General features: G+C 41.0%; 2 protein-coding genes across 4 annotated transcripts in view; both read right to left on the bottom strand.

Moving 5' to 3' along the window:
• LOC146563995 (mannosyl-oligosaccharide 1,2-alpha-mannosidase IA) overlaps positions 1-3,617 on the bottom strand; it is a 195,896-nt gene extending 192,279 nt beyond the window's left edge. Inside the window, exon 1 of one of the 2 annotated variants that reach the window (XM_085291417.1) lies at positions 1,973-3,617. In XM_085291417.1, coding sequence (XP_085147543.1) covers positions 1,973-2,518 — 546 coding nt within the window. In that variant the 5' untranslated portion in view covers positions 2,519-3,617. The remainder of the gene's footprint in view (positions 1-1,972) is intronic. The other variant, XM_085291418.1, reaches the window with a different exon arrangement.
• Positions 3,618-12,074: 8,457 nt separating this feature from the next.
• Positions 12,075-46,681, bottom strand: slc9a1a (solute carrier family 9 member A1a). Of its 2 annotated transcripts, XM_085291414.1 has the most exons (13): positions 45,540-46,681; positions 35,255-35,727; positions 34,612-34,862; positions 30,112-30,329; positions 28,866-29,068; positions 25,809-25,898; positions 23,326-23,396; positions 22,828-23,004; positions 21,890-22,013; positions 21,411-21,512; positions 19,150-19,231; positions 18,805-18,861; positions 12,075-18,305 (listed from the first exon to the last, which is right to left on the bottom strand). In XM_085291414.1, the coding sequence occupies exons 1-13, from the start codon at positions 45,820-45,822 to the stop codon at positions 18,016-18,018; spliced, it is 2,421 nt and encodes an 806-aa protein (XP_085147540.1). In that variant the 5' UTR covers positions 45,823-46,681; the 3' UTR covers positions 12,075-18,015. The 2 variants fall into 2 exon arrangements, with proteins under 2 accessions (XP_085147540.1, XP_085147541.1); XM_085291415.1 differs by lacking the exon at positions 18,805-18,861 and having other exon boundaries at positions 45,540-46,680.
• Positions 46,682-71,589: the final 24,908 nt, after the last annotated feature.

Here is a 71,589-nt window from a genome sequence, read left to right as displayed (position 1 = left end):
GTCTGCTTTCTAGTTGTTGGCATTTAAGAAAAACGATGCCCATTCACAGTTTGGGCATTGAGGCACTCAGTGGGCTGGACCAGAGCCTTTTTGTTAGCTTTGGGAGGGGGATACCCTCTCTCTGCATTCCATTACAGTGAAAAAAGGGAGTGCTTTTGCAGGGATGTAGACCACATTGTGAGTTTAGACGACTGGCAGCAAACAAAAAGCAAACATGTATTCTGAATGACAGATCCAGCTTCACAGAAAGACACATTAGAAATACAAAAAAAAAGAGAGAGAGAAAGCATCAAAACATGTCAGTTTTATTGTTACAGTTGCTTTTTGATTTTGCATCTGTGAACCTGGACAAAACACAGGTTCACAATGTGTCAGCCTGTGTTGGCAGGTGTATGTGAGCCTCCAGGAAACAAAAACCCCAAAAACTAAACAAGAGCACACAAAACAAAAAAAAGAAGCCGTTTGCAGCACTGCCAGCAGGCTTGAGGTGATGGGAACTGCAGCAACAACAACAGCAAATAGCAAAAACATAAATTTGGCCAAGCACGCAGACCTGAAAGCATACAATGCAAGTGAGCACGCCTGACGTCTGCTCTTCAGCACTTTGATAAACGTCTCGGTTTATCGGAAACAAGATGAATATTCCACAACAATAAGTGGGTGTGGAGGGCGTGGTGGAAAATAACTTTTCCTCCAACGATTCCGACCCCGTGGCATGAATTTTGCAGAGCTCAGCTGAACGCACCAGGCAAGCAAAGTCACACTGACATTCACTTGAGAGAGCATCAAAAAGGAGGAGCTATGAGTCAGTGAGAGCTCAGTGCATGAGGGCAAATCACCCTCCGTTCTCTGACGCCTCAGTCATTATGGAGCACATCACCTCTGGGTATGAAAGGCATGTGAGCAGCGTGCGAGGGTGACACCAAGCTGGAAGCGAGAGTGACAACAGGACTTATGAGTGTCACATACCGAGGCTGAAACCTATCTGTAACACTCTGGCCAGCGATTACTCCCAACACATCCCACCTTCCCACTCCTACTACTCTTTCCCCTCATCACCAGCCTCTCTTGCCTTGAGTGGGTACAGATGTGTGAATCCTCAGACGCTCCCACTCTAGAGCCCTTATTGGACCCATAGGGCTCAACAAAGGCTGGCACACAGCTTGGAGAGCTCCTGGCCAAAGAGAAGCTGCACGCACTCCTATCATTTGCTTGATTGTGTGAGGCAGATACAGAGGTGCCACAGCTAATTTAAGGACTGTCACATGGGCAAATGAAATAATTGTTTAATAAGAAATATATATATATTTCAAAAAGATGCTATGTTCCCCTGCTATTCTAGTTTTGTGCACAAACGGGAGACCATTAAGTCCATCATTAGTCCAGAAACCGCTTTCTGTCTTTATTAATAGAACTCCAGCAGGAATTAAACTACGATAGTCAAAGGCGTTGGGTAAATTTAGACAAATAACATGACTGAAAAGGGCTTTATTTTGGCTGTTGGACAGCAGCTCAGTAAACAACAGCCACACTGCTACTGCCTGTATTGTGCGCCAAATTCGGGGAAGTCAGATTAAACATTGTAAATATAATTACTTCTTTCAAGAGTGAATGCCTGTTTTTTCCACGTAAAAGCAGACTGCCATTTATCTGCTGTGTTAGTCTGTTGTGTTTTGACAGCATGAAAAAGCTCCCATTCAAAAGCAACATTAAAAACAGATAAAGCCACATAAACACAAAAGTATTGCTTGCAGCCTGTTCGGTCTATCTGATAGATTAGGCGTTATCTTGGATTATATCATGGCCTCCATTTCCCCCCTAAATGTATTGCTTTGTTTTTTCCCGTTAGGTTTACTTCTCATATCTCAACACAGCCTATGTTGTACTTGTGCCTATCACGTGCCAGTCATCCACCTCTTGCAGGAACATTGAACTTGATGTTCCGGCAGCAAAGTCACAGTGGCTTCCTTACCTCTTTGACTTTCTCCCGGCGCTCGTTGGTCTGCGGGTCGGCCGGTCTGCCGCTGTCTCTTCCCAGCGGGGGTTTGAACAAACACCTTCTGAACTTCTTGTAACTAAAAGTATCCGAGTTGGCACCGTGGTTAGAGGATGTCACTTTCTCTGACGCGGACTCTGTCTTAGACCTGGAGAGGTTCAGATCCTCCTGCGCTTTTCCCCCGGCGAGCCGGACCTCGGTCGCCTCGTAGGAGACTGGGGGTTTGCGGCTCTGACTTTTCAGCTTAATGCCAGCCTCTCCTTTAGCCGAGGTCATGCCCTGGTCTTTGGGTCTTTTTAAGTGCTCCCTGACATCGTTCTCTGAGCCGGAGCCAACGGTGACTGGCTGGATCTCTGTCTTGGACAGAAAAATGCGTTTTAGTCGGACAGAGTCGGGCAAAAAGAAGAGGGCCCCAAAACACAGTGTTACCAAACCCGAGAGAAAGAGCAGAAACATGAATTTCTGGGACAGGCGCAGACCCATGCCCGATGCCGAGACACCGGGCAACTTTCGGAAAACCATTGAAAGTTTTCTTGAGACGTTGCCTTACAGCCGAGACAGTGTTTTGACAGTTTCCACTCCACTGAGCAGCTTCCCTGCTGCCCCGAGGCTTGCGTAAAAACTCAAAATGCGGGACTCCAAACACACCCCCCGTGACACTTGCAGAGTGGCATAAAGAGCTTGCCAGAGCAGTCTTTATCTCGCTATCGATTTGATCTGCATAAAGCGAAGGTTAGGCCTGCCCACATTCACAATTCAGCCTACCAATCATTTGGCAACACGAATCTGAAGATGTTCATCTATATAACGCAACCCGCCGGCATCAACACACTGCAGGATGCAGGGTCTAAAAAAATTAAAAGCATAAACAGCACAGGGCTTCCGGGATGATGAACAAATGGCACAGGCGTTCACTGAAACACTAAGCTATATTCATGGAAACAGCGCACGCCATGGGAACATATAAATGCACTTTTAAAGGAGATGATTGTGTGTCAGACCCCTGAACAAAGTTGCGACTCGATGCATTTTTCCACGCCGTGCAGATCATCAATAACACGCTGCCCTACGGTGCACAGCCTCGAGCGAACGGCACAGCATCGTTCCCTCGTCCCCGCTCACACCGACCCACGTTGCCGCATCACAAGCTCCTTAAAACACGTTTCAGAATCACGAGCCGATGTCGTTAGCGCCTGTGCTGGTGCAGCTGGTGCACGGGAACGCGTGTGTATTCCTGCCGCTCGTCTGTCAGATGCGCTCCTCCGTGCTCCCGTTTTCCCCTCTTCTTCTTTCCCCCTCTCACTGGCGTCAACACGCCGGGCGAAACAAATCGCCGGATGACATGAAAGAAGGCGGGTTTTGTCCCGTGCGAAGTTATCCTAGCCCCCCCACGATCCAAAATCCGGAGAATAAACAAATCCACCGTCCAGTCCTCCGGTTCCCAACAAAGACAGACACCCCCGCCGCGTCGTCTCTCCAATACCCGGCCAACGTCCGCCCGCCGAGCCTGAGCCTAGCTCTCGCTCTCTCTCGCTTGTGGTGCGCACTTGTGTCGCCGTGCCGTGGACGTCCACGCTTGCGTAAAAAAAGCGAGAGGAGAGAGCTGGAAATGTAACATATAGTGCAGGCAGGAGGAGGAAGAGGAGGAGGGGGAAACGGTCCGCTGCTCGACAATCCAGTGGGCTGGTCGGATTTCTTGATGGAAATTCACAACAGCTTATCAAAACACAGTTAAGCCGTTTGGACAAAGGGAGAGGGGTCTGTGTGGCCCTGTACGTTAGGAAAGCATCCACACACACATACACACACACGCCCACGAGGAAATCCTTGAAAAGCTGAAGAGGATGGATATATCTGCAGCAGATATCAACAGCAATTAAGAAGGACACACACACACCCACAAAACAAGAGAGAGTCAGTGATTACTCAGTGGGCTCTGTGCATGTTGGAAGATAAGATTTTTTTTTTTTGTTCAAATTTGTTTTCATTGTCCATGAATGAAACCTGAAACCCTCCACCTGATGAGTTATTTTTACTCAACACGTTCCTCAGAATTGATCCTTTATCCACAGGAGGATTTGTTATTGAGTATTAATTAGGGTCCCAAGTTCATTTGTTTTGAAAGCACTTACCCCGGATTTGAAAAGATTTGTTTCAATTAATCACATATTTTTTTCTATCCAGAGTTTAAAAAAATAACAATAAAATCATGTTAGCTGGTTGCAAAAGATGATTTTAATGAATTTCTGGCGTCCAGCTCTTTGATAGCAGGACATGACGCATCTTCTTGGAGGTTTTGAACCCTTCATTTGAGCCCAGTCCAAATGGATCCATTATCTACTGGATGGATAACAGTCAACTATCCATTCGGATTTATTATTTTCTTCAGGATAAGTTATCTGTTCCCTATAAATAACTTTTTTTTACATCTATAACTAGCTCATATTTTTTGTGAAATCTTGCAAAACACACGAGGTCTATAGATTGCAATACATTTTATCTATTCCTCACGCTGGTTTTGTTTAGTTTTTTTCATTCCCTCTAATGTATCTGTGCTGCTGCAAAACCTGACCCTGATTCAGCTTTCTCTAAAGCACTTCTGTACTCTTGTCAGCTCATCCTGTTACTTAGAGAATACAATTTATTACAAATAGCCTAATAATTTTGGTTAAATATGGAATTTTGTGTATTTGCACATAATAATTAATATCAATGATTTCCAGCTAAGTGAACCAATCTTTTTCATAGCTTTTTTTCTGGAGCTTTCAGTGTGTACATCAACAGATCCATGCAGGAGAAGGCATCAGCCCAGTGTGTTTAAAAGCTCAAATAAAAGGCAGTGAGGAGGGTTTAACTTTGATAGATTCTTAGTTGAAGCGAGTTCAAATTTAACGCTTTGACTCGGGTGTGCTTTTGAACAAAGTTTGAAAAGCGTGCTTAAATTATGTTCACATAAGCAAATTAAAAGCTGAACTGTAAGCGCAGAGTTTTCTCAGCTTTAAATAAGATAGATGGGCGAATGAGTCGACCATTACTGAAGAGCCTGCGCAGCAATATTGGGCTAATGCCCCTGGAAGCAGAAATGAGAAAACAAAGGCCTGATCGGTTTCAATATTGGTCTGAAAATCAATTAAGGACGCCACTCACGACCCACAAAAGGCCTCCAGGGAGGTTGTTTTCATTTTGCTGTCCAAAAGTCGCCTCTGGATATTCTTTAAATCAATGGATTTAATGGTGGCAGTAGGTGTCACTCATATTCTTGGCATTGCGTGTGATATCTGATGACCTCTGGTGAACTTTAACCACAGCTCTTCCTGTGGTTTTCCATCTGCTTCCTCCTCTGTTGTTAGATTAATAAGACTAGATATTTTCAATATTTCCTCCTAAAACGTTTCCCAGTTCATTATTAGAACCTCCCACAGACTCTTTTGTTGTCATTGTCAGATGCATATAGAGCGATGACCTCATTTCAAGGTCATCTGTAGTGCATTTGACCCCATGTTTTCTCTTTTAAGCCATCTTTCACCAGAGCCTAATTGAGTCCGAATGCTGATCCTCTGTAATCTAAAGAACAGAAAAAAGAGAACTGTTGAATTATCCTTTTTAGTTTTTGATCCAGGACCATTTCCTCAGAGAGTAGGTAAATCTATGAAGCGTTTTGTGGCCTTCATCACTGACAAAAGGACAGTTTGTCGTCAAAGGCGGGGGCTTTATGATGGCTCAGCGTTTGTGCATAATGAGGCTTGAATCTTTTTATCACTCTTTGTTAGGCAATGGAATATCTGGAAATCTAACAACAGCTGCGCTGTAAAGTTACGATGCCCAGTTTGTATTATCTATCATTTACTAGTTAAATTATATGTTTTAAGATTAAACGGTTAAAAGGTGGAGATGCCGTAGGTAAAATCCCAAGGGAAGTGACTGTCTAGTAAAGAATGATCTTTGCTTTTTAGCATGAGCAAACTATCACCACGTTCAGGTTGATTCCCAAAAAATAAACCGCCACCTTTTTAAAACAACTTAATAGACACATCAAGTCAGGGTTTCTCAGGAGGCCACGTTATACATGAGTCCAGTCATTGAGCTTGCATGAAGCCGCTCTGGCCAGTGACAGCCTAGTTTATCACTAGGATAGATGGGTGAGGCAATACAGTCCCGCTACTACCAACAGGCGAGGGTGAAACCTGAGCACAGGCATTTTTCAACAACAATAAATGGTTTATACAAGCAAATGGCTCCCACAAAGGCCATTTCTTGTATAGTTTGCATTCCCTCTCACCCCTGAAACCAACTGCTGTTGTCTGGATGGTGTTTTTTTTATTTTATTTCCAGGTTGAAATGTGTTGTTTTTTTTTCCTTTGGTGGCTTTTCACTGTTCCTCATGCAGCCCTTGGTGCCGCACAAACACTCCAACAGCATCCACATCAGCTCAGAGCTGAACACACTGATCCTTTATGTACAAACATAATTTAAAAGCCCGGTGAGGGAAATCTGGGGGTTGCACATGATGTTGTTTGGATGTGGTTAATAGGAATGCCTCCCTTTGCTCGGCTTTGTTATCAGGCTAAATCACGGTTTATCAGTTGGGAAGCCTTTCCCCAAACAGAATGCATTAGGGAGAAGACGCTGTGATTTTGTGCCCTCTTATCAGCTCTAAATCGGCTTGGATAACGATGACAGAGATAGAAAGATGTACAGTAAGGAAGTATCTCACGCTCAAAGAAAAGGCTAGTTTAGTCACAGAGAATTGGGATTTTGGAAATAATCACACTGGTTTTGTCACAACGTATGCAGAAAATATGCAGAACCAGCTGGCTGTCTTTAAAGTGTTCCTGCATTCAACCATTCAGTTCTGTCCTAGCCCACCCCTGATGTTTTATTCATCAAACAAGATGCCAATGAAAAAGTCCATCTCTGTTTTCCGCTCATTCCAATACACGAAACAGCAGGCAGAGATGTGTTAGCGCGTGCCAGTGTGTCTGGATTAATAATGTCACCATGTCTGCCTGCTATTTTTTTCTCTGTGCGCTGCTGGAAAGCATTCACTGACACTGGGAATCGTGGCCTGGCAGGATCCTTGATGTTAAGCCACGAATATCAGAAATCAATTTTGGGGATGGAGTGCCGACCCCTGTGCGTGATGTTAGACTTATACAAGGCCTGACGAAGCAATGCGTAGATATGAACCCTGCTGTAAACTTTTCTAGGCAGAAAAGATGCAACTCTGGCACCTCAGTAGCAAAAACTCTGGATCATCTCATTACAGACAGAGTTTCTGGAACTGCAGCAGTAGAAGAAGTACTCTAATCATCATTCACTTAGGTACTAGCTGGACCAGTGTCAATCACAGTAATATAAGCAAATTATAACATAATGTTATCCATGAATTTTCAATTTTACTGAAAAGTAGTTACAAAAAATCTTTTTAATGAAAATGCCAAATTACATTTGTTTACTACTTAAAATTAGTTTGATGGTTGAATGTTACGCTGGGTTAATTCCAGACTTCTCAGAAAAGTCCAGTGTTTGAGTATAAAAACACGAATTCAGCTTATTGTTAATAAAACAACATCATTTTTGGTTTTAAATAAAAGATTTCTAAAATTTGCATGTTTTCTTGCTTGCATTTAAATTTGGTCAGCAATGTATAAGTAAGATTTGAATTTAGTTTGCTGAAGCGGGTCTAATTTTAATACATAAGAGAGCTTCTTTATCTGAATCTGCAAATAAATGCTGTGGATGAAAATTATTATATATTATATATATGATGGGAAATCCCAGATTAAGCATAGTTTCAATACAGAGCTAAATAAAAAACAAAACCCAAATATAAATATGTTCCATCAGCGCTGCATGCACTTTTGCTCACTGTGTGTACAACAGCTATCATGCCGCATCTCATGCACGTCATAAACTGAGCACAACTCAGTACAACAAATAGAATCAGTGGAACAATAAGCTCAGCATTATTGCCTTGCTGCAGTTATATTTGTCCGTTCCTTTTATAGAGAAAACAAACAGCAAACTGCTGTGTGCATGCGGCCCTCGAGTGACCCTTCTCCGCCACACTCATAATCAAAACATTTCTTGTTGTGTAACAAAATATTTTCAAAGCACAGCAGCCCAAAAACCAGAACATTCGCTTGTGAGGCTCACATCGGTGCGAGGGTTCAGGGTTTTTACTGCCTAAACACAACAATTTAGCCATACATTAGATGTGGTATATGGGCCATGTAAATGAGAGGGAAAGCAATAGCAAACACACCATTAAGCTGATGGAATGGGACCACACAAAGTCTGACTCCCTCCCCAACACGCCAATTAAACATGTCAGCGTGCTTTCAGCATACAAACCATTCCAGCAGGGAAAGTGAAAAAAGTCGAAGCTCGATCAGTGAAGGCGTCGCTTGTGAGGAACTTTAGTAATTTGACGTGCATATTGCGCCATCTGCTGGTAGGTTCGCATAAAGCATGCAGACTGCACGCTCACGTTTAACAGCGAAACTACCTCTCCCTGTCAGTCATAAAAACGCTCAGGTGTGTCCCCTTTGAATGCGCATTCTGATGCGACAGAGGGTCAGGTGAGTCCAATATTAAAAACAAACCAAATCATTCCATGTAAAGAGCATCCACTCCGAGCATTAAAGAGCAATCAGGGGAAAATAAACAGAAGAGCCCTCATGCAAACAAGACCAATTTGACTGGCTCCTCGATGACGGGAACCCAGTTGACAGGCGAATTAGACACAGTGATTTAACTAGAAATAAATAAACACTTGGACAAATCCATCTGAAAAGCTTTCAGGCTTATTTCACACTCCACATGTAAATGTTGCAGCAGCGGGGCGGGCTGTTACATATCTGGTATTTGGCAGTTAAGTGTGTGTTTAATCCACTGCTAAAATGACCTGGGAAGTCAGAGCCACAAACAGCGGGTACTTCATTTTGCATTCAGCTTCACTTAAACTATTTTTATTTATTGTTTTTACTGGAAAGTTGCATTTGATGTGAAAGCTGGCAGGCAGAAGATGAGTTAAGATGAGGAAAATGAAATCATCGTGCTGTCATGCTCAAAAATGAAAAAAACACTCGGACGTAACAAAACCATATGTGTCCTATCTTTATATGTATTGGTTTATTGGTGCAACACCTTATTGAGACATATGTAAATATGCATGGAAATACAGTATGTAAGTCAAAATAAGGGACTGTACTGTTCTCTTGAGCTTGAAAGTAAATATTTGGCATAAAAACCTTCATCACAGCCTGAACTCTCTTGGACAGATTGCAATAAGATGTCAGTCTTTTAGTAGTCTTCGGTTCTCAAGGTTTCCTGAAGGACATTCAAAGCTCTTCTTTGGATGTTGGCTGCTTTTGTTGCATTCTCTGTAAATATGATGACACACTGTTTAAGTAATGTTAAGGTTCAGGCTCTGGGGAGGCCAATCCATGCCTGATTCCAATATTCCATTGTGTTTTTTTATCCCGGGATGCACTGGTAATGTGTTTGGGATCACTGCCATGCTGAAAAATGAAGCTGCTGACGATCAGACACTTTTCAGATGGTGTTAGATGAAGGATGAAAATCTGATGGTATTTTTCTCTGATCACAATTCCCCCAATTTTAACATTTCAGATCCCCAACACCAAATTCATTGCTCCAGTACTTGGATAGATTTTTCCCCTTAAGAACATGGCTTTCAGGTGCTTTTCATCTGCTGTAGATAAGTTATAGACATGCCACTTGTCCTTTTGACCTCCACTTGTCCAGTTTACTCAAATTTTTATCACCAAGCCAAGAAAATCCTAAACTTTCAGCTAATAGCTCTTTTGGAATCAGTGCAACAATGCAATTTTATGCCTGTCAAAATGTGTTAACTTTGTCCTTTTTCATAAATTCACCAAAGGAAATGGGAAAAAAATAAGTATTTTTGTGACAAAAGTGATTCTTTTTAAGTTGTGTGGTTTGTGTATCTGGATCAAGGTTCCTTTTATATGCTTGGATAATTTATAATTCAATGTTAAATGGTGTGATTCAAACAAACAAAAGGCATTCCTTTGAAAATGGTCAGGTACACGCCACTGACTGGACTTAAAATGAAAAAAAAAATAAAAAAAACTTGAAAAGCAAAGAAATGAAGGCTGGCTCAAGACTTCTGCTGTATTTATGTTTTTACTTTTTACTGGTTATGGTGAAATGGTTTTGCTGGAGTAGTTTAGATCAAAAAGGGGTTAGATGAAGTCTGATGCCCTGGCTTTAAATTGTTCACCATTTGGAAACCATACATACTCACCGGTGAAGGTTTAGTTCAGCTGTGCACAAGCAGCTGGAAACATCTAGTCTTGGTTTGCCCAGTAACAAAAGCAACTGGCTCCACTGGCATGGATGTTTAAGCATTTGGCAACCTGGCTCTAAAGCTGGAACTGGAGACACATTTTTTAAAGACTTGTATGAAAGTTTTCTCTTACATACAAGTGATCAGTTTGTTTTTACGTCTTTTACGTACCTCAAGGTCCAGACAATTCACTGTTATTTGCTCCACACACATCATCCTTCGGTTTCTTTTACGTCACTGATTCTTTGGACAGAAGAGCTCAACTCTTGTTTGTTTGTAATATCAGTGATCTGGGAATTCAAGCGTATCTTATTGTTGACTGACCATTAATTCCTCTGGATGAGTTTCAGCTAAATGCCGGCAAATTTAAATACAAAGAGGATTTTTAAGCCAACAAAAGTTACAGTAATTGGAGTCTCAAATCAGACTCTTCAGATGTAAAATTAACTTGGCAACCAAGCGTCTCTGCTGAAAATTGATAGAATGCGACAAATGCCATCAATTTTAATGGGTGGTTATGATAAACAGAGCATATCCATTCTGCAAGTATTACAGAGTAAATGTGTTTGTCAGGCCAAGCTAGTTAAGAAGCACACGAGTCATTGTGATTTTCCATTTAACAGATATAAAGACGGAATAAACAAACTATCGCTACAGCGGCTGCAGCTTTCTCTCTGGATCTCCCAGCAAGCTGCAGCACTGCCAACCCGAGTAATACCCTTACGTTTTAACAAGGCAGACAGTTCATTCCGAGTTTATTAGACTCAGCATCCAATTATAAAATGTCTCCAAGATATATAAATCCAACTCATCCCTTTAATATTTTACTTTTGGGACAGAGTTTGGTCTGACTGCTGTCTGACTTTATTTTAATTATAAGATGAAGCGGACTCCCCTTCTGGCTAAAAAAGGTTATTGCACGTTCAAACTAGTGTAATGATCCATCCAGGGAGTTATGTTGATCCCTTTCACACAATTGCTTCAGTAGCCGTTGTATTTTTGTGGCAGTTTTACTTGATTGGAATAACTTCAGCTTATGACTTATCCACTACATTTTAGAAGGATTTTAATCCACTGCACTCATCTGTCATTGCTGATTGAAATTTGCAGGTTAAGGCTTTACAAACCAGATGAATAAGAAGATGCATTTATGAAATCAAGACTTCAGATTCTATTTGTGCATTGGCTCCTCAATAATTATAGTCCAATATAACAGGCAGAAATTCAGAAATAAACACTGTATTAGTATTTAAATATATTCGTCAAGTTCTTATTTTTTAATGTATCGCAGCAGTGCAGAGCAATGATGTAATAATTCTTTTGCTCAGAAAGCAAACAAACATCAGTAGATGACAGCGAATCCACTTTCATGTCTTCTCGTTCAGAGAGCTAAACTTTAAGTAAAGATCAAACAAGCAGAACTTTTTGAGTCACTTATATTTGGTATTGGTTCATGTCAGAGGTCAGAGGAGAATGGCTGGACTGCTTTGAACTCAAAAAACCACTTGTGGCAACTAAGGTGTGCAGAAAAGCATGTTAGGTGACAACAGGAAACTGAAGCAATGATTCACATGGGTTCATCAGAAAAACGTTGCCTGATCTAACAAGTCTCAGTGTGTTCTGTGACATTGGGACGGTAGGGTCAGAATGTGGCATAAATGAACGATGCAGGGATCCAACCTACCTTGTACCAACAGTTCAGGAAACAAAACAACTCTTTAAATGATGAGTCAGACTCAGGTGTGTCATAAAGTAAACCTTTAATCTCAGATATACTTTCAGATGTGGTTTTATTACCAGTTGTTAGTTTTACAGGTCATTACAATGGAATGCTGAAAGCTATAGATTATTCAACAAGAAAGTGCACACATGACATCCTTAAGATTCAGATTTGTACATCATATAATAAAATCTGCTATTCTATATTTTTCTATATTATCATTCATATGTATATAAAATTAAAAATAACCTTTAATCAACGCAAAAATTCCATTTGAAAACAAACAAATGACTGACACAAAATAAACAAATGAATTAAAAGGGAACTATAATCCACCGTTTCCAGCTTCTCTGCTTTACGACTAAGAACATCAAACCCATGCCTGATAATAAGGCCCTTCAAGAAGTACATTCCTTTATCCTGTGACGTTTCGGCTGACAATCGCACACAGCGTGTACAATCCATCACTATCATTATTGCTCCGTCTGTAACGTTTGTGTTAAAAGATAAAGGTACCGCTTGACTAAAGTGCTCAGCATTAAATAGTGACACACAACAGAGCCTAGTAAACACGAATGAAGACGGAAACAGTCTTTGGATGGCGATGTAATGCCACTGGATGTCATTACAGTGCTGATATAAACATGTGTGTCATTCTCAGATTACTGCCTTTAATAATCATTAGCCTCATACTGCCCAGCTGGTGAAATGTTAGGAGTACTTCGACGGCCAGTGTTTTAGCATGTCTTAGCCCATGTAGTCATAACCAAATTAGTGCTTACACTTATTGTGCTGCCCTTTCTTGTCAAATCTTCATTAATATCCATCAATACTAACATGATACCCAACAGATATGTTGAATGGGAGGAATCTCCACTATATTAGTGCATTTCAAAAATCTATCAGATGCAGATGCTGACTTGAACCTTTGGAGTGACTGAGCTGAAGATTTCACAGAGATTTGAGATATTGTAGTCAATGAACAGAAAACGATAGCTGCCTGGAGATCAAGGAAAACACAAAACTATTCAGGGGGAAAAAAGCATGCAAAAGCTACTTTAGGTTAATTTGGTTGATTGTTGGTTGGAACACCGAGTGAGTAATAAAGCTTTACTTATACTTTGAAGCAAGTCAGTCCATTTCTACTCTGTAAAGCTTGAACTCCACCTTTCAAAGCACAGATGACAAATGCTTCCAAACTCCTGGTAAACGTAAACATAAGATGGAGAAAACGCACAGTACAGCCTTCTGAAAAGCACATGAAATGACGCAGTGCACAACATCAGATACAATACTTACAATAAAAACTTTCACACTGGAATAAGCTCATAAAAACAACGCTTTAAAAGAAATGAAAGAACAAATAAAGCACATGGTGTGTTTCAATGAACACAGAAATATGACAAGAAAACAAAAAGATGAAATCAACACCGGCGAGCCAACGCCGTTGATTCTGTAAATTCAACATCACAACTTAAATCTAGAAGGACACTCGGACAGCACATCTTCTGCAAAGAACAAAGATGGATTACCCAACAACGATCCCGATCCTCACCAAACTTTTACAATCACTTCTATTTTGTACACACTCCAACTCTTTGCATGAAGTGTGATTAAGTTTCGCTTTGTAGTTTCTGCATAAACTTGCTGACAAGAACAAATGGTACCGATCCCAAACATCCGGCTCTGCTCTCGCACCGCTTGATGATCGATTTATCAGCGTAGAAAAACATTCAGTGAGCAAGAAGCAAAAATGTGAAGAATGTATGAAGAAAACAGGCAGTTTAACTTTAAAAGGCTTTTGTTTTTTTGTTCGTGCAACAAGCAAAACAAAGGCAAGAGTGATCATTACATGACGTTTTGTAATATATATGGTTACAATAAAATAGGTTCTTCTATAGGCTGTATGGCTTCTGTTTAAAGTTTTCTGCACCAAACATTACCCTCCATGGAGTGTGATAACGTTTGCCCAAAATATGCATTTGGTATGAAAAATAAAGGTTTCTCTCTTTTTTCTTTTTTCCTTTTTTGGAGAAATTCAACTCTTTGGAATAACATAACAATACAATATAAAAATTAACGATGTGGCGTCTTGTTATAGGAACTGCTTTAATCTAAATGTGCCTCCTTTGGCTTCCCTCTGCTTGAGCACATGCACAGGTATTGTGAGCGTGTTGTAATTGGACAGAATTTGAACACTGGGACCTGCTTTGCATCTAAACAGTTAAACATACTAATAAGTAGGAGTCCTTTTAGAAATGTATTACTTGCTGCAACTTTCCTAAAATCTAATAGTCAGATTCTGCAAAGCATTAAAGGGTTAAGAGCAAAGTGCCTTTAAGTTGCTAAAACTTAGATCACCTGGGACGATGATAAAGAGATGTAGAGAAACTGCTCTCAGGATTTCAGCAATTTCAGTTCAACGCCAATTTAGACAGCCATAAAAGCTGCGTGTAAATATTACAGCCTTTAAGGGAACTTTAAAAAGAGGAGGTTGGAGGGTTGTTCTGCAAGTCAGGTTCTGGTACAATTCTTTGGTCTTTGACCACATCCTTGTTGACATTTTCACCACATATCTCCTGATAGTCTAACAGACATGCTGACATTTCAGAGCAAAGGGAAATTCAATTTAGTCAGGAAACAGGGAAATGAGATGTTTAAAGGTCTGTGAGCTGTAACTGATTTTAGACAACCAAACTCAACTGCAATGGTGTAGCTATGCTGAGATTTACTCCCTTTCACACGCATTCAGATGAGTGCATGTGATCCCCTGCTACAGTAACCACGTCTAGAAATTTGCAGATGATGGGAGGAGGAGCTAAGGACAGTCAGGCGCTTCTATTCTTTCCTCGGGTGTAACGTGAGGTTTGTGGTTTAAGAACTTTGAAAAGGGTTCCGTTGTTAATTACACCAAGAAAACAACCAAATTCATCACTCGATTCAAGTGATATGATTTTAAACCCATGAGTTGTTCTTTCACCCGCGTCTAATAACTCTGTGGCATCGGCCACTGTCCTTTTATTGAATTTAACCAGACAAGCAGGAATCAGCAATTTATCGCATCAGTAACTTAAATAACGAATGTTATATATTCCAAATCACTGAGTAGCTCTGTAAAAAGATGTGGATGTATTTTACAAACACACTGCTCAACCATAAAGAATATCAAAGAAACACTAGACTCAGTTTTCATGCCTGCAGGTAATGTTTCAGTCTTGCTTAGATGTGCAAAAAACTCTAGTTAAGTGTAAAGACTGTCTTAATGCCAGGGGTAGATTTAACTTTGCCTTCAGCAATGATGTGTATAAGCCATAATTTATGAATGGTATTCATTAATATAGCTTTTTTGTTTAGTCTGAATTTGTTACAGAGCTGCATAGAGTTAGATTTTTTTTTTGCCATGACATGCCTGCAGTCTTAGCTTTTTAAAGAAGGTTAGGAGGCATGGACTGATTTCTGCACAAATTAACCCTCAATTCTCAACTCTTGTTATACCCTAGAGCTGGGCGATATGAGATTTTTTCATATCACGATATGTTGTTTTTTTTTTCATTTCAGGCGATAACGATATCTATCACGATATAAGCCAAATAACTATATTTGTAAGATTTAAATGTGCCGTTGCTCACAAGTAAAATGTGAAATAATCAGCAGCTTGTTTTTATTTAAATATTTATTTCCCATAATAAGTTCAACAGGGTAGATGTACTTAAGGAACATGAGACTTTTTCAGATAAATAAAGGCAAATATTGCAAACTACACAAAAGGCAGCCGCTAAAGCGTTTAAGTTTCAAAATAGAACAAACGAAACAGACTAAATTGTCAATTCCACTTAGAAACAAAATATTAATTCTAAAAATAAATCTTAGTTTGTTTTACAGAAGAACAGACAAAACTGACTAACTTTTGTCAATATCAAATAAACTGAGAACTAAAAGGAAATTCTCAATCTCTCCTTGTTGTATAGCTTAGCTTTTCAAACAGTTTTAACAGTTACTTTAGTCTGACAAAAGCCGAATGACGAATTAGCGCTTCCAGTCAGAGACTGAGGCTACGTCCACACGTACACGGGTATTTTTGAAAACTGAGATTTTCCGTTTTCGTTTTAAAAAATAATCCCGTCCACACATAAAGGCAGAAATGAAGGAAAACGCTGCTATGAACATGCCAAAGCAGCAGGTGGCGCTAGATTCCTAACCGTGCAGAAATGTTGGCCAATCAGAAGTCTAGAAGCCTCGGTGGGAAAAAGTAAACAAAGCTGGGGCATAGAAGCAGAACAGAGTCGTATGTGTGGACGGACAGTAACTGTGTGTATATGTAAGCATTTAAACACTGCAGAGAGTAGAATTAACAGTATTGTAGAAATTCATTTCACCGAAACAATAACGTGGCGCACAGTGTGACGCATGCACCAGTTTATTGTATTTCCAGACTTGCTTTCGGCACAATTTACAGTGCACGCTACTCTGTTTTTTGTCAGACTTGAAATAGCCGAAATACCTTCCCACTACGGAACTTCTATGGCTCTTCTGTTTGACAATCTCTCCGGCATTGGAACCATCATCTGTTTTCTCTTCGGTCACGCTCGGTTGATTTTTCTAGTCGGCACACTCATTTCCTCCATTACGCGCTGGCTCCATTACCCGCTGGCTGCTTCCCAAACAAACACACGTGCGGCTTGGCACTTGTGCTGTACGTAACAAGTCACGCGACGTGACGCTGCGGCTGTGATTGGTTTGGCTCTGCGCTACTTAATTTGGATTGGCTGACTTTTTTTTTTTTTTTAAGAGGACAAGAGCGGCGAGGTCTATCGCGATAGCTTAATTTCTCTATCGAGTAAAAGTTATATCGCGATACATATCGTTATCGTTCTATCGCCCAGCTCTATTATACCCTCAACAATAATGCGAGGCAAAAATGTTTCTCAATGAGGCCAGTTACAAAAAAAAAGGTTAAAGGTCTTTAAAATACATATGGGTCTAAAATATGAGTGTGAAAGCTGATGGGCAGTATATTAATAACATCTACTTTGACAACTCTACTGATGCTTGAGTGAGTTTTAAAGGGTCTTATTAACTGAAAATAAAACATACATAAAAGGATATGACAATATGTGATTTAACTTGGGTGGAGAATTTATATGTATACTGGCAGATCAAAACATCTGTACTGCTTTACGGCCTAAGAAATTTGTAAAACTCTTCGGGTTTGTAGGTGTTGTAGACCCCATAAAGTCGCTCAACAGACAGGAAAACAACTGTGGTTTACACAGCGACTAAAAAACATCCAGCTTTCAACCCATAACCCACAAACAGATGTTTGCATCCCTGAAATTAAAGTATGTCATAAAAAACAGATACGATTTTTAAAAATGCACCAAGTGAAAAGGTTTGACATCAAATAAGGCCTAGAAATTTCTAAAAAGCTACAATCTAAACAATTGGATGCCCAGGAACTTTAAGTGACAGAATGACGGCGAGAAACTCGAGTGCAATAAAAGTCAAAGCTACGTTGAAGTCGTTTTTGTGGCTTACCCAGCAAGTGAGAACGTGGTTTTTGAAGACAGAAGCTGTAAAAACATGACCAAACATAAAACTAACAACAACACTATCATCAAGACGAAAAAAAAAACAGTCTGATGCTAAAGTAAAAACAAGATCGTCTGAAACTGGAACAGTCCAAACCTTTGGTAATGCATAGTTCTTTCCTGAATGTCTCAGACTTTCATCAAAACCCTCCACCATCTCCAGCTGTCGCTCTACCACTGTTACCTAATAAAATAAAGAGCAATGAGAATCACAAACTAATGACTCTTCCCCCTGCCGTTCTCAGGAACTCTCCTTTTGCTTTTTGTTTCCCGTTCATACAGCATTTGCAGTTTTGGCTTGTTGGTTTCTGAACCAAAGAGATAATTTAGAGCAGAGCGGTGAAGCAGCCCTCTTCCCTCTAACTAGTCTGTCATCTCAGGGGAGGAAGGCCCCATCCTCATCTTCGTCTGCACTGGGACCAGGGTCGCTCAGACACCTCATTAATCTCTGCTGATCTTTTGCTTCATCCTCTTCACTCGGCTTTTTAGCTTCCCGTGGCCTCGACGGGGGCTTCATCATCAGGCCCTGCTCCTCCTCCTCCTGCTGGTTAGCCTGTCCGAACTCATCCAACAGATTAACTGAGTCTGGAGACTGAGGAGAGGCCAGGTCTACCTGGATCATGGGCACCTTGTTCGATGCAGGCTTAATGCTGTAGGCTTGCGGGTCTATAAGCAGGACACAGGTAGAATATGAGGGATTTCAACTTATTTCACCAGCCTTTAAAAGGGATATAATATCACACAATCATTCCTTCAGCATGCACGAACAAGTACCAGTGGATGTACAAGTAGATGAACAAATATTAAGGGCAACAGAATCACTGCACAAAACTACACAACAACAGGCTTTAGGACCGTTCCCATTATTTCTAGTGTAACAAAAAATAGGGTAAAGTTAGTCATGATCAATTAAAGGTGCACCACATGCCAACTTTCAGTTAAAGTGAAGAACACAAACTGAAACTCCTCACATGTAACATGCTCAACTCCAATATGCTTGGCTACAATAAATCACCTGTACGTGGCTTTTATCAGTTTAGTAATGAGTCACATCATTAGTAATGATTACTGAGTGCTTACAAGCAGGGTAACTGACACATGCGTGTTAGAATTGCTCATGTGATAGCACGGCTTACGATTAATCTTCTCTACGCTCACAACATACCTGAACACATTTTGTTTCCTTTTTGCACCTGATCAGGTTTGAAATCAGTATGTTTGCCTAAAATAAAACCACAGATTGTTTTACATGCTGGCTGGCACATGCAAACACATTTCCATTAGTGGGGAAATATTTGTTGCAGCTGGGAACGGTAATAGTGTTTCTATGGTCTTTATTGCTCTGCAAATGGTATCGTGTGACCCTAACGAAATACAATCTCTGAATCTTCTGTGTCCCATTAAAGACATTTTCTTACATTATTTCAGGAGGTACCTGAAAGTAAGATGGTTGAGACTACTGGCTGTTTTCATTTGGCTGGAGCTAAGAATGATTCAGACATGCATTTACCTGAGGCCAGTCTGGCTCTGCACATGGTCGGGGAATCAGGGGGAGGGGCAGGGACCGTCAGGTAGGTATTCATCTCCTTTAACTAGGAAAAAAAAAAACAGATATTGTTGGTGTGGGATGGTTTAGCCTTCTCCATGTAATCAAGCAAAACATATAATACAGTGTTGTACAAGTGTCAAAAACTGGCCATAGAAAAGGGGTGCAACACTTATTGAAACATGCATGAAAATACAGTTTATAAAGACAAAAATAGAGTTTGTACAATTCTAACAAGCCTGAAAGTGAATATTTGCTATGACCACCTTTCTTCTTTAGCACTGACTGAAGCCTCTTAAGAAAGCTTTCTTGTAATTTCTTTAGTAAGTTTTCAGTTCTCCAGGTTTCTTGCAGGACATTCAAAGCTCTTCTTTGCATGTTGGCTGGATTTTTTGGCTGTTAAAGGTGATCCCACACTGCTTCAATAATATTAATATTTGGGCTGTGGGACAGCCAATCCATCACTGACAGTGTGCCACTGTGTAATTTTCTCTCCAGGAATGCTTTTACTGCAATGGCAGTGAGTTTGGAATCATTGTCATTCTTAAAAATGAAGCTCTTGCTAATCAGAGGCCTTGTATATGATATTGCATGCTGGATCAAAATCTGATGGTACTTTTCATTCATAATTCCATCATTTTTGCCCAACACAACCGCCTGAAACTTAGCCCCAAACCATGACAAAGCCTCCATTGTGCTTTACAGATGGCTGTCGACACTCACTGCTACTCCATACATACAGACAACGATTTGATCCAAAAATTTTCTAATATAAATTCATCACTCCAGAACACCTGTTGCCAATGACGTTCAGCCCAGTCGTGTAATTTGTCCTACCTCAGCCTTTTCTCCCTACTATCTTTCCTTGGGCTCTTGACAACCCCTCTTTCCTCTGCGACCATTTCTGATGAAGCTTTAGCAAATAGTAGATAGATTAACTGAAGGGCCAGATGCATCTCTTAGGTTCTTTCTCAGGTCTTTGTTGAATTCTTTCCTATTTATTAAGGACATGACTTTCAGATATTGCTTATCTGCTATAAGCAGTTTTTCTGTCCTCCACTTGTCCAGTTTCCTTAATTTTTAAGGACACTCTGCACACCAGGCTGAGCTGTGCCAAGTTTCTGGCTAATATCCCTTTGTGAAATCACCCCGTCTGTCAAATTGTATTAAATTTTCCATTTGTCACAGATTCAACAAAATAAAAAAGGAAAAAATTATGCGTTTTTGTGACAGGCTGCTAGTGCCTTTAATGCATAAAAATACAATTTAAAACTGATTATTTGCTAAGTTGTCTGGTATGTGCAGACACAACACTGGTTCATCCCTCGAATTAGGTGTTTTTTTTATGCCTGAATGATTCATCCCTCAGTGTTAAGCAGCTTACAACACACAAATAACAAAACAAAAAAACAACAACACTGCTCTGAAAATAGTGAGGTAAAACAAAATGGGTGGAAAAGCACACAATCTTCAAAGACAAACTTTGTAAGACCTTTAGAAAGGTTGAAGAACTATTGTTCAAGATCACTTTGGGGGAGGGGGAAAAAAAAAAAAAAAAAAAACTACAATAAAGCCTGACTCCTTGTACGCAAAACAAAGAAACGTGGGTGACTTGAGACTTTTGCACAGTTCTATATCTAAACATTCAAAATCAGTAATGTACAAAACTCAGCTGGCAAGAAATCCAGTTTCTGTCTCATGTAATTGGTTGGAAAATACAGCAACCAAACTGAACCAGCTCAGAGATAGAGACATCATTAATCAATGTTATACAGAAACTTTATTAAAATTATGTGTCGCTTCATTAAACTCTGCAGACATCATCTTGAGCCTACAGTAACTTCTAGCACATTCAATTTAGCCTAAACAGAAGTCTATTTTTATTATCTAATTACAGGCTGGCTAAAATGAAAATAATCACAGAGCCACTCAACTGTGAGAATCAATCAGCTCCTATTTGTGACAGGAAAATTAATTTAAGAGAATGAGGGTGGACTCTAATTAAAACACAAATCATAGTTTTAGTTGAATCATTATACTGTTGGCTACCCAGTACAAAAAAAAAAAAAAAAAAAAAAAAAAAAAAAAAAAAAAGGTAGAAAAACTGCTCCTTTGGTTCTATGAAATATACTTTGAGTCACAATAGGTTGTTTTCTTCAATACAGATTTATTTATTCTGGCAAATGTTTGTTTGAAAAAATTCGGCTTCAAAAACTGAAACTTACCTTCTTCTCTATCTGAAACATCTTTTGCTTCTTTAGGAATAAATCGCTGAGTCCATCCTCGTAAGGATCGGCCACCAGTGTGTGTCTGTTATACGAGCGCAGCTGAGAAAGACAGACACATGAACACACGTTAAAGAGATTGCAGTCCTGCAAACATCACTGCACATTTAGGCAGGTTATGATCAGAACTAATACAATTATTTTTATTATTTTAATTAATTTTGTGTCCTTTAACCAAAAAATAAAAAATAAAAATAAAAAAAAAATAAAAATGTGCAGAACTAATTATTTTAACTCCAAGTCTATCTCAAAAATCAATAAATGTGTTATGAACTAATGGGAGGGAGATCCCTTGTGAGCACCAATCAATACTTATTATGGAATGCTTAACTCCCATTGAGACAAGGGCAATTTTTCATCCAGATGAGAAACAAGCATATCAATAAAGAGTCTAACTATTCATTTGTAAGCAAAGTTACCCTCTGTCGTGTCCTCTGAAGGTTGGTCCTGAGGATTTTCCGGATTTCCTCCTCTTTGTTTTTAGACAGCTGTGGAATAGCTCGCTCTGGTGCAGGCTTGGTAGAAGGCCTGGGCTGGATGTTCCTGACAATGACACAGGGGGGGAAAAAAATAAAAAAATAACAGTGTTTGTATAGCACAACAGTTACACAACTTAAACGTGTATAAACACATCGATGATGCTTAAAGATTAGACACATTTGATGAAGCACAGCTACTTATCTTTCTGCACAACATAACACAAAGGATTTTCCTTTGTGTTAATACTACTGTTTCCTACTGTGCACACACCATTTCACAATTGGTGAAGATCGACTCACTTACACTAGAAATTAAGACTAGTCAAGGATCCTTTAGTGATGTAACACTGATTGCTTATCCTTCTTGGATAATACAACTATCCAAGAAGACCTTTACAGTTACCAAACACTCCTTGTTACTTGGTAGAAGAAAAACAAGAGAGAAGGTGTTGTTTATACAAAAGTATTAGCAAAGAATCTGTAATGCATCAGTGGCCATTTAAGCATGAGCCATTTCCTGTCATCAGTCTTCCCAACTTCAAAGCTATGGACAAACCCAAAAGATAATAAAAAAGGGCTAAAAATGTCTTTAAAAAATGTATAATTATGTACGAACACACACACAAAGAATGAGCATATATATGGTCATATGTTCATTTGTGTCTCATGTTTATGATATCAGTGAAATTTAAGCCTGTCAACTTTTTTCTGTGGTTATGTATTACGCCACCATATCAGGCCTTAATGTCACTACTGTTGTACAATTTAGTGAGTAGATGAATTGCGTTCACCTAAATGTTCCCAACACTGTAAAAAACAAACAAACAAAAAACATTACGATAAAAATGACTTTGAGCACGATGCTGTTTAGCACTCACTGCATGGAAACAGTGGAAGGCACAGCAGAAGGCATCTTGATTCCCCCTCCACTCTCCACCAGCTGAATGGCCTGTTTCATCTCCATCTTGTGGTAGAAGGCAATGAGCTGCGGCTCCTTGGAGCGTTCGCCGGCAATCAGGCACTTCTTCACATACTTCTTGTTGAAGCGGTTGAGTCTGAGAGGACAAAGGGAGCGAAAAATTAAGACAGAGACAAATAGGGAAATACATGAATTAATTACTGGCAACAGCATTTCTGCATTTATTGACATAAATAAATATGTTGTAATTAGATGAAGAAGAGGCCAAGTTCAACATTTTCAATTTTGACAATTAACAAGTTTAAAAAAAAAAAAAAAAAAAAAAAGAGCAACTACTAAATATTTCAAACTAGTCGATACATACAAGTAATTTGTAATAAGTATTGTTACAGTTAGCTGTATTTGAGTTATAAAATTAATAATGTTATGTCAGATTGATTCTCTTTAAAATCCATACTTGTCCTTCCAGTGGTGATGTCCATAGTGTCCACAGATATCCTCGATGCCAGTGAGTAAGTGGTCAAGGAACTGGGGATGGGAAAAAGCCACAATAGTTGCTGAAGAGCCTTAAAATTGTACTCCAGAATGAATCAGACTTTCTGGACTCTACTGACCCAGGTCCTCTCTGGGGAGAAGTCTCATATATAGTAAAACAGGCTCAGAGTGGTGCAAAGACGCAAAAAGTAACCCTCCATCTATTATAAATTACATCCAAAGGAACATATTACATTTACTGGATTTAGAGCAAATTTCTTTTATGTAAGTAACAATTGCAAGTTTCTATATTTTGCATCCCTCCATCTACAGCATACCACTTGAATGTGAAAGTATTTGTCGTGTAACCATGATTACATTCACTCTTATACTACACTCAATACTCAGCTACATCTTGTAATTCTTGCATTACTGCTGTTACATTTGTTGTAAACACCCTCTGAGATTAGTCCGACATCATCATCATCGTTGTACTAAACAGCAGCCGACAATTCAGGTTAAAACAGAATCTATGAGATATGACCAGCAGCAGCAGCAGCCAGGTGATTGATTTGACAGGATTTCTTAACAGTGGCACCATGCCTGCTCAGAGAACTGAAGAAACACACCAATGGATTTGTTGCTCAGCCTGCAGCTGGTTCGCCAATCAGACCGGTGCTCTGACTAAGCCTGCAGATGACAGTCTGACAGTCGGTGTTGCTATGGGAACAAGTCATTAAGCAGAACTGTGCAATCTACTTCTGCTTTGTCAGGAGTAACTGATTCACATAAAGACTGACTGCCCTGAACAGTGGGGGTTAAAAGGTCTCATTTTTAAAAGCGGCAGCAATGGATGCTAAATAATGAAAAGATCAATATATAGGGATCCATTCTGTAATGTTCTTCAGCTACAAAATCCTTAACTGTGGGGTTTCTCCTTAGACCAGCTTATGTCTATTCAACACCTCAATACAGAAACCAGTACACTGTGTCCGATTTAACTCTTTATGACCACACCACATTATGTAGTGATAACAATCTTACCATCTCAAGGTGATATTTTCCTTTTCAGCTCTATAGTTATACAAACGGAATATAATTTACATTCTGATACCAATGCCAAGCTGAGAAATGTATCCCAGCAGCAATGTACTGGGAAATGAAGAAAAGCAACCAAACACAATGGAGATGGCAGAAAATGGGCTAGTATGCAGATTATTTGCCACAATATAACTTAGTGCAGAGTTTCCTCAAGCATCTCAGTGAATCTAACCTCTGGTGTTTTACAGTGAAGGGCAAGCCATTAGGGCTGCCTGCCTATTTTGCATCAAAAGCTGGTGACTCATAGATGCCTGTGTGCATGTTTGTGTGTCTGCTCATGTGCAGTCTAATTTTCTGAGATGGGTTAATGACTTTAACAGTAGGTCAGTGAACCACTGCGGTTAAAATTTCTAGAGTATCAAAAAGTACAGATACCAGACATGCTTTTGGATGTGATGAGTTTGACTTAAATCAGACAGTTAAAAGAAAAAAGGAGAAAAACTGTACGACCAAAGTGTTGGTATTATAGTACGGGTCACCAAAAACTAATTTTATGATCCAAGTGTGAATTGACAATCACTGCGTGTACATCAAACACGTTATACAACTATGCAGTACCACCACACTGTCAGTAGGTGGGAGCAACGACCAAAGTTTGAAAACCTAAACGACCTCAGAGGCCTCATCAGTTGAAAAGCATTTCACATATCCTCCTGAGAACCAGGCTATTCATTTATGTCCTCTCTAATGGGCATTTGTTTTTGGTCTATATCTTTTGACTTATTTGAGCTACCCTACCAGGCCTGATGTACTAAATAGAGGACATCCTTGGCTTTCTCATGTGTTTGTGTGGCCTCTTCTAGCTCCAAAGAGGCAGGAGATTACAAAAAAAAAAAAAAAAAAAAAAAAAAAGTTCAATGGAAAGATTCTTTTTTCCTCGGCTCTCAGGAGAATATTACATAACTACCACTGAAAGGAATGTGTAACACCTTTCTTGCCAAACATATGCTTGTTAGCTTAAGTGGTGATTGCAATTTGCCCATAGGTGTGGCTACGTGGGTGCCTGGATATCTATTTCTCTGTGTTAGCTCTTACATGGACTGGTGACCTGTCCAGGTTTTACACCGCCTCTCACCCACAGCTGTGATAGGCTCTAGATTCCACTGACCCCAAGTTTGATAAGCAGCTAAGAAAAAGGACTGATTGATGGTTGGGTGGATGTTGCACACATTCCTTGCAAAATAAAGTGGCTCGAGGTGACTGTTTGGTGCTACATAAATAAAACTGCATTGAACTGAAATTCCACTAGTTCAAATAATTCCAGTATTTGTCAAATACATCCCAAAAGGTTCTGAGTCATCTGTCTGTGCAATCACTGCAACTGACAGTTGACTGCTGTGAATGGCTAAAGGCAGAAGGCTGTACCTGGGTGTGGATCTCTTCATTAATGGAGCGTTTGGCCTCTTGTTTTTTCTTCACCGCCAGCAGCTCCACCAGGGGTTTGATGGTCATGCCCTTCAAGGAGGATAAGAGGAAGAAAACATTATGTAATGTACACACCTCCCTACAGTGGTTAACGTGGTAAAGACAGAAACATATCTGCATCTACCCGTCTGTTCAAACAATTAAAACTTATTGTTGTGTTTTTCTAACATTTCTGCATCTCTTTGTCAAAGTCATGAAGAAGCTCCACACTTTTTAAATCAGATCAGTCCCGGTTACCGAAATCAGCTGAAGGCTGAGTAGTGTTACAATGCACATTTGTTAGAAAATCCCACAGCACATAATATTTTGGAATGTACAGGAAGTCCCAGATTTCAACAAAATCATGTATAACTAGTTTGTTACATAGTAAATGTAAAAATGGAGCTAAAAATTTGCATAACACGAACAAGTCTTCTGTACGGGTCTCCCTTCATCCTCCCCATCTTATAATGCCTAATAATGTTTGTTTTCATGTTTGTAAATATATCTGCTTTTTAAACTGCAAACATTGAGAAATAACTCTGACAAAAAACAGAAACAAACATCAGCATCTTTCATTCTCTTAATTAACTTTCACTTAGTTATACTGGAAATGTTCTTATGTTATTATATGGCATAATTGCACCGCTCTGCACCTCGGCAGCTTGAATGTATCATTCTGCTTATTAAACAGATTAAGACAGCCATCTGGTTAACGGTAATGGCATAAACTGGATGACAGAGGATTCCTGCTGTTTAATAATACAGGCATGTATGCACAGGATTCCTTTGCCTTTATCACCTCATGTTTACTCCATACATATATAAGGATTAATATACAAGAACTTTCAAAGATGACATTCCTTTCTTCAGGGAACTTGCGATTTGATTAAAATGCTGCACTTTCACCTCATTGGCACAGCTAATCAGTGTCAGACTGGCCCAATAAGACTGATTGTATTTTTTAACAATTTGCCATCTGAGCCTGAACAAAAGACCCATTATTTTTAGTCTGAGTGAATTTTATCATGTTTCTACACTTGTAACAATGCCTGCTCATAATTACAGAAATATAACACTCTCTGTACTGTAGTTTAACATTTAACTACATTATAAACATCATGAATGTCCTACCAAACGAAATAGTTTCACGTGGCCATCTTGAATAAACAGTCATGCCAGTTAAAACATCACTGACACTAAATTAGACATTTAGCCATGACCAAGATCATAAATCCAGACTTGTTAAGGGCTCAGTTCCTAGTGTAATGGCCACGAGGAGACAAACACAAGTAACCCAAAAAAAGGGAAATCTCATTCATATGCCGACTGACAAATAAAATAATGAAGCTTTTCACTTCATATCAGTAAAACTTCCAAATAACAATGCTCATGCAGATACAGACACAAACTAAACCTTGGAGGTAAAAGAGGCTTCTAATTACAAACTCCTGGTCTGCGCTGGCGACAGAACCAGAGTTCCAGCAGCATGAATAAAATATGTTTGACATCTAAGTTTTAAAGCGAGAGAATGTGCTTTCAGGGTTTTATTTTAGTTGCTGCCTGTCTGGGGCCAAATAACCTCTGAAAATCTTCCTACAATCCCACCTGGAGACTGGTTTATCTGACATGGCTAAGTGATGCACCGCAGTGCTTAAAATAAACAAAACACAATGCATGTGCAACACTGAATGTGTCTTTATCTTGAATTCATGTTTCCAGAACCAAGCTTTCAGAGCAAAACTGCATGTCTTTAGACCCATATCTCTTACTCCTTCACAGTTTTTGCATTTGATCTACAGATTTTCTCACTTGCATTTGTGTTAGCGTACACACCTACAGCACAAAATTACATTTTCAAAAACAGGAGCTCAGAGAAAAGAAAACAGGAGTTGAAGCTGAGGAACTGGTGTGATAAAAATAGGCTTTTTTTTCCCCTAAGGGAGGAAGTAATAAGCCTCCTTCTGCAAATATGCTCTATGAAATATTTTTTATTTTAGTTTAATTCTCTGCATGCATGAATGGTTGCAGAAACATTTGTTCTGAGAGACTAAATTGACAGACAAACAGTACAGGAAACATTCAAACTAGATGTATTAGATGCAAATATACTAGACCAAAAGGAGCTCTCTTGCAAAGAGAGATGGACATGAGTGGGTAGAAATACATATCGTGATAACAACTGATGTGATGTCTAACCTACACTTACCAGCCACTTTTCACTGTGGCATTTAAATGATTCTCAGTTGATATTAAGGATCCAGAGTGTGCCAATAATATGTCCCCCCCCCCCCACACAACCAGCAGCACTCTGAACACTTAATACAAGGCAGGGTGGATCAATGCTTTCACATTGTTTACACCAAATTCTGACCCCATCGGCAGCAGCACAAATCAAGACTCAGACCAAACTCCATTTTCCAATCTTTGACTGTCCAATTTTGGCAAGCCTGTGCAAACTGCAGCCTTAGTTTTCAGTTCTTAGCTGACAGGAGTGGTACTTGGTGTGGATTCCTGCTCTAGGATTTGAGTTACTGGTGTCTTCCTTTCAGCTCAAAACAGTCTAGTAATTCTCCTCCGATTTCTGGCATCAACAAAGCATTTTTGCTCCATGAACTGCTCTTTATTGGATATTTTCTCTTTCTCTAAACTTCAGAGGGGGCTATGTGGGAAAACCAGCTGATTCTGAATGTTAACACCAGGTTTGTCTGGAACTGACAACCATGGCATATTCAAAGTCACCATCCTGATGCCAGATATGAATTTCAGAAGGCCATCTTTACATCTTGACCAGTGCTTAAATGCACTGAGTTGCTGCCGTGTGAGTGACTGGGTAGATTTGTATTAACAAGCAGCTGAACTGCAGCTGAATATCTAATAAAGTGACCTTTAGGTGTAAAATGGATTTTTATTAAAACTTCTTACAAAAGTCTAACGCCAACTGTTTACAAGTTTTGTGAGGGGTTTTCTGATTAACAAATAAATAAATAAATACATAAATAAATAGAGTACTCATACCTGAACAAACACAGTGAAAAAAATCACAGTGATAATGGCAGTGAGGAAAATTTCCCTCTCAGGAAAGTGCTCTTTGTTAAGCAGGAAACCAAGGGAGAAGGCAATGGCACCTCGCAGGCCACCGTAGGCTATAATGAACTGATCCTTGGTGGTCAGCTTGACAATGCGGAACTTGTTGATTATAAAGGTCAGACCAACAACACCTGGAAAGAACAGTGTACAAATTAGTCAGGCTTTGTGTGTCAGTGATGTTTTAAGTGTTCTAAATGCAATCTTTCTAGTGTCTTTGGATTGCAACAAAAAGAAAGGACGGAAATCTCAGAAGATTTCAGAAGAATATCTAACTTTCTCCATATCTTTCTGTGCTGTTCTAGCTTTGGGTTAACCTCTTAGGGTCAGTTAGAATCTGAGCAATTTTTTCTGCTGTATGAGGAAGGCAAAACATCCACTTGAAAATATTAGGTAATTTTCATGAACACTAATCAACCAAAGCCACTGAAATATGAAAATCTATAGCAGTGACATAAATGACCTGAAAGGAAAAAACCAAAAAAACAACTCTTCAAAATATGAAAAATGCTAAAGCATACACTGTAAAGCATTGAGCACCTCTGTGTGAACTATTAAAAAAAAAATTATGAATTTGGAAAAAAAAAGAACAACAACAAAACAAAAAAAACCACTGGAACGATCACAAGACAAGAACTTGGAACTGCTTTCCATCATAAGATGCTGTATCATATGATCCAAGTAAGATGTGTGTGACTTATGACTGATCATATATATAGTGAGAGAACCCTGCAGTCACTGATACTTTCACTTTCAATGCCACCCCGGCAACACACACGTGTGTATATATGTATATATATATATATATATATATATATATATATATATATATATATATATATATATATATATATATATATATATATATATATATATATATATATCTCTATATATCTATCTCTATCTATCTCAGTGGAGAAATCCTCAGGGGCAATTCCACCAACAGCTGTGTAATAACACATGATGGAAACACTTAATCCCAGTTCTTTTATTAAGAATGAGAATCACAATGTAACCCAATCACCTCCTTTGCCAAAGAAAACAAAAAGCAAACTAACCTTGAATGCTAGTAATATAACAAATATATTCCTCTGTTGCATACACTATGTCACACTTGAAATTTGCTTTCATGCATATATTTGAAGAAGTCGTGCAAAAATACAGAAGCAGGACTGACCTATAACCCGTGCAACAAGACACAGAATGACTGTGACAGTAACGAAGGTCCAGTTCCAATCGTGAGGTCCAGCAACCGTGGCCACTCCCAGAAAAATAAAGATTAGAGTCTCACTGACACTGCTCCACATTTTCAAGAAGTATTTAATGGTGGTGTGGGACTTGTGGGATATGTTGGCCTCCACATAGGGTCGCATCACGGCGCCGCATGCTATTAACCTGGGAAGAGAAATAGTAATAACAGAATTTTTTTTAGATATACAGAAACAATTAATGTGGGGTTATTTTGGTCTCATTTCTCATCCAATTGAAAACATTATTGACCACAATAAAGTCATATAACACAGAACCACTTTATGTTTTAAAAGGAAAACATGGTTAAAAGTAGTACCAGTTTTCCTGAGCTGCCAGTTAGAGTGACCACTTTAAAAAATAAAAAATAAAAAAGCTCAGAGGTTCAGTTACGGACTAATTTGGAAAAATAAACAAAGTTATCTCACAATTCCTGTCTGGCAGCCACCTCCCTGTTCTAATCTAGTCATGCAATGTTTGTGTGTCAAAAAAAGGGCCAAAAGCAACTGACAAATATGCTCAATAATCCACAGCAGCTGGTCAACATTCCTCCTCCTTGTCAGTATTGCCTTTCAAGGTTTTGCAGAAATGATAAAAGGAAATCACATCAATAAGTTCTTTCTTTCCTCTTTCACAGACCAGTAATACAGAAAACCAAATCCAGATTTTAATATGAGGGGCAACACAGCTGCAGGCAAAGGATTGTCCTTGAAGCTACATATCCATCATTCCTGACTTAGGGGTGAGACTAACTGCATCAGCACCTCCCGTCAGGAACATCAGTAAGACCTGCAATCTTAAACAGCCTGAAAGTAAACAGAAAATCAATTGCTACGTACTACAAGAGCTGATGAAATGGTATGTCAGAAAATGCTATACATGCCACTAAATCAAAGGAGCTTGCAAAGAAAAGCGTCTGGACTTCTTTAAGTTGCTTGAAGACGTTTCACCTCTCATCCGAGAAGCTTCTTCAGTTCTAAGGTCAAATGGTGGAGAGTCCCAGATATAAACCTAGTGGGAGTGACCCCCCACAGAGGGACAAAAGGACCCCCTGATGATCCTCTAATCGCCTGAGCCAAGGTGTGAAACTGGGTGTGGGTCCCAATCAGCCAGAGTTTCGGGTGAGTTCATTGTGAAACCTGGCCCCACCTTATCATGCGAATTCCTGAGATCAGATGGCCCAGGATGTGAGTGGGCGTTAAGGCGTCTGGGAAGGGATCTCAAAATTGGATTATAGATGGCAGACAGTTGGTGTCATAAACCACCACCTCTGTTCAAAGATGGTCGCTCACAGTGGACATAGACGGCTTCTTTCACTCCTCTTTCAAACCATCTGTCCTCTCTGTCCAAAATGTGAACATTGGCATCCTCGAAAGAGTGTCCTTTATCCTTAAGATGCAGATGGACTGCTGAGTCTTGTCCTGTGGAGGTGGCTCTTCTGTGTTGTGCCATGCGCTTGTGAAGTGGCTGTGTCGTCTACAGTAGACGAAACCTGGGTCAAAATCAAGACACAAGAAGTGGAATCCTTCACTGCGCACATTAACGCTGTGGATAAAAACATCAAGTTCACCAGGGAAGACACAAAGGACAACTGTTTGCCTTTCCTGGACTGCGCTGTGCACATTGAAGAGAATGGCAACCTCAACATCGAAGTTTACCGGAAGCCCACACACACGGACCAGTACCTCCTGTTTGACTCCCATCACCCTCTGGAACACAAACTTTGAGTAATTAGGACCCTACACCACCAGGCAGAACTTGTTCCCTCTAAGCCTGAAGGAAAAAAGAAGGAACACACACATGTAAAGGAAGCACTCAAAACGTGCGGCTATCCTAAATGGGCAGACGCAACAACATTGTCATCCCCTATGTAGCCGGTGTACCAGAAAAACTCAGGAGAGTTTTCTCCAAGCATGACATCCCGGTGCATTTCAGACCCAGCAACACGCTCAGACAAAAACTGGTTCACCCGAAAGACAAAACGCCAAAACACAGACTTGGTGTATGCTGCACAGTGCAGCGAGGAATGCCCAGACTTCTACATTGGAGAGACCAAACAGCCACTTCACAAGCGCATGGCACAACACAGAAGAGCCACCTCCACAGGACAAGACTCAGCAGTCCATCTGCATCTTAAGGATAAAGGACACTCTTTCGAGGATGCCAATGTTCACATTTTGGACAGAGAGGACAGATGGTTTGAAAGAGGAGTGAAAGAAGCCGTCTATGTCCACTGTGAGCGACCATCTTTGAACAGAGGCGGTGGTTTACGACACCAACTCTCTGCCATCTATAATCCAGTTTTGAGATCCCTTCCCAGACGCCTTAACGCCCACTCACATCCTGGGCCATCTGATCTCAGGAATTCGCATGATAAGGTGGGGCCAGGTTTCACAATGAACACACCCGAAACTCTGGCTGACTGGGACCCACACCCAGTTTCACACCTTGGCTCAGGCGATTAGAGGATCATCAGGGGGTCCTTTTGTCCCTCTGTGGGGGGTTACTCCCACTAGGTTTATATCTGGGACTCTCCACCATTTGACCTTAGAACTGAAGAAGCTTCTCGGATGAGAGGTGAAACGTCTTCAAGCAACTTAAAGAAGTCCAGACGCTTTTCTTTGCAAGCTCCTTTGACTACAATGACCTGGATGACTGAGAACCTTCACAGACATGCCACTAAATCCTAGCTTGGTTCAGGTGGCATTAGATTAGATTAGTTTCCCAAACCACTGGCTATATATAGAACATAATTTTCCTGAACGTATATAAGAAGTGTAATTTTCACCCAGTGGTAAGAATATATAAAGATTATGGCATCTAAACACTGAGGAGAGGTCCAGTACAACATAAGAGTATCTCACTCAATGTAACGCTATGTTGGAATCAGGAAGAATTTCTTCTTCTTTGTAACTAGTTTCCATGGGTGATCAAATTCAGCTTTCCCCCAACTGATCAGTCATTTCGGATTTCAGCTCAGATGTGTAGTCATGCCATTATACTGCTCGCTGGGGTTCTAAGAGTGCAGTGGAGTGAGAACAATTCAACATATTTCTCCATTTGTTGTACAGTTGTACAAGCAATAAGTGTGGAGAAAACCCCCCGCCAAAAAACAAGACATCATTCTGGCAGCTTTACGGCTGCGATAGTCCCACCCACAGCACTGATTAGCCAACATCCAACATGGGTCAGGTTCCTCTTCAAGTTTCAGACTGTTCTTAAACAACAAACAAAACTGAAAAAAACACTATGAAGACATTAAAAGAGGGATTAAAGAACCAGAGTTAAAATCTATTAATTTCGACTAACGAAGGTCGGCTGGATCATTCACATTGTATGTGAATGAAACAGTTAAATATAATTTGGTGATCTCCCACTGGTTTACATACACTTCAGACATTCTCATTCTTAACAGGTGAATTAAACGTGTCACAATGCCAGACAAGCCAGTCATCTTGATTAAGTGGATGAATTTAAACATATGTCCCATCCAGTAAGGGACTGGTGAGGTTCTTATCGACAGTGATCATTTTATTTTAATTGTATTCCATTTACTTACTTTTCTGATTAGGCCAACCCCTGTTTTTGGTAGCGGAGCAGTTTCTACACCACCCAATCACCAGTGCAACTATGTTTCAACAGCCTACTAATACCATCCGACCACTGAAATCTCTCAGCCTGGTGTTTTGCTAGTTTCAGTTTCTTAACATGTGGAGCTATGAAGCATTAGATAAAACAACAGGCCAAAGGTGACAAAGTTTATGGTATTTAGAGACTTTGACATGGACAATTTTACATTCAGTTTAACTGGAAATTGCTTGCTTAGTGTCTTGCTGCACTGGTCACAATGTGTACTAGGTTTCACTGGAATAATAATAATAATAATACTAATACTACTAATAATAATAATAATGGATTACATTTATATATTTTGTAACTGGAAGATTGCTGGTTCGATCCCCAGCTCTGTCTGTCTTGGTCGTTGTGTCCTTGGGCAAGACACTTCACCTACCGCCTACTGGTGATGGCCAGAGGGGCCGATGGCGCGATATGGCAGCCTCGCTTCTGTCAGTCTGTGGCTACAACTGTAGCTTGCCTCCACCAGTGTGTGAATGTGAGAGTGAATGAATAGTGGAATTGTAAAGCACTTTGAGGGTCTCAAAAAGCGCTATATAAATGCAACCCATTATTATTACTCAAGTACCATGAATTTCAACTTAGCAGTGGTACAATTACTGTAAATGTACACAACTTTGAATCACTTAAAATTCAGTGATATTGCACAGTAAAACGGAATAATCTTATTCATTATATAGAGTAATACTGAGATTCAATTTTGCCATATCCTGCATGTAGAACACAATCTGACAATGTGTTATAACGCTGGGGTTTTCGTGAGTTGTTATATACCAGACTTGAACAAACTTACGCCATGATGCCAGAGAGGTGGAATATCTCAGCAGACAGGTAGGCCATGTAGCTGTACAAAAAGACAAAAAGAGGCTCGATGACGCGCGTGTGGGAGGTGAAGCGTGAGGTGAAGGCAGCGAGGATCCCGTACAGAACTCCAACTAGAACGCCACCCAGGGCGACTACAAAGAAGGAGATGACTCCCAGGAAGCCTTTCAACAGCGTCACTGAGCCAATGCCTGAAAACTCCTCAAACAGGTGGTACAATACCTACAAGAGGGAGAGTGAAAGAGGGAAGAAAAACTGAATAACAAAAAAAAGGTACTAACTAATGAATATGAATTGGTAGGAGAATAGTTTAAGAAACAGGATTATGATGGGTGATAAGGACATGAACTAATGTCTTAGTCAATCCAGTCAAGGGGCTAAGGACAGAATGCATTGTTTGCTGACTGTGAAGCTCCTTTTATTTTTTAACATGAAAATAAATTTGGCCTCTGGGCTGGTTACACATTGTATGAATAAAATGTATATACTAGTCCCTGTAATGCCAGGTAAACAAATCAGCAGAATGCCAAATGCCAAACAGTTTTAGCCTGAAAAATGTCTGCCTCATATATATCAGTCTACTGTACTACTTAGACTGCAGTTTGGTCACTCACCACAGTTACGGCATCATTGAGTAGTGATTCGCCAAACACCAGGATGTGCAAGAGCTCATTGATGTGGATCTCCTCAAACACAGCAAGCACAGCAACAGGATCCACAGCTGATATGATGGAACCAAAGAGCAGGCACTGCAGAAGCCCTATTCTGCTAAGGATTGAACTGCTTTCTGTACCAATCTGACACACACCATATAGCAAGCCCCCAACAAAGAAGGCATTCCAAAGAGTACCCACGACAGCAAATATCAGAATTGTGCCCAGGTTCTCCATGAAGGGACGGATGGGCAGGAAGTAGCCAGCATCCAGGATAATGGGGGGCAGCAGGATGTAAAAAAACAATTTAGAGTCCAACACTGGTGGGACTGTTTCACCAGTACCTCTGATGATTCCCCCTACCAGCAAGCCCACCACGATCAACAGGCAGCTCTCTGGCACAATGTTGGATAAGTGAGGAACCAGATGGAACCCTGGATGGAAACAAAAGAAGAGACAAACATGAACAAGTGCTTGATATGAGCAGCAGAAGGTTTGTATATATAGTATTGACCACCTGTACTCACTGTCAACAACAAAACAGAAGTAATACAAATTCAATGTGAAAATCGAAGGAAATGGATCTTAAGTGAAAAAAAAAAAACAAAAAAAAATAATTGTGTTGGTTTATGGGTTAAATGATAAGTAATAAACAAATAGTGTGGACACACCCTGAAATTAACTGGAATTATTTCGAGCTCTTTTCTGCTTTACAGAGATTACACAGAACTAACCACAAGCAATCATCTGTAACATACATCACTTATGTGTTATGCTACCACCCACACAGCTAATTCCTTCTTGTGCTTTAGATTTATTTTTATTTATTTATTTATTTATTTTTTTAAAATAGTGCACAAAAAATAAGCTTCTGAATTTATTCATCACTGTTAACATCAGCATGAAATGCACCATTCTGCACTGGTGATATAGGCAGGAAATGCAAAAGGAAGAATTTTGTGTGGGCTGTATAGACTTGCCAAAGCTTGCCTGTCCTCACGTACTCATTCCAACATCTTAATAAAAAAAAAATAAAAAATAAAAACTGCAGCTGCTGGTATGTTAAAGACCTGTGTAACCCCTGATCCTAACACCATGACCTTATGTACTCTTGAAGGAAAAAAAAAAGAAAATGACATGCAAAAGATATAATGTAGACAGATCGTAAGAGACACGAGAGACCAACAAAGTTAAGCGTGCAGTTTAAATAAAGTTACTATCGCCCTACGTTCAGGACATGAAACAATACATAAGTGCTATATTTTACCTTTATTTTTATTATTTAATTTACATTAAATTTTTATTTGATCAGCTAATCTAATTTGGTGGACATTCCAGAGAACTGAAATAACCTTTCCCAATCAGGTGGTATTGCTTGAGGCTACATAGCTCATGTCAAGGCACAGAGTCTGTCAATACGGTATGCTCACAGTAAGACTTTGACACTCCCAACAAACGACATATACAGTGTGTCTTTGAAAGCCTATCTTTCTGATTATCAAAATACATACACAAGTTGCCTATCCATGTTGAGGCAACGGAACAACTGCAACCTTTGGAAAAACAGTAAATAAAGACTTCAAAGGGACAGCAGTAGGCATCCCACAGTGGGGCTGTTTTTACTGTACACAGGTATGTGTCAGTATTTTGCTCGCAGTGTAATAAATAACACAGCATAAACAAACTTAAACAGGGCAGGGTTACAACACATCCAGACAAAACAATATTTTTGGGAAAGATCATTTTACACTGTAAATCAATAAATTTGGTATTTTAATATTGAATACATTCATCTAAAATAGCACATGTGAAACTATCAGTGAGCAACATAGTTACAAAGTTCAATCATCATAGGACAAAAGTGGTTGGTGCCTGAAAGCAGTACCACCTGAAATAATAGCTGCTGGATTTGTTACCCCTCTTTTGAACAAGGAGAGATGAGGCATGAAGATGGTCCCTCTGATCGGCTTACTTTTACACAATGTGATTATTGGCACACTAAATGAATGAACCAATTAGTGCATAGTACAGTATGTTTCTCAGTTATAATACAGGTTGTTTCTCATGTAATTATCAGACCTTCATGCCAGTACGCACGTTTATTGCTACAACGCAACGCATCATTTATAGTGAAAACACATAAGCATACATGTCTTAACGGTATGTAAAACACCAGCATCACAAGTTGGGCATTTGTGGGGGTGGTCTTGGTGTGTTTCACGCTAGGGCAGCTTGAGCACAACATTAACAGTGTTTCAGAAAAAGAAAGCTCAACAAGTGCATGTCTGTGCGTCACACAGCTGCAGGATTAGAGGCTTTATCTTAACTGGTCTAAGAAGACTTCATTTCCCCACGATAAGATGCCAGAACTCAAGTGCTGCTCTTTCAAATAACCTTAATATAAAAAGAAAAAGAGCGTCACCTAAACCTCCTGGGAAGCTCAGTATCCAACTGGGTCAACAAAGATATTCTATGAGAACTGCTTGAACACAGTAAACGAGAACTTTATGAAATTTCAGCCAAAAGGATGGGATGTGAGCAGGATGGAAATTCTGCTGCTCTTTCTAATTGGAAGGTTGCCGGTTCGAGCCCCAGCTTGGACAGTCTCGGTCGTTGTGTCCTTGGGCAAGACACTTCACCCGTTGCCTACTGGTGGTGGTCAGAGGGCCCGGTGGCGCCAGTGTTCAGCAGCCTCGCCTCTGTCAGTGCGCCCCAGGGTGGCTGCGGCTACAATGTAGCTTGCCATCACCAGTGTGTGAATGTGTGCGTGAATGGGTGGATGACTGGATATGTAAAGCGCTTTGGGGTCCTTAGGGACTAGTAAAGCGCTATATAAATACAGGCTATTTACCATTTCTGGAATTTTCCAAAACACAGTGTCTTCTCAGAAGAGAGGGTTGATGTGCTCTCAAGAGGCTTCAAATATAAGGCTAAATTAGCACCACAAATTAGCACCTTGTTGATTACAACATCTCGACTCCCATAGACACGGTTACATAATTACAAAGCTTCTTCTAAACGTGTTGCAGGCATCAACACTACAGGGATATCTGTTAGTGTGGGGGACATCACATTACACAAATCAGCCTGCACACCCCAAGCTAAACTAATTGGTACTCAGCTGAACAGAATTTAAAGTGAAAGGCCTTCCTCAGAATTAATACCCATGATAACATTTTACACAAAAATGCCTGCCAACAACTGTGGTAGGTCATATCCATTTATCCTTTTGCTTCCTTGATAATGCATAAATAATTGCAACAGTTTCATTTCTCAGCCTGTCAATGATCCCAAACTGTATTGACCCCCCCCCCCCCAAACCCCCAAAACATTACACACATACATTGGAATACTGTCAGTCATGGATTGGCCTCCCCAGAGCCGGAATCTCAACATTATTAAAGGACTGTTGGGTTATCTTGGCAAAGAACAGTGCAAAAGGAAGCCAAAATCCAGAGAGCTTTGAATGTTCTTCAAGCCCGGACAACTATTCCTGAAGATTAAAGTACATCTTCAGGAATAGTTTACTATTTTCATCTTATACCCATTTCCATTTTTGCTTGCACATTTCAATAGATCACGTCACCCATTTCCCACTTTCCTATCAAAACATAAAAAATGAGAGGCGCCACATGACTTTAACACAGTCCTGTAACTTAAATGAATATGATTTTTTTTTAGCAATGCTCACACAGAAAGCACAAAGTGTCATACAAAGATTTTACAAGTCTAAACTTCTCGTCACACCAGGAGAGAGCTCTAAGGCTACATTCACACTGCAGGCGAAAGCGCATCGAATCTGACTTTTTGGACCCTATGCGACCCATATCCGATCATGGTATAACAGTGTGAACGGCACAAATCCGATATTTTCAAATCCGATCTGGGTCACTTTTGCATGTGGTACTGAATCCAATACATATCTGATGTTTTAGAAAGCGACTGATGTTTGAATGGTCATGTCGCATCAAATCTGTCTTTTACGTCACTGACACAGGACAGACGCCAATTATCAGCGCCGGAGAAGTGCCCGAGAAGACGGTTTCCTGGCCATCCAGTGTAGATGTTAGTGAAACCGCTGGGAAGACAAGGTTGGAGAAACATGAACATTTTATTTGTACTGTATAATCTGCAGATTCTGACAGAAATCTGCAACTATCCTTTGAAGCACCGCTCCTCTCTAAAACTGCAATAAGGATAATTATTAGGCCATATGTAAATAACAAAATAACTTTATAACTTAGAGAAAAATTGGGAAACGTAAAGTCTGAAACAGTCAAACAATATTGTTTGCTCTGGGTCTAAACAGAGTGTGTTGTGTGTGACGTCTTCTTTTGCGCATGCGGGCCGCTTTGAGGGCTCACACTAGAGCACGTTTGCTGTCACATTTTATTTGTAGTGTGAACGAGCAGATAAAAAAAAAAAAAAATCGGATTTGATCAAAAAAAAAAAAAAAAAAAATCGAAATTGAGCATTAAGACCTGCAGTGTGAACGTAGCCTTATTCAAAGAAAAGAGCATCTCATTATACCCAACTCTGAGTCTGAGTAAAGGGAATCTACATCACATGTACGGTTTTTCCCAAAGCATTTTCTTTTTTTCAAAAGATGTAAGAGGGTGGGAAGCCAGCAGTGGTATTAATAGAAGACAAACAGAAGATCCCTTCTGCAAAGTGGTCTTCTGATTGACGCTGATTGAATCTAGAATAAAATAAAGTTCAATCTCAAGGACATGAAATACCCCTGCAAAACATTTCTAAACTGCTCTAATGACTGAGTGTTGCAAAGAAACACAAAGCCCTTTGATAAAATGTTGGGCAGTATGGTACTTGAGGAAAGGGGAAACAGGTCACAACTGTATGGTATAAATGTATTTCTGCTGGTGCATTGAGCAGAGGCAAACTTAATACTGGACCCAAGAAAGAAACTAAATGTGCCATTATCATTCATGAGTGATTGTAGATGCTGGACATGTATGCCATTATCATTACAGACCCTTCTAAATATAAAATTCTTAACACATGCAATATTGGGGGCTAAAGGTTAAGTTAAAGTAGACTGAACAACCCATCCTAAGCTAAGTGTTGACAGCACATTGTTAAATCTCTTAAGCACAACTCCAACTATGGCCTTCAGCAATCATCTAATGAAGGGTAATAACACAGAAGATAAGATAGAGAAAAGGAGGGAAGCGAACTTCAAAGAACACTGGCACAAGCTGGTACACAACTCTATCATGATTAAGACATGGGTATGTAGGAAATAAATGTCTGAAGGGCCATGTAGTGTGTAAGATAATAAAGACTTTTTTCATGCCATGTTCTTAAAGTAGAAGATTAGGCAGTTTCTCATGGCTGCTTTTCAATAAGGGCAGCTGCTGTGTCCTTGCCCCATTGCCTCCTGGGAGCCTTTATGCAACAAGGTTATTGAAAACTAGCAAAGAGTAACAGCTCTTTCAATTCTGGATGTGTACCCAGTGTCAGTACTGCCTAGTATGAACTACACTGTCATTCCCAAAACCAGGAAGTGTGCCCTGTTGCCAGGTAACTTACTACAAACCACTGGCAACCAAATCAGCTGCATTAAGCAGACACAAAAGATAGCAAACATATTTAAAGAGTTTCTTTGTTTAAAATGGTGACGTTCATCTGGTCTCCTTTGTAGTAATTGTGATACGGCAGGCAGCTTTCCAACACCATAACATTGGCGTTCACAATGAGGCCAAGATTTGCATGTATTTTAGTGTTAAGTTAAGTGTTGTATAAAAGTTGTTGTGAGTTATTGTTCAGTGCAGACCATTGGGGTCAAGTTGCTTGTGGAACACAGCATTGTTTTTGAATTATTTATTACGGCCTTGTGGTGGTATAATTTAGTATGATCCCTGACGTCATATCTATACAAAACAACCGCAGGGGTTTCCTTGCAAGGATATGATTCTGAGTTTTGTCTTCTACTATAACAACTGAGTGGAGTACAATTTAGTGAGCATAACTAGTGTCAGTTGAACACATGTTTTTAAGCGAATAGATTGAGGTTTTAAACACTGAAAGCAGTGAAAAAGAAAAGGATGAAAATCCGATGCTGTTGCCTGATTTGCCATGACTTACTTAAAAATATTAGTAAAGCAACTTTCTTTCTATGGCTTTTTATTGCATTTATCTACCCATGAGGCAATTTTCTAAATTAAACTGAGATATAGCTGATTATATCTGATTATAAACCATTAAACCAGTTGGTCAATATGTCCAATTGCTTTAAAAGCCTTTTGCATGAACACACTTGGTATTTACTGTAAGCATTTTTAAGCAAAGATATTTCTCTGTAAGTGTGGCAGTTCAGTACTTTTCTTTGTTAAAAAAATCTGGGCTTGGTTTTAATAAATAACACCATACAGGTATGTGGAGTAGACTTTGTGACAGAGTGAGTCATTCTTTGCCAAGGGTTTGGTTTCAAATTCTGTACTGGGAATATTTCCCACACAACCTAAGGCCCATATCTAACTTGTTTAGTTCTACTGCAAAAATCCAGAATCACGTCTTAGGCCGCACACTCTTTACAACTTGAATTACTCATAAGCCAGGCCTTGGTTGACTCTGGCAGGCTGCTTCAACAATATATAGTAGCTGGAAAAAACAAAAAAACAAAACCTACAATGAGAGAAAAAAATAAATAAATATTGTGAGCGTCACCTGGGGGATCATTTACTAAGCAAACAAATTAGCCTAACAGCCTCAGAATCTCGACTCAAGACACAGTTTCTAGTGATTACAAGTCACAAATGGGAACAAATCAAACCACAAGCTTGCAATCCCTCAAGTTTAAAAACAGGAAGGACACAAAGACGTCACCACAGACATGAAAACAGTTAAAAGTGCGAAAAGGTACCACAAAAGACATGTAACACCATCAGCAATTTTATTAACTGCTGGAGCTGCAATTCTGGGTTGATTTTTGGCACTGATTATGTTCTTCTTCTCATTGTTTAACAAGGCCATATTTTTTTAGTTAACATCAACAAAACCATACACTTACATATATATGCCCACTCAATGTGGGATTTTCTGAGCGATAGAAATGCATGCCTTCATTCACTTAAAGTTATAACCTGTTTCCATATTATGGCAAAGTCTGGCACACATTTAAGCCACAGTGATTGATAACCATAATTTGTATAGCCAAAAAAACCAAAACAAAACACCTTTATGACATTCCTCTTTAGTTTTAGACTCTGAATTCTGACGTCTCACTGTTAGCGTTTTGGCCACTGCAATGCTAGTGTTTTGAAACCGGAACTTACCATATTTGGAGAGAGGGTGGAGTGTTAACTTATAAGCTAACGTTGGCTAACAAGCTGCCTCCAGAAACTGTAATGTTACAGTGCACAGACACAAGTATCTGCTAATTTACTAAGACACAGGCTAATAATATACTAGTATTTAACTCTGGCTGAGGGAAAAAAAAAAAAACTTCCTGCCCTGTAACCCTAACAGCTATTTGTCTGATAAAGGCCCAGTTCACAGACTAAACTTAGATGAGGTGAGGCCTCCCAAACACCAATCGGCTAGTTTTCTATGTCAAGAAAACTGTCAGTCAAAGCGGTCAAACCCCCTTTTCCACTATGCAGATAGACAAGTTAAAGGAGAGGGAACTATCCATAAAGGCCAAAACTGTTCTTTTTAGAGTTATTATTGTTGTAAGGTTGGATATTTTAAGGATATTTTAAAATAAGAGTCTGTGGAGATTAGGGCTGCCACGATTAGTCGACTAGTCACGATTACGTCGACTATCAAAATCGTCGACGACTGATTTAATAGTCGACGCGTCGTTTGAAGCTTTGTAAGATCCCAAAAGACGCAGGAATGAGTAGCAGGATTTAAGAGTGTAATAACGGACTGAAACAGAAGATGGCAGCACTGCATGTACAACGATGCCAGCTGCCGTTAAACCCCGAAGAAGAAGCTGTGTCCCAGAATTCATAGCGCGGCCCTGCTTAGTTTCCAACAATGGCGGCAGCTAGTTAGTTTTAATGTTACTCTTATTATTCTTTCTGGGTCACAAAATACACGTTTAACATATTTTTAGGCGAGAATGTAGCTGTGGAAACCTCAAATATCTGCTCAGTTTATCAAGACACCACATATTTTCAAAAGCGCTCCGACGTTTTTGGAGACGTCTGTTACCCACTAGCTCGATAGCTAGCCGGGGGCTAGGTCACTAGAGCTGTGAGAACACCGGACTCCCGGCAAATCGTTTTCAAACCCACCGCCGTCTTTCGCTACTCAGGTTAAACATGATATATGAGTCACTTAGATAACTTAAAAATGTTATTGTTTGGCTTTTTTAGTATTTTATTTGTTCCTGAGTAAATCGGTTTGGCTGAGATTAAAGTTATAGTTTTTACACAGCTGAATAAACGTCAAGCAGACAACTGATTATCAGAAGTGTGAGATGCTGGAGAATTTACTCCGGTGTCCTGTTATATTTTAGATAGCAAGGAGTTTATTAAACTTCACCGAAACAATCTGCAAATTTCATTAAAATTTAATAAACTATCATCTTTTCTTTATTTTTAGTTAGCACATACCTTAAACACTTGAGCAGATGCTGCTGGTGCAATAAGCTGTACGTTTTACGTCCAATGGATCTGATTAGTCGACTAATCGCAAAAATAATCGGTGACTAGTCGACTATCAAAATAATCGTTTGTGGCAGCCCTAGTGGAGATACATGTGCTTTATATGCCAACCTTGAGGGACTGCTAGTAGAACTGCAATGTTTTGCAGCCACGGGGGCTTGGTTTTTTTTGTTTTGTTTTTTTTATGAGAGAGGATAGGAAATCTGTGTAGGTATTGTTTTACTCTTTTATCTATCACTACAAGCCTATATCACACGATCACAAATCTGCTTACAACTTAAAAAAAAAGCAATGGCCATTTCATGTTAGGATCTATTCCTTTTTTTTTTCTTCCCTACAAGAAATAAATAAGGTTCAGGTTGCACAGTCAAGGTTGCTTCAGAGACAAATGGTCTGTGAATACGCTTTTTAGCTTGTAAGATATAAATTCAGTGAACATGAATCAGAGACATGGCTGAGGCAGAGCAGGGTAGCAGCCACTTTGAATCGTTCAGAGCCCATTTTAAGTAGTCAAGGGATAATCGGAGGCTTAAGGTCACCACTGTCCTCTGCTGCTGTCAGCCTACACATTCATCTAATCTCATTTTTTTAATTTGCCTTTCTTCGACTTTCTGTACTTTCCTCATTCCTTCTGCTCACACTTTCTGCCAATGCTCATCTATCATTTTTACTGTGTGTCCTTGAGCTGCATCCTAACAAGTAAGCTACCCAAACCAGGTGGACCCTCTTCCTGTCCTCTCCCCTGAGATACTGGGCTTCTTGCCCAGACAGTGAGGCAGTATCCTCCCTGGCTACAGGCTGCTGCTCAGTCAGGCCCCTGATGTCACAGGCAAGTGACAAGCTGCTGGCTCTCATAATTTAAAAAGAAAAAAAAAAGAAAAAAAGAGATGGCTCAGGACAATACAGTGTTCTGTAGAAAGCAGAAAGCCAGGAGAAATTGATGGTAAAGACAGTATAAAGGAGAACACAAACAGTAAGGGGGGGGGGGAAGCAAGCTGCTTCTAAAACATCACTCAGGACAATACTGCAAGGTAGAGGTAGGGCCCCACTGTGCTGAAGACTACATATCCAGACTGCTGTATCAGGTTGCTTAGTCATCATTGTAGCAGGGAGTGAATATAGCTCTTAAACATCTTCACCACATGACACTGGCAGATCTGATGAGTAATCTTCCTGAACAGCAATATTGATTTGCCCTCTCACAGACTGAGCTGAGCTATTTTGAGCAAACTAGTTAAGTCTGCATACCAGAGTCATCATTAATGCACAACAAAAGTAGGGTGGCCTAGGGGTCAAACATGATGCTTTAAGATTATGGTTGGTTTGCTTGACAACTTCCATTCCATGTGATTTATCTGTGCGATCTACTATCTGATCACCAGGAAAACTGCACTTTAACTCAACTCTTTTGATTCAAATGTACCTTCTATGAACTGTAATTCTGCGTGTTTTTCATAATGTAATTATTCACCTGAAAAACTGTCTGTTACCTGATGTAGGAGAGAGACTTATAGAATTTGGGTAAATAAGGTAACACTAAATCAGGTATTTCCAGAAAAGGCTGCACTCATACTGACAGGTCACGTGGAGCTTTCGCATAACATCACACTCACCTAATTTCATCAAAGAGGCAAGGAGGACCCATAATGAGATTTCAAACGGGACCCGTACGTTTTCGTAGTTCAAGTCTAGCACAGGGAAAGCCTTTCCAGTGTTGTTGTGACTGCCATGGTCAGTCGCTTTGTGGCTGCCCGAGTGTGCCGTGATAGGAGAATGCTGGTCGGAGCTGGCAACAGCGACGGTAAACACGGAGCCCTCCAGAAACACTAAAACCATCACCAAGAACAGTCCACGAAGCCGGCCCGAAGCCCCGTGTGACACAGTCCTGGAAGGCATTACTGCTGAAAAATAAAGGCGACCTTGAATGAAAATGAATCCGAGCTTGTTTGGGTTTTTTTTTAACAAGTCGGCTTGAAAAACCGGGCAAGTTTAAGGAAGTTGTGCCAGTTATCGCTTCGTAGTGTCGCGTTAGTTAAAGCTCGTCAACCGTAGAAGATTCTGACAGTTAGTTCGTCAAACTGACACTGAAGCAAAGCGAAACCGAACCAGACCCCTCATTATGTCAGTTAACGTTAGCTAGCTAGACTTCTTCGCTTGTTGTAGCCAGGTAAACAGCCGCTTCCAGCACAAGTCGTTGCGGAAAGAAACCAGGAAACGCCAAGATGCTGAAAGAGTGTCTTTTTTCCTTTTACAACAGTCCAGTGCCCTCAGTTGCTCTTCGTAGCGGCGTTTCACAAGTTTGTCCGTTTCCTTGTCATTGACTATCAACGTCTTCTTCGGTGGAAGATGTCATCGTTGATGCTGGAGGTAAACGAGGCACAGCGGCATCCCTTCAGCGTTTCCTCTCTCCCCCTCCTACCTAAGACAGTCGTCCGTGCGGCGGCCGTGTTCAGATACTGACCTTGAATAGAAGCTACACGGCAGCTGCCACATTATGTGTTTACCGTGTGCCCCGACTACACCAACTTTTTTTATATTAACCTTCGTGTGTTCCGCATCTCCACGGTATGTCCGGAGAGACTAGACCCTGTGCTGAGCTCAGACGGAGGATCCGACGGGTGGGGGTACTTGTGCGTATGCTCCCCCTCTGCCTCGGAGGCTTTTTTTCCCGGGGTGTCAAACCAAGTGGCGACTTGACTTGTCTGCAGCTGTATTATAGCCTCATACAGCCTTCAAAAAGCACACCCTTTCGCGGAGCTTTAGTGGGTGGGATGAGGAGTAGACTGAAGTGGGGTGGGGTGGGGTGGGGGGGGGGGGCGTCCGCATATAGTGACACCTATAGGAAAGGAGGTTTAAGGTGTGGGATCTCCACAGCGTTTCTCCTCTGCACGCCTACTCTTGAATGGGCTGTGTGGAGCCTGATATTGTTGGCATGTGGGTGCAGCTGGAAGGCCAAAGATCAGAGTTAACTACAAACAAGAGTTCAGAAAGCATTGTTCATTAGGGATGCTTCAAATAAAACCATAGTGTTTTGTGCCTTTGCCTTAAGCCAAATAAAGTCTGGGGATGCAATTTTAATTCTCAATTGAAGCATGGTGAGCAGTGATATTTATAATACATAATTAGTAATGTGATAGCTGCATAGTGAAGGGTCAGTGGCAAATTTCAGCTGCCAGCTGCAGCCCACAGAGGTCTCAATATGCCATTCAAGGACACATATCTAGAGTGCATGCTTGCTATTGTGAGAAATGTAGTTGTAAAAAAACAAAACTCTCTCTGTGGGAGTGGCTATGTAAGTTACAAATAATGACTCAGCACTTTTCTAGTGATTTTCCAAACACACCTGTCAGATTTAGCAACATGTAATTTCCTGCTGCATCGCAACGGTTGCTTCTGTTTGAGTTTCAAACCCAGTCTTTCTGTGCTTAAAGGATACCCTGATGGAGTTGACACACGACCCTCAGTGCATAAAGAAAGCTAGAAGGTAGTTCATTTTTGTCAAATGGACGAATTACAAAAAAAGGACTAAAGAACCAATCCATAAAATTTGCGGTAGATTGTTGTTGTTTTTTTAAAACTTATTTACCTTTTCACTTTTTTTCTAAAGAGTCACAAAAGTTAGGTCACGCTAAAACAGGAAATGAAAAGCAACATGAGCTGATTGTAGATTTGCGCTCATGTAACTGGACATTTAGATAAGGAACTTTCCAGTGATAAGAAGATGTTAATTTTCTACGTCCAACCTGCAAAACAAAAGTAACTTAGATCACATCTAGTCTGTCAGAATGATTGTGAGTGTGCCAATAATAAGGTATGGTTACTGCTGATAACAGTGTACTGCATTACACCCACCACTTAAACTCTGTTTCAGTCAGAGTTCAGGTGACAAAGCGTCTGTGCTGTTTGTCGCTTATTTCTTAATATCTTTATAACACTTTATAACTATAAGGCGTTGGTTTTTACAGCTCTTTGTTGTGGCTTCTATGGCGCTTCATGGTTTCTGTCAGTTACTTACATCAGGGGGACCACAGAACCTGCTTCTGCTTTACTGTGGCTAACAGACTTTGTGGTGGCAATAGATCACTGATTTCCTCTCTGGTACTAAAAGTATACATTATATACTATGTGTATGTACTACTGATCTTTGTAGGATGCTGTAATTGGTATTAGTATGCAAGTTTTAAACACAAAATATTTGGTTTTGTCCCAGTAGGGGAAGCACAGATAATAAACACTAAATACTGATGACTAAATTTAATTTAGCTGTGTTTGGTTTCAGTTTTCTGGTTACTTGGATTGGTGGCTCACTCTCACACTGTCACAGTTTATTAATAAGCCACTAATAATATTTCCACTTCTTTTCTTATTATGCATAGTGAATGAATGTCTGCTGTGAGGAAATTTTATTTTCTTTGGAACTAACAAGCACATCCATTAGAGGATTTACTATACATGATGATTGTTTTGAATATAAATACTTTCATCACTTTTTCCACTGCAAATGCAGCAAAGGCTGTTTTGTATATTATGTAGTATGGAGCTGGATGTCTGTGTAGGTTCTCAGTCATCCATTCATGGTACTCTTAAGAGCTTAAAAAAAAGAACATGGACTTTTTAAAGTTTCTGAAGACATCTCACCTCACCAGAAATCCACAAAGATGCACAGAAAAAAAAAAGTCAGATACCAACTAGGGAGAAACTGAATGACAAACCAAACAACATTGCCATTGCTTATGTAGCAGGTTTGTTTAAGAAACTGAGGAGAATTCTCTCCAACCATGACATCCCCGTGCACTTCGGATCCAGCCACGCCATTAGACAAAAATGTTTTGTCAACTCAAAGACAAAACTCCCAAATACAAGCTAAATTAAAGCTGCAAGCAGCGTTATGAGGGCCCTCGCACCCCCGGCGCGTCGAGCCACGCCCAACACCTAAAACCAGCACGTCCGATCTGATGTCACATTGATGGAATTCATGCATTTAACCACCAGCTAACATTTCAACTCATTCATTCATGATTAGTTAGTCGTTCCACTAGGTGGCGCTCTAACCATTATGTACAAATGGCATAACAAACACTTCCAAGCTCGAGTCTCATCACACCTGAGACGTTTGGGAGAGATTGGACATTGTGTTTTTGAGTGACAGCAGATTACTGCTTTTTGGCGAGTGATTCAAACTCTAAGTGCCGCCATAACCACCCCGTTTCCCTGGACGTAAAAAGCTTCGCAATTTAACATCACAAAGGTCTTTAGATTCCACAAACTGCAGATCGGTCCAATCTGATGAAATCCCTTGGAGGAGTTCGTCAAAGTATGAGGCCTGAAAAGGGGGGAAAATGTCATCAAAATTACACATGAATTTTAAAATGGCTGACTTCCTGTTGGATTTGGGATATTGCTCCAAGAGACTTTTTTGTACATCTTGATATCTCCTATAAGCTTACCAGGTTTAAGACTCATACATAAAACACAGAGCTGGGGCTGATGTTTTGAAATTTCGTAGGGGGCGCTGTGGAGCCATTTTGCGCTATTCAATGAAAATGATCACATAACAACAAAGCCTTATGCACATTGGAGGTGTGCGCCAAATTTCAAGACTTTTTAAACTTTCCAAGCCCCTCAAAAGCCACTTCATTTTTCATGGTGAACAGCGTTGCCACCAGGGTGCGCCGTTCAGTTTAAACTCACAATTTTTGCACTAAAGCATCATGAAGGACTGATGGTGATATTCACCGCTTTTGAGGTGGTCACAATGAACCTGTGAAAATCAGTACAACAAAGTGTAAGACATGACATTTCCTGTTCCCACTAGGTGGCGCTCTTCATATTCCTGACAATGGGCACATCAATCTGTTCAGGGCGCGTCTGACATCATGCCTGTAAAGTCTGGTACTGATCAGACTGGATTTCATTGAGTTATACTAATTTGTTTCTTCATGGCGTGACATCAAAGTTCGCCATGCTGCTGGGGTCACACCCTTTCGCGAAAACTCACAGTTTTCACTGTAACCCAAGACCAACTCCTTAAGGCTTTCCTGGAGAAATTTGAGGCTGCAGATGTCACCCATCACTATACTGTACCCCAAAGTGTAAAACATGACATTTCCTGTTCCCACTAGGTGGCGCTGTCCTTGATGTCAAATATGGCAGTTGAAATATGTTCAGGGCTGGAGCCTTATCATATGTGTTCACTTTGGTCAAGGTCAGAAATTGTATGACAAAATGAGAGGCAATAAGATTTTCATGGCGAGTCATCGAAATTCGCCATGGCGCCACGGCCTCATAGTATTGTGAAAACTCAAAAGCTCCGCAATTTAACATGGCACAAGGGTGTAGTTGGCACTGACCAAATATGAAGCTTATACGACCAAATCCCAAGGAGGAGTTCGTTAAAGTTCGAGGCATGGAAATGGCAAAATTAGAGCCAAAATGTCAGCTTCACTTCCAAATGGCGGACTTCCTGTTGGGTTTGCGTCAATGGGCCCACTGACTTTTTTGTTCGTCTTGGCATGATACACATGTGTGCCAAATTTCATACATGTAGCTCAAACGATGTGGTCGTAGGGCTGCATTTAACAAGGCATAGGTGGCGCTGTAGAGCCATTTCCCAGTGCTCATATGTAAAACCATTAAAATACAAAATTTTTCACCAGACCTGGCATGTGTGCAAAATTTCATGAGTTTTTGAGCATGTTTAGGCCCTCAAAAAGGCCCTTGTTTGGGGTGAATAATAATAATAATAATAATAATAATAATAATTAAAGCTGCAAGCAGCGTTATGAGGGCCCTCGCACCCCCGGCACGTCGAGCCACTGCCAACACCTCAAACCGGCACGTCCGATGTGATGTCACATTGATGGATTTCATGCTTTTAATCACCAGCTAACATTTCATCTTATTCAACCAGGATTATAGTCATGCCACTAGGTGGCGCTCTAACCATTATTGACAAATAGCATAACAAACATTTCCAAGCTCGAGTCTCATCACACCTGCGACCTTTGGGAGAGATTGGACATTGTGTTTTTTAGTGACAGCAGATTACTGCTTTTTGCGAGTGATTGAAACTCTACGTGCCGCCATGACCACCCCGTTTCCCTGAACGGAAAAAGCTTCGCAATTTAACATCACAAAGGTCTTTAGATTCTACACACTGAAGAATGCTTCAATATGATGAAATCCCTTGGAGGAGTTCGTCAAAGAATGATGCCTGAAAAGGGGGGAAAATGTTGCCAAAATTGCACATTAATTTTAAAATGGCTGACTTCCTGTTGGATTTGGGATATTGCTCCAAGAGACTTTTTTGTACATCTTGATATCTCCTATAAGCTTACCAGGTTTCAGACTCATACATAAAACACAGAGCAGGGGCTGTGATTTTGAAATTTTGTAGGGGGCGCTGTGGAGCCATTTTGGGATATTCAATGAAAATGATCACATAACAACAAAGCCTTAATCACATTGGAGGTGTGCGCCAAATTTCAAGACTTTTTAAACTTTCCAAGCCCCTCAAAAGCCACTTCATCTTTCATGGTGAACAGCGTTGCCACCAGGGTGCGCCGTTCAGTTTAAAGTCACAATTTTTGCACTGAAGCATCACAAGGGACTGATGGTGATATTCACCGCTTTTGAGGTGGCCACGATGAACCTGTGAAAATCAGTACAACAAAATTAAAGCCATGACATTTCCTGTTGCCACTAGGTGGCGCTGTCCGTATTCCCGACAATGGGCACATCAATCTGTTCAGGGCGGGTCTGACATCATGCCTGTAAAGTCTGGTACTGATCAGACTGGATTTCATTGAGTTATACTAATTTGTTTCTTCATGGCGTGACATCAAAGTTCGCCATGCTGCTGGGGTCACACCCTTTCACGAAAACTCACAGTTTTCACTGTAACCCAAGACCAACTCCTTAAGGCTTTTCTGGAGAAATTTGAGGCTGCAGATGTCACCCATCACTATACTGTACCCCAAAGTGTAAAACATGACATTTCCTGTTCCCACTAGGTGGCGCTGTCCTTGAGGTCAAATATGGCAGTTGAAATATGTTCAGGGGTGGAGCCTTATCATATGTGTTCACTTTGGTCAAGGTCAGAAAATGTATGACAAAATGAGAGGCAATAAGATTTTCATGGCGAGTCATCGAAATTCGCCATGGCGCCACGGCCTCATAGTATTGTGAAAACTCAAAAGCGCCGCAATTTAACATGGCACAAGGGTGTAGTTGACATTGTCCAAATTTGAAGGTTAAGAAATGAAACCCCAAGGAGGAGTTCGCAAAAGTTCGAGGCATGGAAATGGCAAAATTAGAGCCAAAATGTCACCTTCTCTTCCAAATGGCGGACTTCCTGTTGGGTTTGCGTCAATGGGCCCACAGACTTTTTTGTTCGTCTTGACATGATACACATGTGTGCCAAATTTCATACATGTAGCTCAAACGATGTGGTCGTAGGGCTGCATTTAACAAGGCATAGGTGGCGCTGTAGAGCCATTTCCCAGTGCTCATATGTAAAACCATTAAAATACAAAATTTTTCACCAGACCTGGCATGTGTGCAAAATTTCATGAGTTTTTGAGCATGTTTAGGCCCTCAAAAAGGCCCTTGTTTCGCCTGAATAATAATAATAATAATAATAATTAAAGCTGCAAGCAGCGTTATGAGGGCCCTCGCACCCCATCGCGTCGAGCCACGCCCAACACCTAAAACCAGCACGTCCGATCTGATGTCACATTGATGGAATTCATGCATTTAACCACCAGCTAACATTTCAACTCATTCATTCATGATTAGTTAGTCGTTCCACTAGGTGGCGCTCTAACCATTATGTACAAATGGCATTACAAACACTTCCAAGCTCGAGTCTCATCACACCTGAGACGTTTGGGAGAGATTGGACATTGTGTTTTTGAGTGACAGCAGATTACTGCTTTTTGGCGAGTGATTGAAACTCCACGTGCCGCCATAACCACCCCGTTTCCCTGGACGTAAAAAGCTTCGCAATTTAACATCACAAAGGTCTTTAGATTCCACAAACTGCAGATCGGTCCAATCTGATGAAATCCCTTGGAGGAGTTCGTCAAAGAACGATGCCTGAAAAGAGGGGAAAATGTTGCCAAAATTGCACATTAATTTTAAAATGGCTGACTTCCTGTTGGATTTGGGATATTGCTCCAAGAGACTTTTTTGTACATCTTGATATCTCCTATAAGCTTACCAGGTTTCAGACTCATACATAAAACACAGAGCAGGGGCTGTGATTTTGAAATTTTGTAGGGGGCGCTGTGGAGCCATTTTGGGATATTAAATGAAAATGATCACATAACAACAAAGCCTTAACCACATTGGAGGTGTGCGCCAAATTTCAAGACTTTTTAAACTTTCCAAGCCCCTCAAAAGCCACTTCATCTTTCATGGTGAACCGCGTTGCCACCAGGGTGCGGCGTTCAGTTTAAAGTCACAATTTTTGCACTGAAGCATCACAAGGGACTGATGGTGATATTCACCGCTTTTGAGGTGGCCACGATGAACCTGTGAAAATCAGTACAACAAAATTAAAGCCATGACATTTCCTGTTGCCACTAGGTGGCGCTGTCCGTATTCCCGACAATGGGCACATCAATCTGTTCAGGGCGGGTCTGTCATCATGCCTGTAAAGTCTGGTACTGATCAGACTGGATTTCATTGAGTTATACTAATTTGTTTCTTCATGGCGTGACATCAAAGTTCGCCATGCTGCTGGGTTCACACCCTTTTGCGAAAAGTCACAGTTTTCACTGTAACCCAAGACCAACTCCTTAAGGCTTTCCTGGAGAAATTTGAGGCTGCAGATGTCACCCATCACTATACTGTACCCCAAAGTGTAAAACATGACATTTCCTGTTCCCACTAGGTGGCGCTGTCCTTGATGTCAAATATGGCAGTTGAAATATGTTTAGGGGTGGAGCCTTATCATATGTGTTCACTTTGGTCAAGTTCAGAAAATGTATGACAAAATGAGAGGCAATAAGATTTTCATGGCAAGTCATCGGAATTCGCCATGGCGCCACGGCCTCATAGTATTGTGAAAACTCAAAAGCTCCGCAATTTAACATGGCACAAGGGTGTAGTTGACACTGTCCAAATTTGAAGGTTAAGAAATGAAACCCCAAGGAGGAGTTCGCAAAAGTTCGAGGCATGGAAATGGCAAAATTAGAGCCAAAATGTCACCTTCTCTTCCAAATGGCGGACTTCCTGTTGGGTTTGCATCAATGGGCCCACTGACTTTTTTGTTCGTCTTGGCATGATACACATGTGTGCCAAATTTCATACATGTAGCTCAAACGATGTGGTCGTAGGGCTGCATTTAACAAGGCATAGGTGGCGCTGTAGAGCCATTTCCCAGTGCTCATATGTAAAACCATTAAAATACAAAATTTTTCACCAGACCTGGCATGTGTGCAAAATTTCATGAGTTTTTGAGCATGTTTAGGCCCTCAAAAAGGCCCTTGTTTCGCCTGAATAATAATAATAATAATAATAATAATAATAATAATAATTAAAGCTGCAAGCAGCGTTATGAGGGCCCTCGCACCCCCGGCACGTCGAGCCACTGCCAACACCTCAAACAGGAACGTCCGATGTGATGTCACATTGATGGATTTCATGCTTTTAATCACCAGCTAACATTTCATCTTATTCAACCAGGATTATAGTCATGCCACTAGGTGGCGCTCTAACCATTATTGACAAATAGCATAACAAACATTTCCAAGCTCGAGTCTCATCACACCTGCGACCTTTGGGAGAGATTGGACATTGTGTTTTTTAGTGACAGCAGATTACTGCTTTTTGCGAGTGATTGAAACTCTACGTGCCGCCATGACCACCCCGTTTCCCTGAACGGAAAAAGCTTCGCAATTTAACATCACAAAGGTCTTTGGATTCTACACACTGAAGAATGCTTCAATATGATGAAATCCCTTGGAGGAGTTCGTCAAAGTATGAGGCCTGAAAAGGGGGGAAAATGTCATCAAAATTACACATTAATTTTAAAATGGCTGACTTCCTGTTGGATTTGGGATATTGCTCCAAGAGACTTTTTTGTACATCTTGATATCTTACACAAGCTTACCAAGTGTCAGACTCATAGATGAAACACAGAGCAGGGGCTGATGTTTTGAAATATTGTAGGGGGCGCTGTGGAGCCATTTTGCGCTATTCAAGGAAAATGGTTACATAACAACAATGCCTTCATCCATTTGGAGGTGTGTGCCAAATTTAAAGCCTCTATAAACTTTCCAAGCCCCTCAAAAGCCACTTCATCTTTCATGATGAACCGCGTTGCCACCAGGGTGCGCCGTTCAGTTTAAAGTCACAATTTTTGCACTGAAGCATCACGAGGGACTGATGGTGATATTCACCGCTTTTGAGGTGGCCACGATCAACCTGTGAAAATCAGTACAACAAAGTTAAAGCCATGACATTTCCTGTTGCCACTAGGTGGCGCTGTCCGTATTCCCGACAATGGGCACATCAATCTGTTCAGGGCGGGTCTGACATCATGCCTGTAAAGTCTGGTACTGATCAGACTGGATTTCATTGAGTTATACTAATTTGTTTCTTCATGGCGTGACATCAAAGTTCGCCATGCTGCTGGGGTCACACCCTTTCGCGAAAACTCACAGTTTTCACTGTAACCCAAGACCAACTCCTTAAGGCTTTCCTGGAGAAATTTGAGGCTGCAGATGTCACCCATCACTATACTGTACCCCAAAGTGTAAAACATGACATTTCCTGTTCCCACTAGGTGGCGCTGTCCTTGAGGTCAAATATGGCAGTTGAAATATGTTCAGGGGTGGAGCCTTATCATATGTGTTCACTTTGGTCAAGGTCAGAAAATGTATGACAAAATGAGAGGCAATAAGATTTTCATGGCGAGTCATCGAAATTCGCCATGGCGCCACGGCCTCATAGTATTGTGAAAACTCAAAAGCTCCGCAATTTAACATGGCACAAGGGTGTAGTTGACACTGTCCAAATTTGAAGGTTATGAAATGAAACCCCAAGGAGGAGTTCGCAAAAGTTCGAGGCATGGAAATGGCAAAATTAGAGCCAAAATGTCACCTTCTCTTCCAAATGGCGGACTTCCTGTTGGGTTTGCGTCAATGGGCCCACAGACTTTTTTGTTCGTCTTTGCATGATACACATGTGTGCCAAATTTCATACATGTAGCTCAAACGATGTGGTCGTAGGGCTGCATTTAACAAGGCATAGGTGGCGCTCTAGAGCCATTTCCTAGTGCTCATATGTAAAACCATTAAAATACAAAATTTTTCACCAGACCTGGCATGTGTGCAAAATTTCATGAGTTTTTGAGCATGTTTAGGCCCTCAAAAAGGCCCTTGTTTGGGGTGAATAATAATAATAATTAAAGCTGCAAGCAGCGTTATGAGGGCCCTCGCACCCTGGCGTGTCGAGCCACGCCCAACACCTAAAACTAGCACGTCCAATGTGATGTCACATTGATGGAATTCATGCATTTAACCACCAGCTAACATTTCATCTCATTGAACCATGATTATAGTCGTCCCACTAGGTGGCGCTCTAACTATTACTGACAAATGGCATAACAAACATTTCCGAGCTCGAGTCTCATCACACCTGCGACGTTTGGGAGAGATTGGATATTGTGTTTTTGAGTGACAGCAGATTACTGCTTTTTGGCGAGTGATTGAAACTCTAAGTGCCGCCATAACCACCCCGTTTCCCTGAACGTAAAAAGCTTCGCAATTTAACATCACAAAGGTCTTTAGATTCCACAAACTTCAGATCGGTCCAATCTGATGAAATCCCTTGGAGGAGTTCGTCAAAGTATGAAGCCTGAAAAGATGGGAAAATGTCGCCAAAATTACACATTAATTTTAAAATGGCTGACTTCCTGTTGGATTTGGGATATTGCTCCAAGAGACTTTTTTGTACATCTTAATATCTTCCATGAGCTTACCAAGTTTCAGACTCATAGATAAAACACAGAGCAGGGGCTGATATTTTGAAACTTTGTAGGGGGCGCTGTGGAGCAATTTCGCGCTATTCAATGAAAATGATCACATGACAACAAAGCCTTCATCCATTTGGGGGTGTGTGCCAAATTTCAAGCCTCTATAAACTTTCCAAGCCCCTCAAAAGCCACTTCATCTTTCATGTTGAACCGCGTTGCCACCAGGGTGCGCCGTTCAGTGTAAAGTCACAATTTTTGCACTGAAGCATCACGAGGGACTGATGGTGATATTCACCGCTTTTGAGGTGGCCACGATGAACCTGTGAAAATCAGTACAACAAAATTAAAGCCATGACATTTCCTGTGGCCACTAGGTGGCGCTGTCCGTATTTCCGACAATGGGCACGTCAATCTGTTCAGGGCGGGTCTGACATCATGCCTGTAAAGTCTGGTACTGATCAGACTGGATTTCATTGAGTTATACTAATTTGTTTCTTCATGGCGTGACATCAAAGTTCGCCATGCTACTGGGGTCACACCCTTTTGCGAAAAGTCACAGTTTTCACTGTAACCCAAGACCAACTCCTTAAGGCTTTCCTGGAGAAATTTGAGGCTGCAGGTGTCACCCATCACTATACTGTACCCCAAAGTGTAAAACATGACATTTCCTGTTCCCACTAGGTGGCGCTGTCCCTGGTGTCAAATATGGCAGTTGAAATATGTTCAGGGGTGGAGCCTTATCATATGTGTTCACTTTGGTCAAGGTCAGAAAATGTATGACAAAATGAGAGGCAATAAGATTTTCATGGCGAGTCATCGAAATTCGCCATGGCGCCACGGCCTCATAGTATTGTGAAAACTCAAAAGCTCCGCAATTTAACATGGCACAAGGGTGTAGTTGACACTGTCCAAATTTGAAGGTTATGAAATGAAACCCCAAGGGGGAGTTCGCAAAAGTTCGAGGCATGGAAATGGCAAAATTAGAGCCAAAATGTCACCTTCTCTTCCAAATGGCGGACTTCCTCTTGGGTTTGCGTCAATGGGCCCACAGACTTTTTTGTTCGTCTTGGCATGATACACATGTGTGCCAAATTTCATACATGTAGCTGAAACGATGTGGTCGTAGGGCTGCATTTAACAAGGCATAGGTGGCGCTGTAGAGCCATTTCCCAGTGCTCATATGTAAAACCATTAAAATACAAAATTTTTCACCAGACCTGGCATGTGTGCAAAATTTCATGAGTTTTTGAGCATGTTTAGGCCCTCAAAAAGGCCCTTGTTTGGGGTGAATAATAATAATAATAATAATAATAATAATAATAATAATAATAATAATAATAATAATAAGAAACGGAGCAGATACAATAGGGCCTTCGCACTCTCGGTGCTCGGGCCCTAATAATAATAAGAAACGGAGCAGATACAATAGGGCCTTCGCACTCTCGGTGCTCGGGCCCTAATTAAAGCTGCAAGCAGCGTTATGAGGGCCCTCGCACCCCCGGCACGTCGAGCCACTGCCAACACCTCAATCCGGCACGTCCGATGTGATGTCACATTGATGGATTTCATGCTTTTAATCACCAGCTAACATTTCATCTTATTCAACCAGGATTATAGTCATGCCACTAGGTGGCACTCTAACCATTATTGACAAATAGCATAACAAACATTTCCAAGCTCGAGTCTCATCACACCTGCGACCTTTGGGAGAGATTGGACATTGTGTTTTTTAGTGACAGCAGATTACTGCTTTTTGCGAGTGATTGAAACTCTACGTGCCGCCATGACCACCCCGTTTCCCTGAACGGAAAAACCTTCGCAATTTAACATCACAAAGGTCTTTAGATTCTACACACTGAAGAATGCTTCAATATGATGAAATCCCTTGGAGGAGTTCGTCAAACTATGAGGCCTGAAAAGGGGGGAAAATGTCATCAAAATTACACATTAATTTTAAAATGGCTGACTTCCTGTTGGATTTGGGATATTGCACCAAGAGACTTTTTTGTACATCTTAATATCTTCCATGAGCTTACCAAGTGTCAGACTCATAGATTAAACACAGAGCAGGGGCTGATGTTTTGAAATATTGTAGGGGGCGCTGTGGAGCCATTTTGCGCTATTCAAGGAAAATGGTTACATAACAACAAAGCCTTCATCCATTTGGAGGTGTGTGCCAAATTTCAAGCCTCTATAAACTTTCCAAGCCCCTCAAAAGCCACTTCATCTTTCATGATGAACCGCGTTGCCACCAGGGTGCGCCGTTCAGTTTAAAGTCACAATTTTTGCACTGAAGCATCACGAGGGACTGATGGTGATAGTCACCGCTTTTGAGGTGGCCACGATGAACCTGTGAAAATCAGTACAACAAAATTAAAGCCATGACATTTCCTGTTGCCACTAGGTGGCGCTGTCCGTATTCCCGACAATGGGCACATCAATCTGTTCAGGGCGGGTCTGACATCATGCCTGTAAAGTCTGGTACTGATCAGACTGGATTTCATTGAGTTATACTAATTTGTTTCTTCATGGCGTGACATCAAAGTTCGCCATGCTGCTGGGGTCACACCCTTTTGCGAAAAGTCACAGTTTTCACTGTAACCCAAGACCAACTCCTTAAGGCTTTCCTGGAGAAATTTGAGGCTGCAGATGTCACCCATCACTATACTGTACCCCAAAGTGTAAAACATGACATTTCCTGTTCCCACTAGGTGGCGCTGTCCTTGATGTCAAATATGGCAGTTGAAATATGTTCAGGGGTGGAGCCTTATCATATGTGTTCACTTTGGTCAAGGTCAGAAAATGTATGACAAAATGAGAGGCAATAAGATTTTCATGGCGAGTCATCGAAATTCGCCATGGCGCCACGGCCTCATAGTATTGTGAAAACTCAAAAGCTCCGCAATTTAACATGGCACAAGGGTGTAGTTGACACTGTCCAAATTTGAAGGTTATGAAATGAAACCCCAAGGAGGAGTTCGTTAAAGTTCGAGGCATGGAAATGGTAAAATCAGAGCCAAAATGTCACCTTCAATCCAAAATGGCGGACTTCCTGTTGGGTTTAGGACATTGCCATAATAGACTTTTTTGTTCGACTCTGAACGTTATATAGGTGTACCGACTTTCAAACATGTAGGTCATACCCATACCGGGGGCTCGCGTTTTTCATTTTTCTAGGTGGCGCTACTGAGCTAATTTTCCCAGGCCATGTCTGAGAACATTAAAATACGTAAATTTTCACCAGACCTGACGCGTGTGCAAAATTTCATGAGTTTTCGAGCATGTTTAGGCCCTCAAACGGCCAATTCATTTGCCGAAATAATAATAATAATAATAATAATAATAATAAACAGAGCAATTACAATAGGGCCTTCGCACTGTCAGTGCTCGGGCCCTAATAAGAAACGGAGCAGATACAATAGGGCCTTCGCACTCTCGGTGCTCGGGCCCTAATTAAAGCTGCAAGCAGCGTTATGAGGGCCCTCGCACCCCCGGCACGTCGAGCCACTGCCAACACCTCAAACCGGCACGTCCGATGTGATGTCACATTGATGGATTTCATGCTTTTAATCACCAGCTAACATTTCATCTTATTCAACCAGGATCATAGTCATGCCACTAGGTGGCGCTCTAACCATTATTGACAAATAGCATAACAAACATTTCCAAGCTCGAGTCTCATCACACCTGCGACCTTTGGGAGAGATTGGACATTGTGTTTTTTAGTGACAGCAGATTACTGCTTTTTGCGAGTGATTGAAACTCTACGTGCCGCCATGACCACCCCGTTTCCCTGAACGGAAAAAGCTTCGCAATTTAACATCACAAAGGTCTTTAGATTCTACACACTGAAGAATGCTTCAATATGATGAAATCCCTTGGAGGAGTTCGTCAAAGTATGAGGCCTGAAAAGGGGGGAAAATGTCATCAAAATTACACATTAATTTTAAAATGGCTGACTTCCTGTTGGATTTGGGATATTGCTCCAAGAGACTTTTTTGTACATCTTGATATCTTACACAAGCTTACCAAGTGTCAGACTCATAGATGAAACACAGAGCAGGGGCTGATGTTTTGAAATATTGTAGGGGGCGCTGTGGAGCCATTTCGCGCTATTCAATGAAAATGATCACATGCCAACAAAGCGTTCATCCATTTGGAGGTGTGTGCCAAATTTCAAGCCTCTATAAACTTTCCAAGCCCCTCAAAAGCCACTTCATCTTTCATGGTGAACCGCGTTACCACCAGGGTGCGCCGTTCAGTTTAAAGTCACAATTTTTGCACTGAAGCATCACGAGGGACTGATGTTGATATTCACCGCTTTTGAGGTGGCCACGATGAACCTGTGAAAATCAGTACAACAAAATTAAAGCCATGACATTTCCTGTTGCCACTAGGTGGCGCTGTCCGTATTTCCGACAATGGGCACATCAATCTGTTCAGGGCGGGTCTGACATCATGCCTGTAAAGTCTGGTACTGATCAGACTGGATTTCATTGAGTTATACTAATTTGTTTCTTCATGGCGTGACATCAAAGTTCGCCATGCTGCTGGGGTCACACCCTTTCGTGAAAAGTCACAGTTTTCACTGTAACCCAAGACCAACTCCTTAAGGCTTTCCTGGAGAAATTTGAGGCTGCAGATGTCACCCATCACAATACTGTACCCCAAAGTGTAAAACATGACATTTCCTGTTCCCACTAGGTGGCGCTGTCCCTGGTGTCAAATATGGCAGTTGAAATATGTTCAGGGGTGGAGCCTTATCATATGTCTTCACTTTGGTCAAGGTCAGAAAATGTATGACAAAATGAGAGGCAATAAGATTTTCATGGCGAGTCATCGAAATTCGCCATGGCGCCACGGCCTCATAGTATTGTGAAAACTCAAAAGCTCCGCAATTTAACATGGCACAAGGGTGTAGTTGACACTGACCAAATATGAAGGTTATGAAATCAAACCCCAAGGAGGAGTTCGCAAAAGTTCGAGGCATGGAAATGGCAAAATTAGAGCCAAAATGTCACCTTCTCTTCCAAATGGCGGACTTCCTGTTGGGTTTGCGTCAATGGGCCCACAGACTTTTTTGTTCGTCTTGGCATGATACATATGTGTGCCAAATTTCATACATGTAGGTCATACTCATACCGGGGGCTCGCGTTTTTCATTTTTCTAGGTGGCGCTACTGAGCTAATTTTCCCTGGTCATGTCTGAGAACATTAAAATACGTAAATTTTCACCAGACCTGACGCGTGTGCAAAATTTCATGAGTTTTAGAGCATGTTTAGGTCCTCAAAAGGCCGATTCATTTGCCGAAATAATAATAATAATAATAAGAAACAGAGCAATTACAATAGGGCCTTCGCACTGTCAGTGCTCGGGCCCTAATAATAATAATAAGAAACGGAGCAGATACAATAGGGCCTTCGCACTCTCGGTGCTCGGGCCCTAATAATAATAATTAAAGCTGCAAGCAGCGTTATGAGGGCCCTCGCACCCCCGGCACGTCGAGCCACTGCCAACACCTCAAACCGGCACGTCCGATGTGATGTCACATTGATGGATTTCATGCTTTTAATCACCAGCTAACATTTCATCTTATTCAACCAGGATTATAGTCATGCCACTAGGTGGCGCTCTAACCATTATTGACAAATAGCATAACAAACATTTCCAAGCTCGAGTCTCATCACACCTGCGACCTTTGGGAGAGATTGGACATTGTGTTTTTTAGTGACAGCAGATTACTGCTTTTTGCGAGTGATTGAAACTCTACGTGCCGCCATGACCACCCCGTTTCCCTGAACGGAAAAAGCTTCGCAATTTAACATCACAAAGGTCTTTAGATTCTACACACTGAAGAATGCTTCAATATGATGAAATCCCTTGGAGGAGTTCGTCAAAGAATGATGCCTGAAAAGGGGGGAAAATGTTGCCAAAATTGCACATTAATTTTAAAATGGCTGACTTCCTGTTGGATTTGGGATATTGCTCCAAGAGACTTTTTTGTACATCTTGATATCTCCTATAAGCTTACCAGGTTTCAGACTCATACATAAAACACAGAGCAGGGGCTGTGATTTTGAAATTTTGTAGGGGGCGCTGTGGAGCCATTTTGGGATATTCAATGAAAATGATCACATAACAACAAAGCCTTAATCACATTGGAGGTGTGCGCCAAATTTCAAGACTTTTTAAACTTTCCAAGCCCCTCAAAAGCCACTTCATCTTTCATGGTGAACAGCGTTGCCACCAGGGTGCGCCGTTCAGTTTAAAGTCACAATTTTTGCACTGAAGCATCACAAGGGACTGATGGTGATATTCACCGCTTTTGAGGTGGCCACGATGAACCTGTGAAAATCAGTACAACAAAATTAAAGCCATGACATTTCCTGTTGCCACTAGGTGGCGCTGTCCGTATTCCCGACAATGGGCACATCAATCTGTTCAGGGCGGGTCTGACATCATGCCTGTAAAGTCTGGTACTGATCAGACTGGATTTCATTGAGTTATACTAATTTGTTTCTTCATGGCGTGACATCAAAGTTCGCCATGCTGCTGGGGTCACACCCTTTCACGAAAACTCACAGTTTTCACTGTAACCCAAGACCAACTCCTTAAGGCTTTTCTGGAGAAATTTGAGGCTGCAGATGTCACCCATCACTATACTGTACCCCAAAGTGTAAAACATGACATTTCCTGTTCCCACTAGGTGGCGCTGTCCTTGAGGTCAAATATGGCAGTTGAAATATGTTCAGGGGTGGAGCCTTATCATATGTGTTCACTTTGGTCAAGGTCAGAAAATGTATGACAAAATGAGAGGCAATAAGATTTTCATGGCGAGTCATCGAAATTCGCCATGGCGCCACGGCCTCATAGTATTGTGAAAACTCAAAAGCTCCGCAATTTAACATGGCACAAGGGTGTAGTTGACACTGTCCAAATTTGAAGGTTAAGAAATGAAACCCCAAGGAGGAGTTCGCAAAAGTTCGAGGCATGGAAATGGCAAAATTAGAGCCAAAATGTCACCTTCTCTTCCAAATGGCGGACTTCCTGTTGGGTTTGCGTCAATGGGCCCACAGACTTTTTTGTTCGTCTTGACATGATACACATGTGTGCCAAATTTCATACATGTAGCTCAAACGATGTGGTCGTAGGGCTGCATTTAACAAGGCATAGGTGGCGCTGTAGAGCCATTTCCCAGTGCTCATATGTAAAACCATTAAAATACAAAATTTTTCACCAGACCTGGCATGTGTGCAAAATTTCATGAGTTTTTGAGCATGTTTAGGCCCTCAAAAAGGCCCTTGTTTCGCCTGAATAATAATAATAATAATAATAATAATTAAAGCTGCAAGCAGCGTTATGAGGGCCCTCGCACCCCCGGCACGTCGAGCCACTGCCAACACCTCAAACCGGCACGTCCGATGTGATGTCACATTGATGGATTTCATGCTTTTAATCACCAGCTAACATTTCATCTTATTCAACCAGGATTATAGTCATGCCACTAGGTGGCGCTCTAACCATTATTGACAAATAGCATAACAAACATTTCCAAGCTCGAGTCTCATCACACCTGCGACCTTTGGGAGAGATTGGACATTGTGTTTTTTAGTGACAGCAGATTACTGCTTTTTGCGAGTGATTGAAACTCTACGTGCCGCCATGACCACCCCGTTTCCCTGAACGGAAAAAGCTTCGCAATTTAACATCACAAAGGTCTTTAGATTCTACACACTGAAGAATGCTTCAATATGATGAAATCCCTTGGAGGAGTTCGTCAAAGTATGAGGCCTGAAAAGGGGGGAAAATGTCATCAAAATTACACATTAATTTTAAAATGGCTGACTTCCTGTTGGATTTGGGATATTGCTCCAAGAGACTTTTTTGTACATCTTGATATCTTACACAAGCTTACCAAGTGTCAGACTCATAGATGAAACACAGAGCAGGGGCTGATGTTTTGAAATATTGTAGGGGGCGCTGTGGAGCCATTTCGCGCTATTCAATGAAAATGATCACATGCCAACAAAGCGTTCATCCATTTGGAGGTGTGTGCCAAATTTCAAGCCTCTATAAACTTTCCAAGCCCCTCAAAAGCCACTTCATCTTTCATGGTGAACCGCGTTACCACCAGGGTGCGCCGTTCAGTGTAAAGTCACAATTTTTGCACTGAAGCATCACGAGGGACTGATGTTGATATTCACCGCTTTTGAGGTGGCCACGATGAACCTGTGAAAATCAGTACAACAAAATTAAAGCCATGACATTTCCTGTTGCCACTAGGTGGCGCTGTCCGTATTTCCGACAATGGGCACATCAATCTGTTCAGGGCGGGTCTGACATCATGCCTGTAAAGTCTGGTACTGATCAGACTGGATTTCATTGAGTTATACTAATTTGTTTCTTCATGGCGTGACATCAAAGTTCGCCATGCTGCTGGGGTCACACCCTTTCGTGAAAAGTCACAGTTTTCACTGTAACCCAAGACCAACTCCTTAAGGCTTTCCTGGAGAAATTTGAGGCTGCAGATGTCACCCATCACAATACTGTACCCCAAAGTGTAAAGCATGACATTTCCTGTTCCCACTAGGTGGCGCTGTCCCTGGTGTCAAATATGGCAGTTGAAATATGTTCAGGGGTGGAGCCTTATCATATGTGTTCACTTTGGTCAAGGTCAGAAAATGTATGACAAAATGAGAGGCAATAAGATTTTCATGGCGAGTCATCAAAATTCGCCATGGCGCCACGGCCTCATAGTATTGTGAAAACTCAAAAGCTCCGCAATTTAACATGGCACAAGGGTGTAGTTGACACTGACCAAATATGAAGGTTATGAAATCAAACCCCAAGGAGGAGTTCGCAAAAGTTCGAGGCATGGAAATGGCAAAATTAGAGCCAAAATGTCACCTTCTCTTCCAAATGGCGGACTTCCTGTTGGGTTTGCGTCAATGGGCCCACAGACTTTTTTGTTCGTCTTGGCATGATACATATGTGTGCCAAATTTCATACATGTAGCTCAAACGATGTGGTCGTAGGGCTGCATTTAACAAGGCATAGGTGGTGCTCTAGAGCCATTTCCCAGTGCTCATATGTAAAACCATTAAAATACAAAATTTTTCACCAGACCTGGCATGTGTGCAAAATTTCATGAGTTTTTGAGCATGTTTAGGCCCTAAAAAAGGCCCTTGTTTCGCCTGAATAATAATAATAATAATAATAATAATAATAATAATAATAATAATAAGAAACGGAGCAGATACAATAGGGCCTTCGCACTCTCAGTGCTCGGGCCCTAACAATGTAGTGTGTGCCATGCAGTGACAAGTGCTTGGATGTCTAAATAGCAGATTGCAAACAGCCACTCCACAAGTGCATGGACCAATAAGACATATGGTTTGAGAGAGGAGTAAAAGAGGCCATCTATATCCACTGTGGATGACCATTGCTGAACAGAGGTGGTGGCTTACAACACCAGCTATTAGCCACCTGCATACAATGCAGTCCTGAGATTCCTTCCCAGGCGCTTCATACCTTGCCTCAGGTGACTCCAATCACACACATGATTTTCTCACCTTGACTCGTGATGGCGCACACGATCAATAGTAGGTCAATGACCTCCTCCAAAGGGGAAAAACCTCACTGGGCACCATTTGTTTTTAGAATTGAAGAAGGCTCTTGGATGAGAGGTGAAACGTCTTCACAAAATTGTGTTTTTTTTTCATGCTCCTAAGATTATGGAACAGGATGTCAGTTTTCATTTTATTTACTTTTAGCATCTAAATTCATTACAGCAATTGTGCTGAGCCACAGATAGCGGGTGAGAGAGAAGCTGAGTTTATTGATTTGCTAGTTGTATTTATAGTAATAGTTAGAGCAAGCCTGAGGATTCACTAAATGCACTTTTACTGTGTGGATTGTATTTTCAAATTAGTTTTCTATTCTAAAATTCAGATTTAGTAACTTTTCGAGAAGAGCAAAAGGAACAGAAACACACTGATTAATTCACAGCCCTTAAGTATTTGTAAAATTAAAGACTGCAAATTAATCAGTGTGCTCCGGCCCCCTTTGTCTTCTGAGAGATTACTGTCCTTGAGCTGAGAAGCAGCGAATTTAGACACATTTAGTTGGAAGAAGTCTTGAAGCCTTGTTTTGCTGGTACTACCCAATTCATTATACACTGTAATTTCTGACAACTTTTAATTGTTTAATAATTAAATTATTGCTATGAATATGAATGTGTACAAACATCTGTACATCTTTACTAATGTAAACTGTATGTAGTGTTGTTATTCTTGGTATTCAAAAGTCAGACTCTGCAACAGAACATACCATACGAAGCATGACTTTCTGAAACAACTTGTAAATGAACTCCCTACAAAAACAGCAGTGACCTTTTATAACCGGTCAAGGTTAGAACTAAATTCATAACCTTTATCTGCCCTCTTTAGCTCTGTTGTGGTAAAGCTTGGTTGCCAAAAGCTTTGCTGTGTGAACCCACATTTCTACACCATGATTCCAAATGTCATCCAGCCCTTGGAGAAAATAATAGTGGGCAGGGTGCTGTGGTTAGCAGATATGAGGGAAATTACCCAGGGAGACGGTGCTAGCCGCATGGCCAGCCTATCGTACTGATGCTGAAACTAATTATAGCAAATAGATTATGTGCTTTAAGGCCACATGAACTGGAAGCCTTGGTGGTTCAGTGCTGTAGTTAAGGCCACTTTACACCATACAGCTGAAGCCAAAAATTCTAATATGATCAAAGATAAATTGTACTTGACTAAAATAAATCCTGTGCCCGAGGAAAAGGGAGCTGCATATTGAAAGCAGTTCATCTAAGATCAGGCAAAAACAATTTTATTGAACTCTACTGACCAAGCCTGCAGTCCAAAGCTTGTTTGCTTTTCCTTTTTGGTAGACCTTCTTTCATATACTTGTAGCTAAAGAAAGTACAGTCTCAATGATAGAAGTCAATTTTTCTTCTTCTGAACTGTGCAATTACACAATTTTCAATCGTAAAACTCTACCAGCTCACCCTGACACTAAAATTGTTTATGTATCTGCTTTGAAGTTTCTATTTTCTGCGTTTATCTGCATGGCGCTACTCACTCTGCTTTTACCCGCAAACCACTTAATGTGGAGCAAAACAAGTCAATTATTGCAAGGCAGCATTTGAACCTCTGAAGAAGAAAAAAAAAGCTGTAACTTTTACCATTTCCACTGGATTTAAAAACAAGGCAATTGAGAAGTTTCGTGGTTACTTTTTCATTTGTTTGCGTTCATTTGGGGAAAAATGACTCCAGTATAAAACCCTGAAGCATGTACAGATTTGATCAGATATGCACAACACAAACAGAAAAAATGGAATATTTAGGGCCATAAATCCCTGTTTACATAAATATCTGCAGTTTACAAAAGGTCATATTGAGTTAGAAAATCACATAAGAAATTCAGAGAAGTTTAGCTGTAAATGACTGTCTTAATATTCTACTCAGAAGCTGTCTGCATCACTGTTGCAGTCCTGGCTTCGGGCTGACCACTAATAAAGTGGCTTTGCTGTACAGGCTAGCAGGATCCACTGCTGTCACCTTCAGGATTTGTAAAGCTTCACCAGCAGCAACCTGGAATGAGACTTAGAAAAACAAATGGTGACATGATGCCACCTGGTATAAGCTGTGTAAATGATGACGAGCTCTGACAGCATGTCTGCCAGCAGGAATAGTGGCAAAATATTTTGATGGCTTGAATAGCACTCTGTTAGGGAGAGGTAGTTATTTAAGGATCAAATCAAATCAAATCACTTTTTATTGTCACATCACATGTGCAGGCACACTGGCACAGCACATGCGAGTGAAATTCTTGTGTGCGAGCCCCACAAGCAACAGAGATGTGCAAACACAACAACACAAACGAGCAAAATACAAGAATGGCCAACCTGAAACTAATAAATATATGTACAATATATAATAGTGTATGCATTTCTGGATGTGTATACTAAATATTTTCCTACGTGTGTGTGTGTGTGTGTGTGTGTGTGTGTGTGTGTGTATACACATTTTTACAAATTAAATAGTAAAAAAATAAAATAAAATAATAATAATAATAATAAAATATATAAAATATACAGAGTTGAATATGTGCAAAACAAGTGGCATTTATATACAGTGTGGAGTGCATAATGTTGAAGTTCCAGTAGTGAAGCTGAGGTGTCTATGACGTGTTCAGCAGTCTGATGGCCTGATGGAAAAAGCTGTCTCTCAGTCTGCTGGTACGGGACCGGATGCTGCAGAACCTCCTTCCTGATGGAAGCAGTCTGAACAGTTTATGGCTGGGGTGACTGGAGTCCTTGATGATCCTCCCCGCTTTCCTCAGGCACCGCTTCCTGTAGATGTCTTGGAGGGAGGGAAGCTCACCTCCAATTATCCGTTCAGAGCACCGCACTACTCGCTGGAGAGCTTTGCAGTTGTAGGCGGTGCTGTTGCCATACCAGGTGGTGATGCATCCAGTGAGGATGCTCTCAATGGCACAGCGATAGAAGGTCCTGAGGATGCGGGGGCTCATGCCGAATCTTTTCAGTCTCCTGAGAAAGAAGAGGCGCTGCTGCGCCTTCTTCACTGTTTTGTTTGTGTGTACTGACCACGTAAGATCCTCAGCCAGGTGTACGCCAAGGAACCGGAAGCTGCTCACTCTCTCCACAGCAGCGCCGTTGATGGTGATGGGGGTGTGTACTTCTCTGCACCTCCGGAAGTCCACTATCAACTCCTTTGTCTTTGCGACGTTGAGGGTGAGATGGTTGTCTTGACACCAGTGGGTCAGGGCGCTGACCTCCTCCCTGTAAGCCGTCTCATCACCGTTGGTGATAAGACCCACCACTGTAGTGTCGTCCGCAAACTTCACAATGATGTTGGAGCTGTTAGTGGCTGTGCAGTCGTAGGTGTAGAGTGAGTACAGGAGAGGGCTCAGTACACACCCCTGTGGAGCACCAGTGTTCAGTGTGAGTGATGGGGGATGAGGTGATGCTGCCCAGTCTGACCACCTGGCGTCTGTCAGACAGGAAGCTAAGGATCCAGCTGCAGAGGGAGCTGCTCAGTCCTAGATCCTGCAGGATCCTCTAGGCTAAGAGCCATTTCTGAGATTGAGCTGAAGCATCTGGATAATGTCCAGTCCCCCCCCCCCCCCCCCCTCTCTCTCTCTTTTTGTCTGCTTCCTGTCTCTCCCAGAGTGTCCTTTGCTTTGAACCTTTCCCCCCATTTGCTGAAAATATTATTACTCTAGCTAATGCCAAATCACATCATGTATAATAAATATATAATAGCTCTTGTGGGGCACCTGTGTCCTTGGGGTATCATTTCTGATATCTTACATTAAGCCAAAATTCTCATTATGGCCATGTGGTCATGGCATGCTATGGTTCAGACAGTGACTGTAGTGTCTGTGTAATCTGGTGACTGATCAGAATCCACATGACCAGTATAACATAGATGGTTGAAGTAGATTACTGTAACTCACAGCACACACTGTTGGAAACAATCATTGTAAGATGAACAATAATTACTGTAGTACAAAGCATGGAGAAATATCACGTACAGCCAACCCTGTGGTGATACTTACTTTAACAAAAGGTTTGGAATAAATGCCGTCCAACACTGTTGGAGAAAAGGGTAACAAAAAAAAGTCTGATTTGATTCTTTAATATCATTTTTAGCCTTCTAATTTAGCATGAAATAAAACATATAATCTCCCTCCACAGTGGCAATCTTGTCAATGTGGTTTGTTTTGTTTTTGTTTTTTGTTCATATGCGGTTTTTTAAATGATGATTTCATTTCTAAAGGGAAAAAGTTAAAACTTCTGTGGCCCAATGTGAAAAAGTGGTCATGTCACTTAAACCCAATTAAATCTCTCAGGGGTGTCCAACTCCAGGCCTTGAGGGCTGACAGGTTTTAGGTGTGTTCTTGATCCAACACAGCTGATTTAAATGGATAAATTACCTCCTCAACATGTCTAGAGGTTCTCCAGAGCCCTCGTAATGAACTAATCATTTGATTGAGGTGTGTTGACCCAGGGTGAGATCTAAAATTTGCGGGACACCGGCCCTCAAGGCCTGGAGTTGGACACCCCTGAGCTAGATTGTTGAGCATGAAAAGACTATCAAAGGCCAGGCCAAAGCATCTCAATCTGATTTAAGTCTGGAGTTTGACAAGGCTACTTCAAAATGATCATTTTGGGGTTTTTTTTTAGATAATCAGGTGGACTTGCTGTTGTGTTTCAGATCATTACCCTGCTATGTAACCCAAGTGTGGTTGAACTTCAGGCCTGAACTGATGGCTGCCATGAGAGCTATGAATTCTGCTTTCTACCAGAAATAGTAGAAAACAGAATTCATGGTTCTGTCAATTACAGCAAGTCATCCAGGTCCCGAAACAGCAAAGTAGCCCCAGGCCATGACAATAACACCACCATGTTTGACTGCTGGTATGATATTTTACACGAGCTATATCAGGACTCAAACTTCCATCTCATCAGTCCACGGAATATTTTTCAAAAGTCTTTTGGCAAATGTGATATGAACCCTTGCGCTCTTTTTGGAAATCAGTGGTTTTTTCGCCTTGGCACTCTCCCATGGATGCCATATTTGGGCAGCCTCTGTCTTATTATTAACTCATGAGCACTGACCTTAACT

The sequence above is a fragment of the Mchenga conophoros genome, linkage group LG11 (assembly GCF_057382185.1).
Source record: "Mchenga conophoros isolate Kocher_MC1m ecotype Shallow Benthic linkage group LG11, M_conophoros_male_GT1.1, whole genome shotgun sequence".
Taxonomy (NCBI): domain Eukaryota; kingdom Metazoa; phylum Chordata; class Actinopteri; order Cichliformes; family Cichlidae; genus Mchenga; species Mchenga conophoros.
Note: the sequence above shows the minus strand (reverse complement) of the source record. Positions and strands in the feature narration are given on the sequence as shown.

What these genes read in the sequence shown, in the direction of transcription:
- slc9a1a (XM_085291414.1), bottom strand. Translation starts at nt 45,822, where the DNA reads ATGCCTTCCAGGACTGTGTCACACGGGGCTTCGGGCCGGCTTCGTGGA. An exon ending in CACCTCTCTGGCATCATGGC is followed by an intron (nt 30,330 to 34,611) that starts GTAAGTTTGTTC and finishes TTCTCTTCCCAG; the next exon opens with GTTAATAGCATGCGGCGCCG. An exon ending in AGGAAACAAAATGTGTTCAG is followed by an intron (nt 18,306 to 18,804) that starts GTATGTTGTGAG and finishes TCCTGCTTATAG; the next exon opens with ACCCGCAAGCCTACAGCATT.